This window comes from Lygodium microphyllum, chromosome 14 (assembly GCF_053477565.2).
Source record: "Lygodium microphyllum isolate KBCC chromosome 14, Lygodium_microphyllum_v1.1.10, whole genome shotgun sequence".
Lineage (NCBI taxonomy): Eukaryota > Viridiplantae > Streptophyta > Polypodiopsida > Schizaeales > Lygodiaceae > Lygodium > Lygodium microphyllum.
In genome coordinates, this window is record NC_141148.1 from 142,470,823 (window position 1) to 142,542,911 (window position 72,089).

Here is a 72,089-nt window from a genome sequence, read left to right on the forward strand (position 1 = left end):
CACCCATGTACACACTAAATTAATGAAACGCCCGAAAAGGACAAGCGTCCCCATCAACTTCTCGCACAAAGAATCCACTTTGTGTATGAGCCCCGGTCATCAAAGTTTATGGAATCCACCGTAAAACCTCACGAAATCCACCGTGGCACGGAATCCACCATGAAATATGCCTCCTGGCATCACTTTTCATTTGTGATTAGTGCCCAATTGTACAGTAGGTTCAAGTCATGAACTTTGGTCAACTACCACTTTAGCTCCTCCATGAGGTCCTTGAAGGGTTTGATATTGGTAGTTGGGATATCAGCTAGCTCTCTTGTCAAATGTTCAAGAATCCCCTAGAGTTTGAATTTGTTAGATGGATGTGGAGAGGCACAGGTGTTGGTTGACTGCTAGAGCTCTTGGCCATCATGCAAAGTGGTACTAATGGTGTGGTCCTACTCTTTGGTAGTTGAGATAGTGTGGCTTTGTGAGACTCATTGGATGTCCTCACAGCCTCCTTATAATCCTCCTCGTCATATGAGAATGGCAGATCAATGGTGGCTAGCACATGCATCAAATTCTGCTTATCCTCGGGGCAAGAGATATGCTTTGTTAGTGGCTGGTAGGAATTTCTAACTTGTGAGTCTTCTTTCAAGATGATAGAGATGGCATCTAGGTTGACTAGCATGGTCTTCTAGGTGTCCATCTTGACTCTTATAGTTCGAATATGTTGCCTAAGAATATTACACCGTTACACTAATCTTTTATCACTCGTGCATCTTCATCCAAGGTCGGCTTACTAGAATGTTGTAGTCTACTCCCTTCATGACTATGAATTTCATTGAGAACCTAACTCCTGCTATCTTCAAGGGCCAATCTTTCAATACTCTAAATGGTCTAACCTTCATCCCATTAGCTAGCAAGACGTTAAACCTTGCAGTCTCCACAGGTGGATTACCCCAAGCTTGTAGGATTGTATGGCTGAGCACAATGACTCCTATTCCCATATCTATGATTCCTTTCTCATGGTGTCTCCTAATGCTAAGACAGCTAAGACTACATGCATTTCTGTGCCTTGTCAAAAAGCATTTATGTGCAAGGACTTATGCATTGAGTTTAGGGTTGGGTTAAGCTTGGTACCCACTGCTTCAACACTTGCCATAGTGTTGGGTTCTGCCTAAGCAGCTCTCCCAGAGGTAGAGTCACAGGGGGACTGATATCAATGTCATGAGCAAATATCCAACCCCTTGCCTTTCATCAGGATCTACGCTCTTTTGTGAATGATTTCGGGTGTTCTACCCACCTATGGCATCTAGGCTTTGTCTATGTGTAACAGTGCTACATGGGTGTGGATGCACCTCTCGATTTTACCCACATAGGCGAGACTAGTGTGCTCACGTTAGAGAGCCCATTGATCTCATCCTCAATGATGGGTTTAGCATCCTTTAGGTGCTCTTAGGCTTCTCTCACCCACTCCTCGACCTTATCTACTACTTCCAATTGATGCCCTAGGTCCGGATACTCCCCAATCTTGGCACTCCCCTATTCTGTTGTCTTAGGAGTAAATATTTCTACTTTTGTGTCCGTTACTTGCTTCCCCTTGGGTAATGTAGTGGTACTATATGTCTTGAACATAACCTTTGCCTTAGCCCTCTTTCTCCTTTGCCTATGAATATTCTTCCCTATTGAAGTTATGTCAAGGTTGCTAGGTTTGGGTAATGAAATACCAACCTACTTAGTTTGTGCTTGGGTCATGACATTTGACGGAATTGGTGTGGTCTCACCATCAAGTGTCTCAACTTTGAACAACTCTAATCGTATGGATGACACGATTGCCAAACTAGTGGAGGTTTCCTGCCTAGGGCACTTGGCATATAAGTGTGTCATCATGCACTCTAGACATCTCAAGTCTGCCTTGTCTCGATTGGCTTACTCCCTTTTGAGGAAACGATATGAGATATGCCCAGGATGACCATAAGTCTAGCATGTGATGGGTTCTTGGTTCTATCATCCTAGACCTCTACCTGTTTCCCTACCTAGCACCATCACTAACATTGGTCTGAAATCCATTAAGATGGGGTTACCCTCTTTCATTGTATGAGATGTAAGGGTTTACATGGGTTTACATATGCTTTGTCCTCATTTGGCCCCTCTACGTAATGTATAAGAGTGTCACTCAATGGATGGGTCACAATGGATCTAAGTGGTCTCGGTATCCCTATAGGGTTGATTCCCACCATCCTAGATATGACTGGCTTTGAGTTGTTGGATGCTAGGAGAGCTAATGGAGCTCCCCTTCCAAAGTTTGATGGCCTATTTACTAGGTAATATGGATTATTGTAATATTGCAAGTATGGGAATCATGTCACCAATCTACAATGCATCACATCGTGGCCAAACCTACCGTAGTTAGCACATGGTCTCAATCTAGGATCTAAGGACTCAGCTGGAAGGTGATTTCCTCTGCAATGCATGCATTACATGTGAGGCTGTGTGGGCCTTATCATAATCTTTTAAAGCTTAGCCAACTCCAGCTTCATGTTTACCAACTCCTAGCTCTGGTCGACACTCTTTCCCTTGTCTTGTGTGCTCTTGTTGGATCTTTTACTAATGGTTGTTGCTCTCTCTCAGGATCTAGAGACAATGCTATCTCGAGTTGTGGCTCTTGAGCTTCTCTCCTTGAATAGGTCACTCACATGTATGGATTTTTTGAAGACCTATCCAGAAATAGGCTAGGCCTCTTTTTTGAAGACCTGACCCCACTGACCCTGGCTAGCTCTACAACTTTGTAGAAGAGCTTGTGAGCTGATTTGGAGTGCAAGTATGCCTAAAATTGAAAACAAAGAGGCTATTTTTTGAGGATAGTGTATAGAGATCTTGACTATAGGCAAATCAACCCATTATCTTGATCATCTCCTTCATCATTAGCAACTCCAAGTCCATGGCATTGGTAGTGTTTTACTCAGTTTCTTGGACTATTCATAACAGTTTATAGGGCAGCATTGACAGTTCATGCATATGCTTGAATAACATTGGTTGTTTGATGCTTATACATGCCCAAATGGATGCCTACTTGTCATGGGATGTTATGCCTACCATTTGGTACTGATTTGAAGCTGACTTTGGCACTATCATTGATCATTTTGATAGTGAATTCACTACTAGAATAGCATGGGTTGAATGCAATTTTGTCAGTGAATGACATGCCTATTAATTGCAGACACTATCTCGAGTACTCAAAGTGATGTCTAGATGCTTATTTTGGATATCATATACCTGGTAATAATTTTGGGGATGCTTTGAGCTTGGGACATTTTGTCTTGGCTAGAAAATTATAGTTTGCAAGTACCATATCAGAGAGGGTATTTTGGACAGTTGGATGGTTCCCATTGAGGTCCTTATGTAGTGACTTGTTACTAATATTGTTGACATATGCTTGGGCATTGGGTGCCCATGCTTTATGACTCATTTTTAGGCTGAAATAGATCAGTCTATGCATGCATTTTGGTGCTGTTTATAGTGAACAACAAATCTTGTTGGTCAGTTTGCATCTCTTCTTGGTCACTTGTTTTTTGATAGATTTGGCTTGTCTGCTTGTCATTTGAGCTACAATTATGGCTGGTAGCAATGACAATAGTTATCTTATGCACACACATCAAGAAGCTTGAAGGGGCACATAACTTTGCAATTTGGAAAAAGCAATGCTACAATGTCTTGGTGCAAAAGAAACAGGTGAAGCCTATCAAGTTGAAAGGAGGACGACCAATGGACATAGAGTAAGAGGATTGGGATGAGTTGAATGAGCTGGCTCATTCTACCATTGAGCTTTCAATTTCCGTGCTTTGTTGTTCAACATAAAAGGGCTCGATTTTGCCTATGCCATTTGGAAGTGATCGGAGGAATTGTATGCTGCAAGTAAATTCTATTGACTGAAGAAATTGATGGACTTATGCATGAAGGAGGGGACAACCGTGTCTCTATTCACACCACTTTAATTCCATTTTCAGCCAACTGGTTGCCTTGAAGTTCAATATCAATGATGAGTTAAAGGCTACTTTTCTATTATTTACTCTACTTGAAAGCCGGGATACTTTCAGGACATCCATGAGCAACTCAAATGCTATGCTACTATACTCTAACGTAGAGAGTTCTCTGCTTATGGAAGAGATGAATTGGCAGAACAATGCATCTAACAATTCATCCAGTGCTTTGTATACTAGAGGCCCGTCTCAAGAGAGGGGAAAATATGAAAGCAAAGGACATAATAAATCTTGTGGGAAAGATGTGGAGTGACACCGTTGTGGCAAGAAAGGATAGTTTAAGTGGGAATGTTTTAAGTGGAAGAAAGAGAAATGAAAGAGGAAGAAGACTGATGATAGCAAGGATGAAAAGAAGGACATTCATCCAGGTAAGAAGAGCAGTGTCCAATATTAAAGAAGTGAATGTAGTCAGCCATGAGAGCGATAGTGGTCATGATGTACTCCTCCTCTCTTCTTGCTTTAGTGCACATGCCTTGGTAGCAGATACGGATGATGACATGCATATATTGATCTTGGATTCAAGTGCCTCATTTCATGTCACTCCTCATTGTGAGTGGTTCTTAGACTACACTGGGGGTAGACATGCTATTGTTGTCCACTTGGGGGAAAACTATGCATGTGACATTGTAGGCAGCATAGGCAGTGTGTGCAACTACAGTTTCAGCATGGAACTGCCTTTACTCTTCAGAATGTATGGCTTGTATCCTAGCTCAAGAAGAGCTTGATCAGTCTAGGTAGCTAGATGATGATGATTTTCATACCACCTATGGTGATGGAAAATGGAAGATCTGTAAGGGATCTAGTGTTATATTGCCAGAGGTTCAAAGAGTGATACTTTGTATCTGCTATATGTATTTAGGTGCATGACCATGTTGTTGCCATGATTGAGAAACCAAGTGTTTCCTTGTGGCATGGCCGGTTGGGACACGTGAGTCAGGACTAGAGTGAAAGTACTTACTCGTTTGGGTTATTTGCTATGTCTTCAATATGCTATTTTGAGCATTGTGGTCATTGTGTGTATGGTAAACATGCATAGACATCATGTAAAAAATATTTTTCATTGAAATCTTTGCCTTTAGAGTTAGTACATTCAGATGTGTGTCAGATACCAAGATTATCCCTCGGGGGAAAGAAATACTTTGTCACCTTTGTCGATGATGCTACACAGAAAGTTTGGGTGTACCATATTGATAGTAAGATTAAGGTTCTTGACAAATTTAAGAAATTCCTGGAATTGGTTGAGAAAATGATTGGTAAGAAACTTAAGTGTCTTTGCTCTGGTGTGGGGAATACCTGTCCAAAGCCTTTTAGGGCTTTTGTGATAGCAAAGGGATAAAGAGGGAGCTCAATGCCCCTCATAATCCACCCCAGAATGGAGTTGTAGAGTGTATGAATCGGACCATTCAAGATAAGGTTCATACTATGCTGTCTCATGCTGCATTATCCCATGGTTTTTGGGCAAAGGCTGTTATGGCAGTCGTTCACTTGATTAATTGATCACCAAATAGGTCTTTGGGTGGAGAGTCCCTCAAGAAGAGTGATCAGGCAAGCCACCTTCATATTCTCATCTGAGAGTGTTTGGCTGCGAGGCCTTTGTGCATGTCCATAAGGAGGAACACAACAAAGTCCTGTAAATGCATTTTCCTAGGATATGGGGATGAGGGTGAAATGGGATACAAGTTATGGGATCCCAAGAAAAGGAAAATAGTATGCAGTAATGATGTAATCTTCCATGAATATTGCATGCATAAATAACCCGAAAGACAGAGGGGGTCAGAAGGGTTGTTTTCATGGAAGATATCCTGTTGGTGGACAAGAGATTGTGCCCAATAGAAACAATGAATACCTACTCTATATGACCTTGAAAATGCAAGGAATAATGTTAAAAATGGTTGGCAAGGTATTGCCCATGATATCCCACAGACTTAGCATGAAAACATGCTGTTTGGATAGCTAGATGTTGCAAGACAACATGTTGAAATTTCAGGACAACAAGCTATAAATGCAGATTTGCAGGCCCCACAACCCACAAATGCTGAACATTTGCTTCGCAGGTTGACGGACCTTTAAGACCACATGAGAGATTTGTTTGTGGTGCTTAGTATCCTTCGTCCAAATGATGGTTAGTCCATCTCTTCAGGATGGATTCCATTCGCGAGATAGAAGCTTCTACTCTTTCTCCAGAGGACTAACTTAGGTTCATGAACTCCTCTCGCATCCGCTCTTCAAAACCTTTACACCTGAATTTAGTGAGAAAGGCCAACTTCAGGTCGTCCCATGTGCCAAAAGTTCCTGCTCCTAGTCTCTCATACCACTTAAATGCCACACCCTTGAAAGTGGCAGGGAATATCACTAACTAATGCTCAGGGCTTCTAGCATTGTTAGCCACACATGCTACCATAAATTCTGCTACATGAAGATCAGGGTCTTCATTGGTCAGGAGATCATTGGGTGCTCGTCTTTCTCCTAACCTGATTGTCCTGGCCAATGGCCGTGACTGATGTGCGGCCCTGTAGCATCAAGGCTTGGCCTTAGGGCACTGCTTGTGGTGCAGTTGCTTCTCCCGACTTTGGTTGAGGAGGTGAGATTGGCGTGCTTATGCTGGAGAGATCATCAATCTCGTCCTCTATGATGGGCTCACCATCTTTTAGATGCTCTTGAGCCTACTTCACCCATTCCTTTAATTTTTCTATGGCCTCTAACTGCCGCTTCGGATGCAGGTATTCCCCTACCTTAGCACTTCCCTTTTCGGCCGTCTAAGGGGCTGAAGTCTCTGCCTCTGCGTCAGAGACCTTCTTTCCAGCAGGCAGAGTTGTAATACTCTCTGTTTCTAGTGCGATTTTAGCTTCGGACCTCTTCTTCTTCCGCCTGCAACTTTTCTTCCCTATCAAAGCTGCGTCAAGGTTGCTAGGTCCTGGCAGTGATATGATGGCCTGCTTTGTCTGGGCACGGGTCATGATCTACAATGGGATAGGTGTAGCCTCCCCATCGAGGTTCACGACACCAAACAGCCCTAATGGGATAGATGGTACGTTGGCTGAGCTAGAAGATGGCTTTCGCTTTGGGCAATCGACGAAGAGATGAGTGATTCCGCACTCAGTACACCTTTGGTCAACCTTGTCTCTGTTTTTCTGCTCCCTTTCAGGGCAGCGTGATGAGACATGACTTGGGTGACCACAAGTCCAATAGGTGATTGGATCGTGCGTCTGGCCTCCTAGGCCTCTACCTCATCCTCCTTCTAAGGCCATCATCGGCACGGGGCAATAATCCATGAGGATGGTGTTACCCTCATCATCATGCAAGTCGTAAGGGCATATGTAAGTTTCTTCCTCATTTGGTTCTTCCACGTAGTGGACTGGAGCATCGCTCGGTGGATGGGTCACGTAAGGACGAGGTGGTCTGGGTATGCCAGTAGGGTTTATGTCCATCCTAGGAACAACTGGCTTAATGTCACTAGGCGCAGGAAGGGCCAATGGGGCTCCCCTTCCGAAGAATGGCTGCGGCCTGTTTGCTAGGTAAGGCTGGCCATAGGTTTGTGAGTATGGAAGTCTTCTTGGTAATCTACAATGCGTGATGTCATGACTGAACCTATCGCAGTTAGCACAAGGTCTTAACCTAGGGTCTTGACACTCGACTGGCAAGTGGTTTCTGCCATAGTACGCGCATTGGACGTGTGGGCGCATTGGTCGTCTCAACATGTCCTGCAACTTGGCTAACTCCGTCTTTGCATCAGCCATCGTCTCAATGACCTTCCCCTTATCTTGGGATGATGGGACTGATCGCTCACTAGAGGCTGACGCTCTCTCTGAGCTTCACGAGTTGGTCTCTTCTAAGTTCGAGCTCCTAGAGCTCCGCTCTTTCAGCTGATCATCGACTCTAATGGCTTCCTCAAACACTCTAGCTAGCGCATCTTGCTGCAAGCTCAAATTGCCTGCCAAAGCCTTATATAACTCCTCGTCTTGAATTCTGCTGATGAATAGAGTCAAAACTGCTCTTTCAGTCGGTCACTCGCCGATAGGGATTCTCTTGAAGAGACTCCTCACGTGGGTTACGTAGTCACGAATGTCCTTCTTCTCTTTCTGCTTGATGTTCATCAAGCGTACTAGCAGATTATCGGAGTATCCAGGCTCGAAAAATCTCTTAATGAAGAGATCCTTGAGGCCACTGAAGTTGGCTCATTCTGCGGCATCTAGGCTTGTATACCAAGTCCTTCCCTTGTCACCTAAGCAGACCCCGAATGCTTGAGAGCGTTGAGTCAGGTCGTTGAGGCCGTTGGCTTCACAGACTTGCTTGAACTACTCTACAAAGCTGTATGGATCGTCGTGGGGTTGGTATTTGTCAAGTTGCTTGGCAACAATAGGGATTTTAGATTGGCTCTTTGAGCCTTGGTTTGCTTCTAATCCTGCGAGCAGCAATGTCGCTAGTGCCGCGGCACTTTGCTCTGCTGCCGTGTTATCTAGTAGTTGCTTCATGAGAAGCTCGCTCAACATCAAGTATCCTTCTAGGGCTCTCTCGTGATCTGTTCGGTTTCTACCTACTAAGTTTAGCACTCGCTGTACCTCACGCAACTCCATGCTTTGCCTTTGACTCCTAGCCTATTGGTCCCTATTATATTTGACTATACTTTGCAAAGCTTTGTGAGCTAGTTTTCTCTCTTCCTCTAGGTCAGCGATGACAGCATCTGCCATCCTACCACGGTGCTCGTACCGGGCGTGTGCATCGTAGCTGCTGATCAGCTCTACTGAATAGCCTCCGGGAAGACATTCAAGTCGAGTTTCTCATTAGACGTATGGTCTGAGCCTCCTTCTGTCATAGTCGTCTTGTCGTGCTCCACCAAGCTGTCGATTAGGTTGAGTAGATTTATCAAATCCACGTCGTTGACGCCACCTGCTTAGTCCTACTTCGCGCGTTGATGGTTTATCTACGTCTTGGGTCCTCTCCTACTGGTGGGTTTCTTGAGTGGTTTGTCTGAGTGAGTTCCTTCAATTATTGAATACAATCCTCAATTTATGGTCACTCACTGTGCGTGTCGCTTCTCCTGCACTTGTGCTCAATCAGGCTTTCAATTTCCTTAAGTGCATTCAAGTGCGGAAATTCAAGGTGAGTGCAGCAAGAAATCTCGAAGCACCTTATGCACTCTCGCTTTGTTTTGGGGGCCTGATAGGCTTGTTGGTCAATTTTTTGGCCGCCTTGACAAGGTTCAGGGTTTTTCTAATATGTTGCCTCGTTTGTTTTTGGGCAATCACGTTTTAACTGCTCAGCGCTTTGCATCTAGGTCTTTGGGTCTCGCTGCTGCCTACTTCAAGCTGCTAAGCGACTGCTCCCTACGATTACGTCTATTCCGTGTGCCAGAATCAAGTTCTCAGCGTCAAAAGAACTTTCAACAGTTTGCACTGCTAAGCTCTAGTCCGGTCAGGTCAAATTTTTGAGAATTTGATAAAAATTTACACTCGGCCTAGCTAGTCTGAATTGCAGGGTCCGAGTGGGTCACTCGGACGGGCCGAGGCACTTGGGCCGAGGGCTGAATTTGTGACTCAAATAAGGTAGACTCGGACGGGCCGAGGTATAGACTCGGACAAAGTCACTCAGACAGGTTGGCTCGGATGGGCCGAATGGTCAATTCGGATGAGATCACTTGGACAGGTTGGCTCGGACAGGCCAAATGGTCAATCCGGATGAGGTCACTTGGACGGGCCGAGGCACTTGGGCCAAGGGCCGAATATGACACATGGCCGAGGGTCGAATTAGTCGATGGTCTGAATGGTCGACTCGAACGGGCCGAGTAGGTCTGGGCCGAGGGCCGAGGGCCGATTCTGGGACTCGGCCCAGAAGCGACCACTCGGACGGGCTGAACGTGGCACAACAACGACAACGAGAGGTCGATTTTGCTCGATTCTTGCAATTTAATCCATCATAGCAAGCATAAACCTCCAGATCCTATCTAGGGGGATAGAGGAAGGGATTCATATACCTGAATAGAGTAGTAGCCTCGTCGATGGTGAGATCGGATCGAATCGTGCAATGGCTCTCTCTCTCTCTCTCTCTCTCTATCTCTCTCTCTCACACTGAAATGGTCACAAATGAGCTCTCCCTTGGTCTCTTGGCTCTTATACCCCTTCCCCGGTATGGTGTTTATGCCCGGAATCACTCACTTGCTGATCTTAGGCATCACAAGCGAGCTTTTTACCATTTTTTGCATGAGTTTTTCCCTGGTTTGCCTTGTTTTGTAACAGTAAACCCTACCCTTCTCCGGTGCGATTTCCTAATCCTAACCTATGCTAAATGCAACAAGAATCGAAAGCAAAAAACTAAAATAATTTCTCCATGTTTCCCAATCATCAAACAAACAAAATATCCCAAAATACTTGTTTTGAAGATAAAAAACACCCAAACTTCCTACCTATCTCAAGCTCCGTTTCGGGGATGAATTCCTTACTTTGATGCTCGATATGAGGCGCGCAAGTGCTCAAGCTTGAATCCATTGGTCTTGGCAATGGAACCAAAATGTAGTGGGAGCTCACGCTCAACCACCAAGACCCACGGACTGCTTATTGCTTCAAGCATTTCAAGGGAGCTCTGATGTCTATCTCTCACCTAGTCGACGTGACGTTGATCCTATGAGTGTAATGAGCTTACCTTGATGCCGATAGGAGTTGCCTCCTCTCTCGCACACCGCGGTAGCTCCACGATCCTAGATGCAAGCTCAAGCATCCTCAAGCCTCCTCCATCTCCAAGCTCCATCCTCCATAGCCGTGTGCGCGAGAAAAGAGAAGAGAAGAGAAGAAGAGAAGAGGAGATGGTGAAGAGGTTCACCCTCTTGATCCCTCACTCTCACACACTCACTCCCTCACACTCTCACACTCCCTCTCTCAAGAGCACACACAACCAAGAAGATGAGGTGAAGAGAAGAAGAAGAGAGCTCTTGTTAGCCACACACCAAAGAATGAGCTTCCATTCACTTTTTGAACTTTATATATACAAACCCTAAAAACCCTATGGGTGCCCATCCCTTTTTACATGACCGGCCATTGTGGCAAGGTCCCTTTTTCTAATTCCCTCTTCTTGCTTCATGCCTCTAGCCTACACCCGTCTAATATTTTACAATTGGCACAGGAGGGAGCCTGGCACTCTTTTATAAGAGTTTTCCAAGTTTTTTGAGGCACCTTTCATTTAAAATTGCGCTTTTTGCCGCGGCTTAGCTTTGGAGGTTGTCTGCGTATCTTTGCTGTTTTTTCATTTTTTTTCTACTTTTTCCTTCCTTTTTTGGCCATCTCGACTTGGGGTTAACAATATTGGTCTTGTATGTGGATGACATACTGATTGTAGGTAGGGATGTTCATGCCTTGGACTCTTTGAAGTAAAGTCTACATGGCAGCTTTGACATGAATGATCTTGGTGATGCAAATCATATTCTTAGGATACAGGTACTCAAGGAAAGACCAAAGGGGCTTCTCTATCTGTCCCAGTAGGAGTATGTATCCAAGGTTTTGCAACGTTTCAATATGGAGGGGGGAAAAGTGATTGGGGTTCCATTGCCTCCATTTGTGAAACTTAGTGCAAAGGACAACCCTACATCTAATGATGAGAAGACTGAAATGGCCAAGATTCCATATTCTTCAGTTGTTGGTAGTTTGATGTAAGCTATGGTTGCTACACATCCTGACATTGCCTTTGTAGTGGGAGTGGTTAGCAGGTATATGGTGAACCCTGGCAAGAAGCACTGGGAAGCAATGAAAGTTATTATCAGATACCTCGAAGGCACAAAGGATTTGTGCATTTTCTTTGGTAAGCAAAAGGCATATGTTGTTGGCTTTACGGATGCAAACTATGCTGGATGTGCAAATTGTAGGAAGTCCATCTCAGGGTATATATTTACCTTCATGAGGGGTCAGTCTCTTGGATATCTAGGTTGCAGAAGTGTGTTGCATTGTCTAGTATAGAGGTAGAGTATGTGGCTACCATTGAGGCATTCAAAGAGGCCTTATGCCGAGGTTCAAGCAGTTCAAGAATTAGGTTGAGAAAGAATTTGATTGGTGCATCTCTTATCTGAGATCCAAGAGTGGTGGGAAGTATGTATCACATGAGTTTGATAGTTTTTTTGTTGAAAATGGAATTCGTAGGCAGCTTACTTGCAGTTACACTCCACCATAGAATGGAGTAGTTGAACAGAAGAATAGGATATTGATGGAAGCTGCATGTACTATGATGAATGAGAAGAATAGGCCGCTTTACTATTGGGCTAAGAGGCTGTTATGATAGCCATGTACATTTTGAACATGACTCCCACTGTAGGCATTCATGATGTGACACCCTTTCAGAAGTTGTATGGCTACAAACCTAATGTCAGTCACATGAAAGTATTTGGTTGTATTTCTTATGTACATATTCTTGATGAAAAGAGAAGGAAGTTGGATCCAAAAGCACATAAGTGTGTCTTTATTGGTTATACACAAGAAAAGAAGGCATATAAATGTTTAGATCCCTCTACTCGGGAGACACTTATGAGCAGGGATGTTATATTTGATGAGATGGCTACTTGGTATGCATCACCTACAACAGTACCGTCTGAAATGCCTTTTGCACATGCTTCTACAGTTGGTTCACAGCAAAGTACTGCATTGACATGTCCTAGTGTTATGAATGTATTATCCCCTATATCTCCATGGATAGGGAGATTGCAGAGTTTTGGTTCATCGTCCCCACTGACACCACTATGTTAGTGAGGGGGAGATATGACATGATGGACAACAAAGGGAAATATTTTTTTTTTGATGATACACCTGGCATGATGACTTCAGGCTATGATTTGGCTGATAGTCTTGACAGTGAACTTGGTATTCCTATTGTGTATACACCTAGTACTCTACAGAATAGGTATATTCCACCTCATGAGAGAGGGGAATCTAGTAGTGCACCACAGCTCAGACGCTCACAAAGGCTTAGGTATCCTGTGGATAGACAGACTTACAGTGGTTACTCTGTAGAGCATTATGATTATATGACAAAGATTATGGAGGTTAAAGAACCTAGCACTTATGATGAAGCAGTGACGGATATGGATTAGTGGACAACCCCATGGATGAGGAAATGGCTACCTGGCTAAAAATTATCACTTGGGATCTTGTTCCACTACCAAATGGGAAAAAGACCATTGGTTGCAAATGGGTTTATAAGATTAAATGCAAGTCAGATGGTAGTGTAGAGAGGTACAAAGCTAGGCTGGTTGCGAAGGGATATGCTCATTAGTATGGTCTAGACTATGAAGAAACTTTCAGCCTCATTGCAAGATGGCAATCATACGAACAATGATTGCATTGACTGCTGCAAAAAGCTGGAAATTTCAGCAGATGGATGTTAAGAATGCTTTCCTCAATGGTGACTTGGAAGGAGGATGTTTACATGGATCAGCTTGAAGGGTATGCACACCCTAAGTTTTTGAACAATGTCTATAAGCTAAAGAAAGATTTGTATGGGCTGAAATAGACTCCTAGAGCATGGCATGCAAGGATCAGCAGGCTACTTGCAGAGTTTGGGTTTCATGGTTGGCAGGGCTGATCATAGTTTGTTCATGAAAAAGACAAATAGAGGATTGGTAGTGCTGGTTATTTATATGGATGATCTAATAATCACAGGTGATTATGACATTGGAATATAGAATGTCATGAATATGATGAAATCTGAATTTGATATGAAGGATTTAGATGAGCTAAAATTCTTCTTGGATGACCTTGGTTCCATTTGGGTTGACCAATGGACCACAAAGTATGCAGAATCTACATAAGCAATGGATCAAAGGCATAAAAATTAAGCTCACTAGTGGCTCTTGTCGCCCTGACCATTCAGTCCAGAGAAACGATGATGATGATGCTGTCAAGATTGTGGGAGAGAAGGAAGGAGTCTCACTTGAAGCTTTCTTGCTTGCACAATGGGGGAATACACACAAGGGTGGAGGCTGAAAAACAGTTTTCCTCTTCTTAGTTGTGTAAGCCAAAAGAACTCAAGTACAAAGAAATAGAAGAACCCTATATATGGGTCTCAAACCAAACTCAACTAACTAAGGTGGCATACTAACTGAGCCACGAACTAGAGTAGATAAGGATAGCTATCATGTAGCTATTATTCATGGGCGGTGTACCAACCGCGTCTGCAACTGACAAGTCGGTGACATATATACACAACGGTCACCCTGGCGTATCACGAGTGGAGCTCGATATCTCAACACTCCCCCTCGAGCTCAATCCCAATTCCTGCACACCAAGTAGGTCTCTAAACTTGCGCAGCTTCTCTGCGCCCAATGCCTTCGTGAATATGTCAGCTACCTGATCCTCTGTGCTGACATAAACTAGATCAATAAGACCTAGTAAAACCCTCTCTCGCACATAGTGATAATGCACCTCAATGTGCTTTGTTCTAGCATGATAGACTGGGTTATTTGCCAAGTGTATACTACTCATGTTGTCACAATAAATGACAACTGGCCCATCTGTAGACTGATGCATATCATAAAGTAGCTTATGCAACCAAGCTACCTCACATGCAGCCATTGCTGCACCCCTGTACTCAGCCTCTGTGCTCGACAAGGCAACTGTAGGCTGTTTCTTGCTGCTCCAAGTGACTGCAGCACTCCCAAAAGAGAACACATATCCACTGGTAGATCGTCTATCATAGATACTACCAGCCCAATCAGCATCAGTGTATCCATGCAACTGTATCTGAACCCCAGTCTCATTAAATAGTCCATACTGCAATGTGGACTTCACATACCTGAGTATGCATCTAGCCGCATCCAAATGTGGTTTCCTTGGAGCCTGCATAAACTGACTTACCAATTCAACAGCATAGCTCAAATCTGGCCTGGTAATAGTCATATAAATCAAACTTCCTACTATGCGTCTGTACATAGTAGGGTCTTCTAGAAGCTCACCTGCATCTGTGCTCAGCTTCACATTCTGCTCCAAAGGAACTGAAATAGGCTTGCAGCCTGTCATCCCATATTTGGACAGCATGTCCAATCCATACTGCCTCTGCAAGAGCTGTATCCCACTTGGTGATCTAATCACCTCAATGCCCAAGAAATAACGCAGCTCTCCCAAATCCTTCATCTCAAACTTCTGCTTCAATAGCATTTTCACATGAAGGATATCTTCATCACTGTCACCTGTCATAATCAAATCATCAACATAAATGACAAGTAGCATAATACCTTTCTCTGTTTTTCTCACATAAAGTGAGAAATTTGCCTTGGAAATTTGAAAGCCAATAGTGACAAGATACTGTTCTATCTTGTCAGACCATGCTCTAGGTGCTTGCTTCAAGCCATACAAGGCTTTCTTCAACCTGCAAACAAACTCAGGATGAACAGCATGCACATAACCTGGTGGCTGCTCCATATAGACCTCTTCTTGCAAATCACCATGCAAGAAGGCATTCTTTACATCCATCTGATGTAAAGACCATCCCTTTGATGCAGCCATAGTAATGACTGCTCTTACGGTTGCCATCCTTGCAACCGGACTGAATGTTTCTTCATAGTCAATGCCATATGTTTGTGCATACCCCTTGACTACTAATCTTGCCTTGTATCTGTTCACAGAACCATCTGCATTGTGCTTCACCTTATAAACCCACTTACAGCCAATTGCATTTTTACCTTTAGGCAAAGGTACCAATTCCCATGTAGCATTTGCTTCCAAGGCATCCATTTCTTCATCCATGTCTTTCTCCCATTTTTCTTTTCCCATGGCTTGCTCAAAAGAAGTGGGTTCTGGTTCCTGTATCACTTTGACCATATATGCATAGTGAATGGCTGTAAATCCATCATATTTCAGCCTATCCACAGGATACCTAGCTCTCGTAGACCTGGCAAAGTAGGTTCACTCCCAGGTGCTCTCAAAACATCCCTGGTCTTCCTTACTCCAGGTGTAACAATAGAAGGAATACCCAACTCATCATCAATGCTCTGTTCTGAGCCACTGGATTCACCATCCACATAAGAGTGACCTGCATTCACATCAAACATGGGCTGATCAACCTTCTCTTTTCCTTTTCGTGATACCTCCATACCACTATCTGCATTGCTTTGAGAAGATTCTCCTGATCTCAATCTGCTTGTCCATGGCGAAGAATGTGAACCACTGCTAGAGGACGCTCCAGGTCCACTAATATTTTGTGACTGCTGCTGTGAATTCTGTGCAGCATTACCATTTTGTGCATCTACATCATCAATCACATTTACTGGTTTATACCAGCTACTCATCTCATCAAAAACAACATCTCTGCTCACTGTAAACTTACGAGTAGAAGGGTTATAGCATCTATACCCTTTTTGCTGCAGAGAGTAACCAATAAAGATGCACTTCTCAGCTTTTGGATCCAACTTGGATCTCAACTCATCTGGAACATGTACATAGGCAATGCAACCAAAAATTTTCAAATGAGAAATATCTGGTTTCCTACCAGTATACCTCTCCTCTGGAGTCATTCCATGTATTGCTGCAGTGGGAGTCCTGTTCATTATGTAGACTGCTGTAGCAACTGCTTCAGCCCAATAAAAATCTGGCAAGTCTTTTTCATTGAGCATGGCATGAGATACCTCTCCAATATGCGTGTTTTTCCTTTCTGCAATTCCATTTTGTTGTGGTGTATGACTGCATGAATATTGCTGCTTTATGCCATGCTCCTGTAGGAACCTTGCAAACTCATTTGAGAGGTACTCTCCCCCTCCATCTGACCTTAGGCATTTTATCTGAATGCCTGTTTCTTTTTCAACCATCGCTTTAAGAGTTTTGAAATGCCCAAAAACTTCACTTTTCTTTTTCATAAAATACACCCAAACTTTTCTGCTATAGTCATCAATAAAACTGACAAAATAATGACAGCCTCCAAGAGATGCAGCTTTAGTTGTCCACACATCAGAGTGGAATAATTCCAATGGCTTCTTACTCTCTTGAACATGTCTAGGAAATGGTTTCCTTGCCTGTTTTCCAAACTGACAGGCTTCACATACCTTATGCATTTCTGCAACCTTGAATTTTGGCAAACCTGCAACAATATTTTGGGCCTGCATTGATTTAAGTCGCTGTACATTAACATGGCCAATACGTTTATGCCAGATATCAATATCTGCAACTACACCGGTCCCATGTGCAAACATTGATGCACTCAATTCAGACATGTCTGCATCCAATGTAAACATTCTGCCCTTCTTATTTCCTTTTGCTATCAAGCGATCTTTATTTTTCATATCCTCAACAAAGCATCCATGAGGATTAAATCTGACCTGCAAGCCCTGCTCAACCATTTGACCAACAGAAACCAGATTCTTGGTGATATTCGGGACATGAAATACATCGGACAGGTATTTCTTTTTCCCATCCTGCATAGACAAGGGAATTTTTCCAATCTGCACAATAGGATGTGCGGTATCATCACCAGTCTCCACAAATCCTGGTTTTTCCATTTTTCTTGCATCCTCCATCCATTCTGCATGACCTGTCATGTGGTTTGATGCACCTGAGTCAATACCATACATCATTGCTTTCTTCTGCACTTGTCACAGAATTGTTCATGTGCTGCACCATAAACAAGTGCTCATTTCTGTCATCACCCTGTCTACTAGAAGATGCATAATTCCCTTGTTGCAGTTTTCCATTCATGATGTCATTATGCTTTTTATAGCAGTCTTTAGCCATATGACCCATTTTACCACAGTAGTAGCATTCAACATTACTGTTTGCATTTTGGCCTCTTTGCCATCCACCACGACCTCTTTGGCTCCCCCTGCCTCTAGAGTTACCACGTCCTCCTCCATAGGACTGGTTTTCTTGAGTTTGTTGCATATTCTGATTTCTGCCACGGCCTCCAAATCAGCCTCCTCTACCTCTGCCTCTACCTCTTCTAGCATTTGAGTAGAAGACAGCTTCTTTTGAAGTTCCTCCTGAAGAAGATGCACCACCATTTCTCTGCTCCTCAGAAATTAGAAGAGCAATCAACTCCTCAAAATCAGAAAATCTTTCACAGATGGAAATGGATGTTCGGAACTGTGCATAATCCTTTCCTAGACCATTCAAGGTCACGGAAACTAAATCATCATCTTCCACTGGCGACCCAATGGAAGCAAGTGCATCTGCAATCTTCTTCACCTTCATGTGGTAGTCGTTGATGCTCATACTTTCTCTTTGCACATTATGCAACTCTTGCTTGAGCTGCATTTTCCTGGCTTGCGTATTTGTGCTATACATTTTTGACAAAGTATCCCATGCCTCCTTTGGCGTACTTGCATCCTGAATATGCACAATCATAGAGTCTGAAATACTGATAGACAACCAATACATAACTTTCCTGGCTCTCTCATGCCATGTTTTGAATGCCTGCATTTGCTGTTGATTGGGAACATCAGGAAGAACTGGTTCTTCTTCATTTCCTGCAACAAATTCCCAATATCCTTTTCCCATCAGGAAATTTGTCATTCTAAACTTCCATGCTTGGAAGTTGTTCTTGTCAAGCTTTTCACTGACAATCTGTGAAAGAGAATCAGACGCCATTACAGAACACTGCAAAAAATTCTGTCACTGCAAAGAACACAGCTTCAGCCTCACAAGGGCAAATCTGCAAAACTGACAAAAGTGGTATTTGACCACACAGTCACTTCCTAGTGACGATTTTGCATCAACAGGCAACAGGGATGATTCTGTAACTCCCAATGTCTCTGCGCACAGGCATACAATGCAATTTCTACAGTAACTTTTTACCGACCTGTAGAACAGTGGTCGCACAGCATAAAACTGGGCCTTTTCCTGAGTGCGTGTAGAAAACTTCCGCCTCCAAAACAGGCCCCGAAATGGCCTCAAATCAAAAAAACAAGGTCGCCGAGAGCTAAAGTCTTCTCCCGCAGCATATACTGCCCTCTTGCTTCATCGCGAAGGGCGTCTCAACCTGAGACAATGCACTCCTGCACTTTCCGGCTGTGCTATGCAGAGATCTGCTCCCAAAACAGAAAATGAAAGCAACACTGCTCCTCTTACCAGAACACCGCGAGCTTGGCTTGCTTTCTTGAGCTCCTTACCACGAATAAGGCTCTGATACCATGTCAAGATTGTGGGAGAGAAGGAAGGAGTCTCCTTGAAGATTTCTTGCTTGCACAATGGGGGAATACACACAAGGGTGGAGGCTGAAAAACAGTTTTCCTCTTCTTAGTTGTGTAAGCCAAAAGAACTCAAGTACAAAGAAATAGAAGAACCCTATATATGGGTCTCAAACCAAACTCAACTAACTAAGGTGGCATACTAACTGAGCCACGAACTAGAGTAGATAAGGATAGCTATCATGTAGCTATTATTCATGGGCGGTGTACCAACCGCGTCTGCAACAACTGACAAGTCGGTGACATAAATACACAACGGTCACCCTGGCGTATCACGAGTGGAGCTCGATATCTCAACAGATGCCCCCTGCCATCAGAAGCTAGAGCTATCAAAGCCTCAGCTTCTAGAAGGTCCGTGCTATGTGACATTCCTGGACGCATCCTCTGAAGATGAATCCCTAAGTCCAAAAGAAATCACCACTCACACAGAAGCAAACAAAGCTTTGATATCCTTCTAGCAACCTCAACAGATAAATGAGTCATCTGTTCAGAAGGAGGACACTGGTTTTAGTGGAACATCAGACGAGGACACTACTCTCTTGAAAGAGTCCGACCTCTATCCAAAAGCAATCCGTGGGACATTTATTCGCGAAGTGGAAGGTGAAAGGCAAATAACATTCTTGGATACTAACGGTACTGAACGTCACCTGAAAGTGGGCCTCAATCTTCCAGAAGAAGAACTAGTGGTCCTACAAGACCTACTCAAAGAGAACTTAGATGTGTTTGCTTGGTCATATAAAGACCTAAAGGGGATTGATCCCACAGTATGCCAACATCACATTGACCTAGAGCCCGATGCCAAACCTGTAAGGCAAAGATGAAGGCGTATGAATCCTAATTATTCTGCTCTGGTGAAGCCTGAATTATTAAAGCTCCTTGAAGCCAAGTTCATTTATCCCGTGGCTAACAATGAATGGGTTTCGCCCATTGTGGTAGTACCCAAGAAGAACGGAAAACTTTATATATGCGTAGACTTTCGAAAGCTCAATTCGAAGATGAATAAGGATCATTTCCCTATCCCTTTTACAGACCAATTATTAGACACAGTGGCAGGCCATGAGCTCTATTCCCTCTTGGATGGATTCAGCAGATATAACCAAGTCTAAATTGCAGAAGAGGACCAATCCAAAACAACCTTTACCACAGAATGGGGGACCTATGCCTATAGAGTGATGCCATTTGGGCTCTGTAATGCTCCTGCCACCTTCCAGCGAGTAATGATGGCTACTTTCCAGAACCATCTGCATGATTTCATTGAGGTGTATCTCGATGACTTCTGTGTCTATACTTTAAACCATGAGCACTAGGGACACCTAGAGCAATATTTTGACAAGTGCCGAGAGTATGGGATTTCTCTCAACCCCGACAAATGTGTCTTTGATGTCTCATCGGGAGTTCTTTTGGGCCATATTATCTCTACACAAGGGATTGCAACAGACCCGACGAAGATTGAGAAAATTGTCGCCTTGGCAGCACCAACAAACCTCAAGTAATTGAGAGGATTTCTTGGCCATGTGGGCTACTACATAAGATTTATTGCACATTTTGCAACCAAGGCAACCCCTTTGCACAAGCTCCTAAGGAAAGATGCGGATTTCCTTTGGACTGATGACTGTGAAGAAGCCTTTAATGCCCTAAAATGGTACCTTATACAAGCACCTATCTTGCAACCTCTTGACTGGATGAAGGAGTTCCATGTGCACACAGATGTATCAATCGAAGGGCTAGGTGCTTTCCTATGTCAAAACGGCCCCTCTAAATTAGATCAACCAATATATTATGCAAGCCGGAAGGTCACTGATAGGGAACGGAACTACGCAGTGACAGAGCTTGAGTGCTTGGCAATGGTGTTTGCACTGGAGAACTTTCGACACTATCTATTGTCAATGCATTTCAAGTTCTACGTGGATCATGAATCCCTGTCCTTCTTGATGAACAAAGTAGATGTTAAAGGACGACTAATGAGATCGTTGCTCCTATTCCAAGAGTTTGATTTTGAAGTAGTCACTAAGCCTGGCCGTTCCCATGTCCTAGCCAATCATCTATCACGGATCCCTCAAACTGCAAAAGAGGAACAAGATGATCCAAACCTTCCTGATGCTTCATTGTTTCTAGTTGAAACAGTTACTCCCTAGTATGCAGACATAGCCAACGTCCTTGCAACTCAACAGTATCCTCCTGGAATCTCAAGCCGTGAGAAGAAGAAGCTTCTGTTAGAATCAACCCCCTACACTTTGCTAGGCAGTGCACTATACAAGAGAGGCAAAGATGAAGTGCTGCGAAGGTGTGTTGTAGGGGATGAAATCAGCATAGTATTGAAAGCAAGCCATGACGAACCATGTGGTGGACACTTCACAGGAGAAGTGACAGCTAGAAAGGCTTTGTTAGCAAGATACTAGTGGGTGGCCGACCCTCCACAAGGATGGATATGACTACTACAAGAGATGTGATGCTTGTCAACGAATGGGAAAACCCACTAAAACAAGTGCCATGCCACTGCAACCTATTCTTCTCCTAAAGTCATTCGAGAAGTGGGGGATTGATTTTGTGGGTCCCATTGATCCACCCACCAGACAGAAGCAAAACATATACATCTTAGTATGTACGGATTATGTCTCAAAGTGGTGTGAAGCTAAAGCTCTGAAGCGGGACGATGGTAACAACGTAGCCCTGTTCGTGTACGAGAATATTATCATCCGTTTTGGCAGTCCCGTCGAGGTGGTAAGTGACAAAGGTACTCATTTCCTTAACAAAATCATGGAGGAGCTAATAGAGATGTATAAGATCCGCCATTGCAAGTCCACTCCCTATTACCCCAGAGCCAATGGCCAAGTTGAAGTCACCAATCGCATCCTCTGCTCGATCCTGACAAGAACAATTTCCGCACATCGTCATGACTAGGACAATTGACTTACAAAGGTCCTCTGGGCATACAGAACCTCCCATAAAGTAGCTCCAGGACAGACCCCTTTCCAGCTAGTGTATGGTACAGAAGCCGTCTCCTGTTGAACTGGAATTGTCCTCTTTACGAGTGGCAGTTAAAGAACGCTTGGGAGATGATGAGTCACTGCAATGCCATCTCCTGCACTTGGAATTCTTGGATGAGATACGGGGGATAGCCCTACAGTGTATGGAAACAAATCAAGTGCGATGCAAGGCCTATCATGACAGTTTCATCAAGCACAAGTAACTCAAAGAAGGTGATCTTGTCCTAGCCTATGATTCGAGATTTGTCAAGTTTCCTAGCAAGCTTCAACAATGGTGGATGGGCTCATACAAGGTACTTGCTATCAATCCTAACGGCTCTGTTCAGGTGCAGACCGTTGATGCCTCTGATGATCCTTTCCTGATCAATGGCTATTGTCTGAAGAAGTACTTCTCTCCTTGGGGATCTTGACAATCATAGTCGACCTACCCTCTCCCTTTTGGTTGTCACACTGTCCTTCTCTTCGTGCTTCTGATAGCCCTTATGATTCTCCTCATGAGGCGGCCTCGTTCTACTAGCCCCTCACAGATACCTCTCAACCCGACCTTGTTCTCTTCTCATCTGATCTAACAATGGTGGTGAGGTTGGTCTTGACACATGGTATTTCTACCTTTCTCTTTCTTAATGAAAAAAAAAGGAAAAAGAAAAAGAAAAAGAAAAAACAAACAAAACTATTATGGGAGAAAATGAAGAAATTCCCTATCATAACAGGCCTCGTTCCAAGAAAAGGTGGAAACACCCTTGGGCAGGAAGCTGACTATGGAAAAGGTGGTAACGCCCCGCAGTTTAGGATAGTTGACTCACTAGCAGAACCTTTTCAGAAGCCACCTCCCTTGGTGCACTGTCTCTATAATGTCAGTCCGTCTGTCCTTCTTAATAGATGACCTTTCTTACAAATCATTGAAGTACCAGACTTATTGGCTGCCTCCCTGGGTACGCCTCGTCTTCAAGATCCTAATGACAATAGCCGACATGATCTTCATCACCAACCCCTTGAGTGATGTGAGATTTCATCCTAACACGATGGGGACGTGAGTCTGGGCTGCCCTCTGTATCTATCAATGAGCGTGAGCCAGAGGGTGGGGTGAGTGACCAGTTTTTCCCTTCAAATCAAATGAGAGGTGAGATGTGTGAACAGAGTGTTACACGCACAGGATGGGCCTCTCAATGCACAACGCACGATCTGTTCCTGTGCACTGCACCATAAGTATCCACGGCCTTCCTTCGTGCACTATATACCGGCACATGGTGGGATGCACTGTTGCACCATCAAATGCGCACAAGGCATACAAGCTCTGCACAAGTGACAGCAAGGATTACATCAATGGGTTTGAGGAATGGGCTGCCCCCTCTGTATCTTTCAACAGAGCATGAGACAAGGGGTGGGCTGAGGGTGACTAGTGTTTCTTCAATCAAGTATTGAGAGGTGAGGATTTAGGAATGTTACAACAATTGGAGTCCGGTATGTTTCCATTTCCCTATGCACCCACAGGATGGGTCTCTGCCATCAGCACACAAGACATGTCACTCTGTTCTGTACACGGTACTGCAAGGCTCCCTGGCCTTCCTGCTTGCACCTATGCCAAACGGGGTTAGATGCACTGATGCACCATCAATTGTGTACCTTGGCATACTCCCTTTGCACCACCCCCTTGTCGATTCCTAAATCAGGTGTGAGATCTGGGTTTCCATCAATATTAATGGAACGAGTGACTGTTTTCTCATTCCATTTGAGTGTCCGTGAGTTGAGTGACTATCTTTCATCAACGACGCCTCCCCCGATGGGCCTTATCAACTAGCTACCTCCCTGGGTGCTGCTGCATGGTCCCTGCAATGCTGGGTGAATGCTGGAGCAAGCCGTGGTACCTCTCCTACAGCCGACCCTAACCCTTCTGTAGCAGTGATGAGACGGTTCCTTCGACCATACGCAAAACGGGCCAAGTGTTCCTAACCCTACTTTTCTGTTTGTAAGTGTATGTGATGTCTTAAGTGTGGGGATGCTAGCTTCCAGTCGATTGACAAGTCTGTGGCCATGTCGATCAATCTACTCTGTCCGTTAAGGTTTTAAGTGTGGGGACACGTCCCTACGCGTCTGATGTGCCTACCCCCTCCTGCATATGTCTCAAGTTGATCATGCATGTATGCCATGACCTCTTTCTGCCCTCATGGGGTCCCTTTCCCACCCACCTGTCTAACTTTTCCCCACCCTTTGGGTCGTTCCTTCCCTATTTCCCTTTATCCCTTGTTCTGACGTTTTGCATGTGAACGCATCCTACATTCATCGGAATCCAAATCCAACCTTATAGCCCTATTTGTCCCTTCAAATTGCCCATTTTTCCTTTTTACCAACCCCTGTTCCGACGCTGGTTCTTGAGTTATTAATTTTTGAAGCAATTCCCGTAAATTGGACGGTTTTCCATGTCAACATGCTTTTATTGCTTCGAAATTGAGTTTCGACGTGCCCATCCTGACAACCCCCTTTCCCTTGATATTTTTTGTTTTTACCCGGTATCCTTCTGATGTGCAGTTCATCCGCTATTCATTTTTGCGGGTATTCAAAATCTTTTCGTGCGTATTTTTCACATTTTTCCCATGTGAACCCCACCCACTTCTCCCCAAACTGAGTTCTGATGTGTTAGCCCTGTGAATCCCCTTCCCCAAATATTTTTCTTGTTTATCCCACTTCGTTCCGGCAATTGGTTCTTCTCGTATTAATTTTCGAGTCCCTTTTCGGGTACGATTTTTGGGTTTTTTCCATGTGAACACATCCTATCTTGATCGGAACTGTGTTTTGCCATGATAATTTTGTCGGGCACATTATTTTGCACATTTTTTTTTCGTTCCGCCCTACATTCCGACGGGCAGATTTTTCCATATTAATCCTCGTTTGTATTTTTGGAGCCATTTTTTATGTTTTCTCCATGTGAACACCCTGATTTTGCCCCAAAACCCGTGTCGCATTTTTCTCTCATCTTCCACTCGTCTTCCGACACATTTTTCCTTTTTACAGTTTTTCTATTCGATGTCCGGTTTGTATTTTATTAATTTTTCTTTCCATTCACGTGTGCCGCGTCCCACGCCTCGCGCATGTTTTTGGGTTTAAGCGCCTCGCATTGCCCCATGGTGTCTGCAACTCGCGTGTCGCCATCCCCGCCGCCTTGTCTGATCCCGCCGATGCTAATTTTTTTACTCCCGTCCCGCGCATGCGCACGGGCCAGGGGTGCACTCATTTTTTAATGGAAACACACAAACCACACACAAATTTAAAAAAAAAACAAAAAAAAACAACCCAAAAAAAATTATTAATAAGTAATAATAAAAATATTTTAAAAATCCACACAACCCAACTAAACCAACCCAAATTCCAACAACAAAATAATAATAATAATAACATACAAATAATAATAATAATACAATACCAAACAAAAAGAAAAAAAAGACAAGAAAAAGAAAAAAAAACAACACGCCCACATTCAAACCAAATTTTAGGAAAAAACACAACCTAAACTATCAAAACAAAAATTATTTTTTTTAAAAACGCAAAGAAAAACAACCCCTTACCTTACCTGTTCGTGCCTGCTTCCTCCCCCACACACCAATCTCCCTCCCCTTGGCCCTGCCTCCTTCCTCCCCCATGCGTCGATCTCCCTCCCCTCGACCCTATCTCCTCCCCCACGCCCCGCCGACTACCTCCTCCTCCCTTCCGCCGCACCGCCGCAGTACCCTGCCTCCCTCGGCTCCCTCCTCCCTCGCCTCCTCCCTTCCCTCCTCCGCGAACCTCCTCCTCCCTCGCCTCCTCCCCTCCCTCCTCCGCGAACATCCTCCTCCCCTCCTCCAATCACGCCGCTACTCGTCGTCTCCACCCCTCCTCCTCCTAGTTAGGTCCCTAACTAACTTAGCATACCTTAATTAACTTTATTAACTAACCTAACTTAACTAACTCACTTAACACCCTAACTAACTTAACCTAACTTAATTAAGTTTATTAACTAACCTAACTAACTTAATTAAATTAATCACCCTACCTAACCTAACTCACTTAATTAACCTAATATACTTACCTCACCTAATTAACTTAATTCACCTAATTTCCTTAACTCAACTAAGTTACTTAACCTAACCTAATGCACTTAGATCACCTAATTAACTAACCCCCGTTTCCCCCATTTTAGCCCCCTTTCCTGCCCCTTTCCCACTCTTCCCCCACCCTCCACATGTAGTGCAGCCGTGCAGGTGTGCCTATGCGTACGGGAGTGGCCAACGGGTGTTCACACGTGAGGACGCGCGTTTGGTCTTCTCCGTGCAGTGGTGCGTGCCGTCCCTGAGCGCACACAGCTATTCACACACAGCCCGCGTATCTCTTTTGATTTTCCACAAACCTGAGAGAAATATCTAAAAACACTTAAAAATATTTAAAAATTCATAAAAATCAATTAAAAAATAAAAAATTTTACTTAAAATTTTCTTGCTAAATTGGATACTTTTTTGGTTTATATTTTTAATTATAATATAGGAAATTAATTGTAAAAATTTTAATAATATTTAAAATCCTTTTAAAATTCATTAAAATTTGAGAAAAATCATTAAAAATCCCTAAAAATTAGAATTAAATTCAAAAAAATCTCAAAAAATTCCATCAATGCATTTGACTACTTTTTAAATATTTTAAAAATACAAATATATCCCAAAAAACAAAAATAAACAAAAATAAAATACAAAATCAAAATACACCTAAATTACAACAATTAAAAAAATACTAAGAACAATCTTACCCACACACTAATGAATATTTCCTAAATCAAATGTGATCTCCCTAATATTTCTTTGATATTTAATTAATAAAAATTAAAAAATAAAATAAAAAACTGAGGTGTTTTATTTTTTTCAGTCTCAGTGGTTTTTGGTTTTTGGTTGGATTCCTTGCATTTGGGACTACTCAGTGCACCCTCAGTCTGTTGCATACACACCCCTACCAGGTATCTATTTTTCATGCTTTATTTATTTTTGGTCATCTCTTAACCTCAATTAATGGTTAAAATGAACTTTATTCACCCACTTTTCCATGCGCGCTCGCGCTTAACACACATTTTTCTAATAATTTAAAATCAACCAGCCGTTCACTCTACACGTGCTACGTGCGCTTCAAAGGCACTTTAGTTTTTAATAAAAACGAACTAGCCGTCACAAAAATGCACGCGTTGAAAAAGAAAAGCGCTTCAGACACATTAAAATTTTAATCAATGAATATGCATTAAGAGACCTGAGTCTGGGGATCGTAGTCCGGGTTTCGTTAAAAGCACCATTTCACATTAATAAATTATAACTAACAATTTAAAAATGAACCGCCGCTTTCTTATTAAGGTTTATAACCTAATAAAATTTCAACCATTGTTAATAATTTATTAAAATGAACCCTTCATTAAAATCATTCCCCTCACTGCACTTTTTTCCCTTTTTAATAAATACGCTTCGTGGGATGGGCACGTATAGTCCTTTAAGCTGACATTGTTTATCAAAGTTCTGGTTATGCCCTGATTAGGTTTTTGAAGTATTATGGTTTGCTTGTGTGATACGATTACGGGTGCGGTTTGTAGTTTTCTTTTTTTGTCTGATATGGGGTCTTGGGTGCCTGCTTGTCGCATAGCATGAAGCTTTCGGTCGCATATGTGTAGGGGTCATGCCGAATTTTTTCTAGGATGTGGATTGTTTGGGGTGGTCAATTAGTTAGTTATATTTGTGTGTGCTTACTTTGATCGATTTCTTTTTTATAGCTATTTGGTTGTTTTGCAGGCATTCTCTGTGATTGTTTGTGTTTGTGGTGTGTGTGTATTCCATCTGAATGGCGCCTCAAGCTCCTCCTAGGGTTGTGACGCCTATGGTTATCTTTACCATTCCGCATGTTCTTTGGAATCTTCGGTCTATTCCTGTGCCTAGAGCTTACTTGCCCAAATTGGTGGAGCTTTTGGATGAGTGGATCAGGATGGGGATTCTTGAACCATCTTCAGATCCTTATTCTAATAGATGGTTCACAGTTCCCAAGAAGAACGGGACACTCAGATTCATACAAGACTTACAGCCTGTGAACATGGTTACTATACGGAATGTTGGTGTAGGACCTATTGTGGATGAGTTCGTAGAGGCTTTTGATGGACGTGCTATCTATTCACTTGGTGATCTTTATTCTGGTTATGACTAGTTCTAGCTTGCCCTTGAGAGTAGGGATTTGACTATGATGAAGACACCTTTAGGCCTTGTCCGAATGTGTACGCTTCTGTAGGGCGCTACTAATTCGGTTGCCCATATGATGAATGGGATGAATAAGGTTTTAAGGGATTTTATTCCAGAGCTTACCATGCCTTTCATTGATGACCTGCCTATCAAGGGATTCTTGGAAAAGGAGAAAGATGAGACTTTGGACGATCATGGATGCATGTACTTTGTGGTTGCGCATATCAGGGATATTGAGAGGATTCTTTGCAGGCTTGAGGAGGTGCATTTGACTCTATCAGGGCTGAAGTCTATTTTTGGTGTCATAGAGGTTTTGATTGTTGGTCATATGTGTGGCTATTATGGCAAGAGACCTCCTCTTGTGAAGGTTGATGCTATAGAGAAGATTGCTGAGACTTGCACTTCTACTTCAGAGGTTCGCAGGTTTCTTGGAGCTTGTGTATTTTATTTGATTTGGATTCCTCATTTCGCTCATATTGCAGATGATCTCTACCAGCTCTTGAGGAAAGGGCAGCGATTTTCTTGGGAGATGAGACACACTAGAGCTATGTAGAGGTTGAGGAGATTGTTGAGAGTTGCTCCAACTCTTCAGAAAGCGAATTATGAGTGTGGGAGACCTATTGTACTCATTGTTGATACTAGTCCGATTGGTATTAGATGGGTTGTTGGTCACGATGATACAAATGGAAACTGGTATGCAATTCTCTTTGGGGCAAAAGTCCTAAACGAGCGGCAACGAAGGTATCCACAAATTAAGAGGGAGCTCTTAGGAGTTGTCACGACTCTCAAGATTGACAAAGAGTACTTCATTGGAGCTGTTGTGGTGGTCAAGACCAATTTCTTGCCTCTTCTAGGTATGATCACGAGTTGTTCTACTCCAGATATCGCCATGCTTAGGTGGATTGGGTACATAAAATCCATGAATCCTGAGTTCAGGCATATAGCAGGTAAAGATAACTCAGTGTTTGATATGCTCTCACGAGCGAGGTGTGATGACATGGATTTTTCTTACACTAATGATGTTGATGATGGGGCTAATGTTTTAGCCATTCATGCTTATCATATTTGTTATGTATCTGCCTTGGAGAGTTTTGATGAGTCTTTGTACACATGAGAGTATTTGCAGATTGGTCATTACTTGAGTACCTTGTCTAGACAGGATGGGTGGACTAATGTAGAGTTCAAGAAGATCAGAAGGAAAGCTTATAGATTTTTCTTGCGGAGTGGGCTACTTTGGAAGCATCCACGAAAGTGAGGAGGACAACCATTGAGAGTTGTATGTGACAGAGCTTCACAGGTGCAGATCATGAGAGAGTTTCAAGAGAGTCTTTGGCCTGGACATAGAGCTATTTGGGTGACCTATGAGAAGATTAAAGAGCGCTATTGGTGGAGAGGCATGTAAAGGGATATTTCACGGTTTGTGGAGACATGTATAGATTGCCAGATGTTTTCTTCAGTGAGACATAGAGACGAGCTTCACCCGACATACCCGCTATGTATTCACTATAAGTGGGTTGTTGATTTGATTGTGATGCCTGTTGGATTGTGGTAGATGCGCTACATTGTTTTGGCTCGAGAGGATCTCACGAACCAGGTGTAGGGAAGAGTATTGAGGATGAAGACTACTTCAGTGGTTCGTAAGTTTCTGTTGGATGATGTTATTTGCAGGTATGGTTGTATTGGGAAAATTACGGCAGATAGAGGTGAGTTGGATGCTGAGATGAGGCTAGGGATTGCTTCTCTCATCTTGGCATCAAGCTTGCTTTGACTTCAGCATATAATCCGAAAGGCAACAAGAAGAGCGAAAGAGGCAATCCGTCGATTGTGAAAGCCTTGGCCAAAGAATGCAGTGGACAGATCAAGGAGTGGAATAGATTATTGTCTTATGCTTTATGGGTTGATCGTACTACCCATAGTGCGACCACATGATATATGCCAGCTGAGTTGATGTATGGGCAGAAACCAGTCATGCCTACAGAGACTTGCACACTTACTTGGACCACTTTACCATGGCAGCAGGATGAGATGACTAGAGAAGATCTTTTGGCTCTTCGTATTTGTCAATTGGAGAGGAGATCAAAGGATATCGAGAGAGCTGTCCAGAAGCTCAAAGATGCCAAAATTTGTAGCAAAGACTGATCTAACAGCAAACACAGATTGAGACCTAGAGACATTGAGGAGGGAGATTGGGTGTTAGTCTATGACAGCAGTCTAGACAACCAGCATAGTACTATTCGCAAGGTTTCGAGACGATGGTTTGGGCCTTACTTAGTGCAGCATGTCCATGACAATGCTACATATTCTTTATCAGAGCTTGATGGTATAGCCTTGCGGATATCGATTGCTAGGAAAAAGGTCAATTTGTTCAAGAGGAGAGATGATACATCCTATGCAGTTGAGGAGTTGGATGATGAGATCTATGATGGACTTCAGGCAAGAGATGATGAGGATGAGGATGTGTATTTAGCAGATGATGTTGCAGAGGATGATGAGATTGAGCTGACCATCGAGCTTGGTGGTGATGAGGATGGGTAGCTTTGGCCCATCCGGAGGATGTGCAGGTTTGGAGGGGGCAGATGTCGTGACACTGTGCATCCACCACTGCAAACCAGAGGATGGACCTTCTCACCAAGACTTTCATTAGTCAGCATCACTCATTAGGTTTTTTATTTTCAATTGTGTGCAAGCGTTTTCTTGTTATTTTGCAGTTTGTCAGGTGTGTGGTTGCTTGAATCCAACCTAAGATTTTGTACACGCTAAGTAGTACTTACGCACAAATCCGTGTGCAAATAGTGTGCTTGTTGTGTGTTTCTACGTGTAGTCCAAGAAAAATCTGAAAAATGATGACAAGTTCTTGAGTGTATGCAGTTGGATGCCAAGTCACAAGAGAACAAAAGCCAAAATTTTACATGAGAATCCGCTCTAAAGAAGAAATCTCCAAAGAAAGTTGGAGACTTATCGAGGTTTGGGATCCCATGAAAATTAGTATATTAAACCTTATAGCATAAGGTTTAAAAGATCTAAGTGAAATTGGGCAGAAACAATGAAGGTACAAGCTTTCAAGGGAGAATCAAACCCTTTCATGAACTAGTTTAGTCTATTTGAGTGTGAAATCTCAAAGGGGATAACTTTGAACTAGTTTCAAGGCTAGTTTGAAAAGGGTTTATGCTACCTTATCGTTGGGCCAATGATGAAAGCAGGAAGCTTCTAATAAGATTTTCAAAAGAATATTTTTTGTCTTTGCAAATTATGTGATACAGAAAAGCGTTTTGAAACGTCAAAAATGCACTGAGCCAGGGGGATGTCTGCGCTGAATTGGCAAAGTCAGGGCACTGGGAGGACAGTCGATGCAGACAACGTTGATAAGGAGAAGCATAAAATCTTAAATCTTATGTTATAAGCTTGAAAGGGTGAATAGACGACACTCCACGGAAAGCTAATGCTATAATAAAGCTTTGTGCTTTAACAAGTTTAAGGACTAACTACATCGACACACTTTTTGGAGAGTCAAGCTTGTAAGCATATACCTGGAATTGGACTTTCGTGCAAAAACATGAGCTTTTATGGAAAAGCTTTCTTAAGCTATTATGAGAGAAGAAAACTACTATTTGGAATAGGGCTCTCTGTACTTCATTGGGTGGATAGCATTAATAGGAATTTATAAGCAGAAATTCTCTTGAGCAGGGAATTGGGAGCTTATGAACGTATAAAAGATTTGCTTGTGTTGGTAGCATTAGAAAAGGATTTGCTGAAATAGAGTACTTGAAGCAAGAGAAGATTCTTTGGATGCTCTTGATAAAAGAGGATTCTTGAAGACCAGCACTTGGATTTGGGATTTATTCATAGAAGCTCTTGTACTCCATTGAATATTTGACTTGGCATTATGTCTATGGATTTAGCTCTCCTAATTGAGCTATCTTGGATTTGTACTTGGAGTAAAATTGCAATACACTAGTTCTTTGTCATCAATCTGTTGTCTTGTTCTGATCTTGATCAAATCTCCCGTCTCTCTTAGTGTCCCGGTGACAAGCGAAAAATTCACGAACTTCTGCGCTATTTTCTACGCTACAACGGATGTACGGCAATATTGTCGGTCGTACGACAATCGTGATGTAAGGTTTTGTCGTACGAATGGCAGTGGTGACATATGTTTTGAATTCGTGCTCCCGCCAAACGAGAAGTGCTTATATACTCAGGTTGCTTATGTCCACGTGTCACGTTCTCATTCGCCTCGATATTAGGGTTTTTCTAGAAAGTTCATTCCTATTTAAGCCCACTCAAAAAAATTCGCACCTTTTTCCTCCCCATTTCCTCCAGTGCTAAATTTCTTCCTCTCTCCTCGGCTCCTTTCCCTTCCTTATCACAAACGCCCGTCTCCATCTCCGTCCCCTTATGGCTTAATCACATATGCTCATCCATCCATAATTCCATTCCCCTGACGTCACCAACTATGTTGCCCCCACATTTTGTACTCCGTCCAAACATTACGTCCAATATCATTCCCAACCTGTCGTAGAACCTTCCATGCATGCCTGAGTAGATTTCCAAAGTCCATCCCCAGGTTTTTATCTTTCTATTCTCATATTCACATCTCCACGTGTATTCACGTCTCCACTTGCAAGGTTTTTTTCTCCACTCGCAAGGTTTTTTTCTCTCCACTTGTTGCAAGGTTTTTTTCACATGTGAGACTTATCACAGGTGAGTCTTATCCCATGTTAGGTTTTTTTCTCTTCACTCGCAATGTTTTTTTGTCTCCACTCGCGTCGTCCACAACTAAAACAACACGATAGGTATTAAAGAAAGGCTTTCGTTTCTCACCCACTTGCATCGTATTGGAAAGACCTTATTGCATCGTAATCATGTCTCCACTCGCGTCATCCTCCATTCGCGTTGACCTCCATTGAAACAATCACTCGCGTCGACCTCCACCAAAGTAATCACTCACGTCATCCTCCACTCGTGTCAACCTCCACCGAAACAACGCGATAGAGCTAATAGGAGGGCTTTTATTTATCTCCACTCGTGTCATATTGGAAAGACTTCGCTTAAGGTTTTTATTTTTCTCACAATGTACTCTCACATACGTGTCTTTGTTTTGCGTTGTGTGTACAATCCCAACCAATTTCTGAACCAGAACGGTGCGATGGAGAAGTTTTGAGGCTGGTAAATGCTTCTACTCGCGTCGTAAAAATTGATCTTCCAACACGGTGTCAAAGAGTTTTTTGTTCATGATATAAATCATAGAATTATTATGTTTGTAGAACAACTTCATTAGGATTCGCATGAGGAACTTTCATACATAATTTAGTCATTGTTACCCAACATCCGACTTAGATATCACTTAATTTCATAAGTTCTTTTGTAACTGTCATGCAATTTTCAATTGTACCATGTATATTGACAAAAATTAAGGCTATGGGAACCCACAACTTGATCAACTGGAGGTAATTGATAGTCTGCAGGCTAAGTCACATTGATTCAAGAGGAAAATTTGGCTAGAAATCAAGAGAAGTGCCAAAAGTCCACTAGGTTTGTATGGGACCTGGAATAATGGACTTATATGACTTATAAGTGACCTAAATGATCAAACTGAAGTGTGGGAACTGAAGGGAGTGCAGCCCACATTTTTCGGCGCAAAAATCGGGCATGCATACCTATGGCAGATGGAGGGTGAGCTGAAGGCTATGGTGCATGCTCCAAAGCATGCCAACTCAAGGCAAACTAAAGCTAAAGAAGGAGATACAAACAAAGAAGGTGAGAGCTCTTCTTGCCGTCCATTTGGTATGACGAAAATGAGTGGTATGACAGTTCATAAAAGGGGGAAACCTAAGAAAAAGTAGTTACCCTGCTCTTATGTACGCCTTCTTTCATTCTTTTACCATATTCATGGTCTAATGAAGCCCGTCTTATTCCCAAGTACTTGAGTGACTTTGGGGCAAGCAAAGGGGGAGGATTTTGAAGGTGTATGGGCTATTTTGGACTTAAAAAACCAATCATAAATAGGGCAGCCCACTGTTCTTGTCCATTTTGATAAGAAAACAAGTGATCTATGTGGTTGTAAGAGAAGGAATTGACCTCTTAACATCAGGGCTTCATTTGTGAATGATTAGAGAAGCTTATTTTTGGGATTATGTGCATTTTTGGAGCTTGTTTATGGGTTGGAAATTACTATTTTAAAACAGGGCTGAAGTAAATTTTATGCTTTGTCAAATTTATGCTTTGTTAATGCATTTCATGAGTTTTTGATCTATGTCTTGGATGTAGAAGAGTCTACCACCAAAATACTTGTATCTTAGAGTTGTTGTCCATTAATATTCATGAAAGAGAACCCGTTTGAGCTTGCATTGGAAGTATGCATTTGGATTAAATCTAAGATAATCCCTAAATGTATTGGCTTATTATCTGTATATGCATTTGATGTAATCAAGTCAAAGTCTTTCATTCCATTCATGTATGCTAAGTAAAAGAAGAAGCTTGAGGTCTTATTCTTCAACTGAGTCATCTCCAAAACCCAAATCTTATCAAACCCCAATCTTTTCTCCCTCTCCTAACCTTGAATCCCACACTCCTCTTCTGCTCTAAACCCCGGTGGAATACCTTCAACCCCCAACACAACGACCGTGGTGAACCCGACGTGAAGATCAGCCGCAGAAGAGAAAGTACAATGGGAGAATCATCAAGTTCGGGAGGAGATGCCTTGCAGCAGTTGGTTCATTTGATGCAAGAGAGCCAACAACAACAATCGCAATTTCAGCAGAGCAGTTGCGTCTACAACGACAGCGGAGACAAGATGAAGAGCGAAATGATGCCACTGCCATTAAGGTTTTGGAAGCAATTGGATAGGAGCTCAAGCAATTTAATGGAAAAAATGTGTCCTCTTTTATCCGCCTCTATACGGAAAAGATGGTCTTCTTTGGAGTTACTCATCATGCTTGGAGCCGATACTTTGCCCGTTTGGCCGTGCATGGCCTCCAGGACCGGATTCATGGTCTTTTTCAAAAAGATGCGGGATGGTCTGCATTCAAGAAGGCTCTTTGAGAATAAATTTTTCTTGAAGATTCTGGCCTCATGACGAAGAAAGACTTCACTGAATGGGTTGAAAGGCCCAATGAGGGACTAACCGCCACTGGTCTTCACTGCGAATTTGAAAGCAAATTTGCTCAACTAGATCTTGACGATCAGTAGGGTATAGAAAGCCAAAAGATTGAATTGTTTCTAAAGGCTACAGATCTTTTTCTTCAAGAGAAGCTAACTGATCGGCTTGAAGATCCTGACTCTGAGACAGGATTGAAGACTGCTTGGGGTGATGTCACTGAAGCAGTTAATATGATTGCTCGAAGAGAGCGGATGCACCTAAGGTGGGGGTCTATCTCTGCACCAACTGAATCCATGAAGGAGCCTGTTCCTGTATCTCGACCTCCTGTCTCTATGGCCGAGCAACCAAGAAATCCTGTTGTTCCACCTCCAAAGAAGGATGTTATGGACGAGTTGATCAAGAGCATGCGAGATCTCCATCTTAATCTAACGGAAATTAATTCCAAGGTGGAAAGGCTTGATATGAAATTGGAAGAAAGAGGGCGGACAACTGCCCAAAGACCCGTACGAGAAGGCTTTAAAAGACGTATCTGGTGTGATAGCCTACAACATGATAAGAGGGAGTGCAGTGCATTCCATGAAGCTGAAGTGCAAAAATTAGTCTTTTGGAAGAATGATATAATTCATGCAACCGAATCCAGGCTTCCTCTTGAGCCAAATTTCGATAATGGTGGCATGAAGAAAAGACTGGAGGATTTGGCAACAAGAACAGCATATGCAACTATTGAAGCAGCTACCTATGGGGGGCTGCAAATTGATCCAACTAATGAAATTGTTAAAGCATGTAAAGCTGATGCAAAATCTAAAGTGTGGATGCAGGCCTTAGATCGCATGGAGCGAGGCAAGGCAACCAAAGATGATTTAACTACTGCCAGTCAATGCATCTGAGGAAGAATCGGATGGACCGAGCTAGTTGATTCATTTTCAGCTTTCGCTCGGTTGGCTGAAATTAATAATCATGAAGCTATGATAGAATAAAAGAGAAGAAGAGATGAAGATGTTGCCGGTCCCTCCTCTTCGGGGCCAACTAAACGTGTGACAAGAAGTAAACCAGATCAGCAGAAGGCTGCTGAAAATCCACCACCGCCAGAGCTCGATATGGGAAATGCCCCACAAGCAAAGAAGACGGAAGGAAAGAGAAAAGGTAAACATCCCACGGCTACAAGCTGCAGTCTGACATAGAGACTGCGACAGATCTCAAGCGGATCCTAGAAGAAAGGATTCTAGGAAGCAGAATTCAATTTACATTGGGTGAAATTCTCAGAATTGCAAAACGAGGATTTCATGATGTAATAATTGATGTAATTAAACGAAAAAGACAAAATGTTGGTGAGAAAACTGAAGAATGTGTGCATGCTTCTTTGCAAGCCCTTCATGTGTATTTGCAGGATGAAGAGAAGCTGAATACTCAAGGGATTTGATTGGAGGCAATCAAAGAATTGATTGCAGCCATAGAAGCCAAAGATGAAGACATCTATGAAGCAGAAATTGAAGAAGCTATTGCAGAGAATGTTATGGTGGGATCTTCTCAATCTAAAAAGCAACCCATGCAAAAGAAAGAAGCTCATCTTCACAACATGCAAGAAGAGATTGATGCTCATTTTATTCCTAGTAGTCACTACTCCCGTACCCATTGGGCAAGGGCGACCACAGAAACCGTTGTCAAGATTGGAGAAAGAGAGACTCCATGCATTGCCCTTATAGACCATGGCTTGGAGATCAACGTCATGTCAAGAAGTCTCTACGAGAATGGTGGATGGCCCATAGATGTGGACCTGGGATGGTGCATGAAAGCAGCCAATAATTCCTTTGGCGATCTCTATGCGGCATGTCCTTATGTACGGGTTACTATTGGTAATGTAAAAGATGAATTTCATTTCTTTGTTCAAGATTCCTGCAGCTATCCTATCATTCTTGGTCAACCTTTTATTTCTGATCTCGTTTGGAGACAAAGGCCCTTGATGATGGTTCATCATATGCTTGGATAAGAAGTAAGGATAATGACAAAGCTATCCAATTTCTGACTGTATGTCTAAATCATCATCGGAATATAGATTGATTGAGAGATCATCCTGTACCTCCTAATGCTTGAGAATTTAAGGGTTTTCGGGTAGCATTGCTGTAAGTGGAGGCTATGGTAGTGCTTCATGTCATAAAAATTTGCCTCCACATGTAAAGGGGCCTATGCCAAAAGTTGACTTGCAGGTATTTACGGCCAGCAGTGTGGGCTGTTATAAACAGTTTTCAGCACCCATGAATAGGGCTGAAAGAAAGCATTTATATCATGTGGAGCGAGAGCTAAAGCAAGTTGATATTTTAGCTGAAAATGAAAAAATTTCAGGGCTATTTCATGGGCTGATTTATAATGATACATTGGCTGAAATACATGCAGCTGTTCATGCAGAAAATCAGGCTGGAAATCAGTCCATACAGGTATGCACATTGGATATTTATGACATAATTCAAGAATTTGCAGATCATGAAGCTTTTGGACAGCCAAACAAGGTTGAGGTAAGGGTAGAGACGAAGTATAAGACAGTTGACAAGAAGGTCAAGTCGGTGGCAACTCCACTACCTCCCGAAAGTGAAGGACTGGCAGAAAGGGCATCCAAACAGCCAAGCCTTCGTGACCCCAAAGATATTGGTCACCAATTTAGAGCTGAAAGTTTACAAGAGCAAAAAATTGGTGAAGACCCTTTTCTCTTGCCAGCTGAAAAGCAAGCCTTCATGCAGATATTAAAGAAACATGGAAAAGCTTTTTCATTTCAGCCTCATGAAATTGGCTGTGTGGATCCAAGTGTTGTGGCACCAATGGTGATTTTCACGGTCCCACACGTTCCTTGGAATCTTAAACCAATTTCAGTACCAAGGGCTCATTTGCCTAAGTTACTGGAGCTTTTAAATGAAAAGATAAAGATGCGAATATTGGAGCCATCTTCAGCTCCATATTCCAACCGATGGTTTACTGTGCCTAAGAAGAATGGATCTTTGCGATTCATTCAAGTTTTACAGCCTATCAATAAAGTCACTATTAGAAATGTTGGTTCGGGGCCAATTGTTGATGAATTTGCTGAGGCTTTTGTAGGTAGAGCAATTTATTCCATGGGTGATTTATATTCGCGTTATGACCAATTTCATCTTGCTTTGGAGAGCCGAGACATTAGCACAATGAAGACGCCTCTTGGTTTAGTTTGCATGTGTACTCTACCTCAAGGAGCTACAAATTCAGTAGCTCACATGATGAATGCCATGCATAAAGTATTGAGAGATTATATTCCCCAACTAACTCTTCCTTTCCTTGATGATAACCGATCAAAGGATGTGAAATTCATGAGAAGAATGAAGAACTCAATGAGCTTGGATGCTGCAAGTTTGTTTTCGATCATATTAATGATTGTGCTCAAATCTTGTCTAAATTGGAAGAAGTCCATCTTACCCTTTCAGGTGATAAATCTGTTTTTGGAGTCGAAGAAGTTCTTGTGGTAGGGCATATGTGTGGTCCATATGGCCGAAAGCCTTCTCCACCCAAGATTGATGCTATCAGCAAAATGCGGGAAATTTGCACAAATGTTTCGGAGGTGAGAAGTTTTCTTGGAGCATGTGTTTTCTATCTTATTTGGATCCCACATTTCGCTTATGTTGCTGAAAATCTTTATCAACTATTAAGAAAAGGCCAAAGGTTTATATGGAAAAAAGAGCATACTCAAGCTATTCAAAAATTGAAGAAATTGCTAATTTCTGCCCCCGCCTTAACACAAGTCTTATTGGGATAGGATGGGTAGTCGGTCAAGATGATCTTGAGGGTAACAGATTTGCAATCCGGTTTGGAGTGAAGATTCTTAATGAACGTCAAAGAAGGTATGCTCAAATTAAAAGAGAACTTTGGGGAGTTGTAACTACATTAAAATGTGACCGGGAGTACTTCATGGGCGCCCATGTAATAGTTGAAACAAATTGTCTTCCACTCTTGGGCATGATTGCCAACTACTCCACTCCCGACATAGCTATGCTAACATGGATAGCCTATAATAAATCCTTAAATCCTGATTTGAAACATATTGCAGGAAGAGATAATCCATTGCTGACATGCTTTCGCGCGCCACATATAAGGATGAAGAAGAGATCATGGATGAGGAAGAAGCAGAGTCTATATTTGCTAAAAATGATGCTAAAATTGCACGTTCAAATCTGAAAATAGCAAGTACAGCTGAATCTAATGATGGTTCAGCTGTAAAAAATGCAGGTACATCATTAATTACAGCAAGTACAACAGGTTCAATTGCTGTAACAAAATTTACAGCAGCAAAGAAAGAAGAAACAACCATGGAAGGACGGTGGGTAGCTGAAAGATAGCATGCTCAATGTTTTGTTTTGGTTTGTTCATACTTTAAAGAAGAATATTATGCAGGTAATTGGCTAAAAATTGGCCAATTTTTTAGCACTATCACAAAGAAGGAAGATTGGACTAATGAAGAGTTCAAGAGAATCAGGAGAAAAGCTTATGGCTTCTTTCTCAAAGATGGCTACCTTTGGAGGCATACGAAAAAGAAAGGAAGAGCGCATATTCGTGTCTTAGGAGATAAGAATACTCAAAAATAGGTCATGCAAGAATTTCATGAAAGCCTATTGGCTGGCCATAGAGGCATATGGGGCACTTTTGCCAAAATAAAAGAGAAATTTTGGTATCAAAACATGTATAAAGACATTGAGCATTTTGTCGAGACTTGTCATGTTTGTCAAATGTACTCTATGGTTAAGCATAGAGATGGGCTTCAGCCTACCTTTCCTTTATCTATTCATTACAAATGGGTTGTTTATTTAGTAACCATGCCTATAGGAATTTGGAATATGAGATATCTAGTGCTTGCTAGAGAAGATCTCACAAATCAGGTGGAAGGAAAAGCCTTGACAACAAAGTCCACTCAAGCCATTTGTAGATTTTTACTTGAAGAAGTATTTTGCAGGTATGGCTGTGTTGCCAAACTAATTGTTGATAGAGGAGAATTGGATGCCAATGAGGCTCGCCATTTCTTTGCTCAATTGGGAATCAAGCTATCTCTTACATCAGCCTACAATCCTGAAGGCAATGGTAAGAGTGAAAGAGGTCATCAACCAATTCTCAAAGCATTGGCAAAATCTTGCAGAGGAAAGATGAGAGAATGGCCTAGAATGCTTCCATTCGCGTCATGGGCTGATAGAACTACCCATAGTGCACTGACAGGTTATATGCCGACTGAACTAATATATGGGCAACCATCTATTATGCCTATTAAGGAGTCTATTATCACATGGAGTATCTTGCCTTGGGATGAAGGCATAAATAGAGAAGAGCTGCTGATTTTGTGCATAAGGCAGCTTGAAAGAAGGCCAAAAGATGTCAAGACAGCCATTGAAAGGCTAAAGGCAACAAGATTGAAGAATAAGAAGAGATTTGACAAGCACCATCGACTCCGTCCAAGAGCTATTCAAGAGAATGATTGGGTACTTGTCTATGACAGCAGCCTGGACAATCAATATAGTGCTCATAGGAAGTTAGCTAAGCGATGGTTTGGACCATATGTGGTGAAAGTAGTACATGATAATGCTTATACTTTGGCTAAAATGGATGGGACCATGGTCAAGGTACCAATAGTTGGTAAACGTATCAAGCTCTTCAAACGAAGAGAATCTTCTACTTATCAGCTTGATGACTTGGATGTGAGCCATCTACTTGAAGACAAGAAAGATGAAGAAGACTTAAAGGATGAAGATGAAGATATGTAAGAAGAAGAGCCTCCTTAACCCGCAATTTTGTGAAATGGCACATGCCGGAGGATGTGCAGGTTAGGAGGGGGTGAATGTCAAAGAGTTTTCTGTTCATGATATAAATCATAGAGTTCTTATGTTTGCAGAAGAACTTCATTAGGATTCACATGAGGAACTTTTATACATAATTCAGTGATTGTTACCCAACATCCGACTTAGATATCACTTAATTTCATAAGTTCTTTTGTAACTGTCATGCAATTTTCAGTTGTACCATGTATATTGACAAAAATTAAGGCTATGGGAACCCACAACTTGATCAAGTGGAGGTAATTGACACAGTCACATTGATTCAAGAGGAAAATTTGCCTAGAAATCAAGAGAAGTGTCAAAAGTCCATTAGGTTTGTATGGGACCTAGAATAATGGACTTATATGACTTATAAGTAACCTAAATGATCAAATTGAAGTGTGGGAACTGAAGAGAGTGCAGCCCACATTTTTCAGCGCAAAAATCGTGCATGCATACTAGTGGCAGATGGAGGGTGAGCTGAAGGCTATGGTGCATGTTTCAAAGCATGCAAACTCAAGGCAAATTGAAGCTAAAGAAGGAGATACAAACAAAGAAGGTGAGAGCTCTTCTTGCCCGTCCATTTGGTATGACAAAAATGAGTGGTATGACAGTCCATAAAAGGGGGAAACCTGAGAAAAAGTATTCAGCCTGCTCTTATATACATCTTCTTTCATTCGTTTACCATATTCATGGTCCAATGAAGCCCGATGTCTTGTTCCCAACTACTTGAGTGACTTTGGGGCAAGCAAAGGGGGAGGATTTTGAAGGTGTATGGGCTGTTTTGGACTGAAAAAACCAGTCATAAATAGGGCAGCCCACTGTTCTTATCCATTTTGATGAGAAAACAAGTGATCTATGTGGTTGTAAGAGAAGGAATTGACCTCTTAACATCAGGGCTTCATTTGTGAATGATTAAAGAAGCTTATTCTTGGGATTATGTGCATTTTTGGAGCTTGTTTATGGGTTGGAAATTACTATTTTAAAATAGGGTTGAAGTAAATTTTATGCTTTGTCAATGCATTTCATGAGTTTTTGATCTATGTCTTGGATGTAGAAGAGTCTACCACCAAAATACTTGTATCTTAGAGTTGTTGTCCATTAATATTCATGAAAGAGAACCCGTTTGAGCTTGCATTTGAAGTATGCATTTGGATTAAATCTGAGATAATCCCTAAATGTATTGGCTTATTATCTGTATATGCATTTGATGTAATCAAGTCAAAGTCTTTCATTCCATTCATGTATGCTAAGTAAAAGAAAAAGCTTGAGGTCTTCTTCTTCAACTGAGTCATCTCAAAAACCCAAATCTTATCAAACCCCAATCTTTTCTCCCTCTCCTAACCTTGAATCCCACACTCCTCTTCTGCTCTAAACCCCGGTGGAAGACCTTCAACCCCCAACACGACGATAACGGAGCGAGGGTTGCACTTCAAGAGATCTATACGTTTATATTCTCTTTGTATAGGCAAGTAGTTTTTAGAGCTATTAATTCAAGATGTCAGGAACTGAAATGTCACACATATTTGCCTCCACATCTATAAAGGGGAAAAAAGATCTTGAGCCCACAATGACAAAGGAGTCAATTGCTTCAGAGGATGTTTCAATTGCATCTCATATGTTAGTGACAGGTGAAGGTTCAAGGAAGGCTTCAAAGAAGGAAAAGCCTTCAAAGTCTCCTGTGAGGGTCCCAGGGCTTTCTCAAATTATAGATGTTACAGCTTTTGATAAGCTCTTGGATTTTCTCATAGAAAATAATATTGACCTTACATTCTATCCAACAGCTAGGGAGATTTTCAATCCAGAGTGGGATATTGATCAAGTTCCTAATTTCTCAAAGGACTTTCGCAATGAAGATTTTGCAGAGTTTGAAGAGTTGGCATATCCTGTTGTTCAGTTGGATTCCAAGGAGTATGTTCACACCCATGTTGGAAGGTTAGGCACTGAGAAATCCTTGTTTACCAAGAAATGTGGTTATCATTCTCTTGATAGATTTTATGTAGCTGAGTTATGCTCTTTACACCCAAAAAAATGCAAGCTTATGCTTAAGTCTACTACATTCATTGTATTTGCCCTTGTGAAACACCCCCTTAAATCAAATGAAAAGCATAAAGAAACCTCAAAATTATCTAGTTTTTGCCTTCTTAAAGAGATAATTGATGAAGTTGATGTTGAGGAGCAACTAGACACCCGTATGGAAGCACTAGTTTCAAAGGACCTAGATGTTGCTAAATTTAAATCAGCGACTGTAATTGAAGAAACCACTATAGAGGTCTATGAGCCATCTGACAGTCCTTCAAGCCTTATTGTTCCATCTTTGCCTACTTTCCCAATGAAAGACAAGGAATACATATTATTGTCTGATCTCCAAACTCTTTTCGATTTGAGAGAATATTATTTCTTAGGAGTTATTGTAGAGGCATTTGTAGATGAAAAAGGCATAGTGGATGTTGAAAATGAGTCCAAGAAGGACTTAATTAAATTAGATACTCAAATGCCTGATGATATATTTATAGATGAATCAAATGCTTTATCCTTATGTTTAAGCAAGGTTAAAGATGCTAAGAGAGAGTTATTAGCTGCTAACAAAGAGTTTGACCAATTTCAAGAGAAGCTTGGAATCTCCAATTTTGGAAGGGAGGAGTCAGAATATGTAAAGGAGATCAAGGATATCAAGGAGACATCAATCAGCTTATGGAATCCAAACAAACTTGAGAGTGATGAAAATCACATGGTAATGCATTCTTTTGTTTTTGTGGAAGCACATACATATTTTTGTTTTTTTCATTCTGACTATTGCTTTTACAGTTGGAGATTGCAGATGAGGATAATTTCTTGGGAAGAGCCAAAGGATCGAGAGTTGGTGGTAGTTCCCTAAAGGATGTTGCACTTGGGCATTACATATCGAGGATTGATCCCAATATTCTGTTGGTTTTGCATAGCACTTTCTCAGAGGAGGCCTCATGGCCAATTGTCTGTGTTAAAGCACTTACAAGGCTTCTTGGATACTCAGGTTTGCAATACAATGCACACAAAGTTATGTTTTTGGAAAAGACAGCAGCCATCCGAATATTTGGTTATGGTCCCAAGTTCTCTGCCTCCAGGGCTGGATACTTCCTTGCATACTCATCTTATGTTTTAGCAGCAAACAAAACAAATATCAAATCCATAGCTGGATATAAGAGAAAGTTTTTACGTTATAGAGGAAAAATGCTTGACGAGGAAGAGGATGTAAAGGCTCTTAAAAGCTAGCCATGTATATAACATTTTGAAAATAGTATCAGTATTTTAGATTCCACCGTATTTATTGTGTTCTTTGAAGTTGTCTTTGAAAAAACCAATTGAATAACTCCTGAAGGGAATTGGTTTTTGTTGCTCCTCCTCCATGTCTAGTGCTCTAAAAGAAACACATGCGTGCTTGGTAGTGAGATTTCTCCATACCTTGGCTACTGTAAGTTGCTAGGGGCCCTTGCTCTTCCACAAAAAAAGGCCCATGAATAAGAAGAATATGTTGTGACAACCCAACAAGAAATAATATGTTTAAATCATTAAACCTTGTTTTCAAAACAGAAATGTTCAAATTTATGTCCATCTTACCAAGTAGAAAGTAATATCCTTTTCTCCCCAAGTTTCCTTGATTTCTTGAACAAGATTCACAATTGAACGTTTGTACTCTTCCGAATAGTTAGATGTTATATTTTGTTGCTTGAGCATTTTTAAAAATATGTCAAGGTGTCTCCAAACCTTTATTTTTAGGAATGCAATTCATGGTTTGCTAGCCACATTTCTTAGAAATTGTCTAGCTTTTTCACCCCCCATAGAGACAACTGCTAATACCTCTCTTATTTTCCCTGAGGCTTTTGGATTCTTTCTCAGGTGAACTTGACCTCCATGAAAACCCATTTTTGACAGTAATGCCTCACATTTATCAATACAATCATCTAGCAAAGATACTGGATTTATTGAATATGCATAGTCAAGATGCAATCTAAGCAACTTATCAATTATTCTAATCTCTGCATGTAATGTACAAATATGAATGTTCCTTAGAGAGATTGAGAGAATAGGATCCCATAAGCCATCCATGTTTTTGAACTTACTCAAATCTATAGAGTTTCGAGTCGGGGCTCTTCTTGCTGGCCACAAAGTACTCCATTCTTTGGATCCCAAACTCTCCATGTAATAAATACAAGGATATTTTGCATTGGCCCCATTACTTACTCCAAGCATACATTTGATAGTTTTTAAGTCAGCACTCATATGCCATTCCACATTAAAACTACCAACACCATCGACTATCAACATTTCACCTTCACTTTGAGACTTTATAATATCAGGAATACATGTATGAGAGAATAACCATTTCAAGATTTCATGACTTTTAGTTGGTACTTGGGCCGCACCAATCCAGCAAAGCTCCATCTCGGATTGTATCTTAAATTGTTGCTCTGGCTCCTTGTTGGTACTGTAATCTAATGTCCTATTCATGATACAAATGCTGACTCTTTTCATCTTTTGTCCCTTTTGAATCTATGCTTCATCCAATTTTAGTGCAAGCTTCAAAATACCACCACATTCTTGGACAGTAAATTTATACATATGGACCATTGTAATCTGGACTCTTTTAAGATCAATCCAAATATTATTAAATGTATTGTATTCAAAAAAGGCCTTTGTTTTATGTTTTTCATAGGGCATGGATCCTTCTATATGAATATACTCCCCAAAAACATTTGGAATCCTATGATTCATAGCTATCCTAGCAATTGAAACTGCAAGAGGCCGAGGCAAACCAAATGCACTTATTCTATGACATTTAAGATTTGTAAACCACAATTTAGAGAGAGCATGATAACCTCTACAATTGATACCCATACTGTCACATGTCTCCACTATTTCATCTGGTTTAACTGTTCCTTTTAAATCTTTCACTAACTCTTTCAGAGTTTGGCTTCTCAAGTCTACATTTTCAGGTGATTTAAGAATCCTTATAATGTCCTTCTTTGTCATGGTTTCTTTAATAAGCTTAATCCTCTCATTGTTCTCTCGAATATTAATACCTGAAATATTAGAGACACATCTCTTTTGCAAGATTGAGTCTCCTTTTCTTCACCCGACTACACAAGTCCATTATATTTTTAAGTGGTCTTTTTCTCTGTCTAAACCCTATTGGAGTTTCTTTCAAGCGCAATAATTTTTCTTGCAATGACTGATTAGAGTTTTCTAGATTATCAACCTTGTCTGTTAGCTCAAAAATAGTTTTTTGTGCCAATCTTAATGCTTCCTTCATTTCGTACATTTTTTCTGTAAATGTAAAAGATGCAGAATATAACCTCATGCAATAGCCAAGCATCCCATCACAACCATCTCCAAGATACCTTATGCAGTTGTGAATATTGTAAAAAGGAGGATGCTTGGCTGTAGAAGGGTTCGAAGGATAAATATTCTACAGCCAAGCATCCTTGTAATCGCAACCTGTTAGCTTCATCCTTGTCCAACAATGCTCGATGGTGTATACTCCAAGATGAATAGATAGGATCTAACTGAATAGTAAGTTTAAACTTGTGTGGTGGGGCTGTGCTTGTATTACTAGAAGAGGTACCGATAAACATTTTGGTAGGGAACCCTAAACGGGACAACAATATCACACAGAAGGAAATAAAAACCACAGGAAAGAGTGGTGTAGAAAATAAACATCAAGGAACACAAAGAGCGATGTCTTAATACCTGACCTATTAAATGAATCATATATTCTCTCATTAATCACGTCCAGGCAGCCAAATTTGGAGGGTTTTTCTTTTCTAAACCTCTTCTAATTAGCAACTGAATCATTTTCTTACGAGCACCATTTTGAAACTTTTTTGGCCCTAGTATAAAAATCCCTCTTATTAATTAGTTTTAATATTAAGAAAAAACCTAGTCTAAGGCTAAAAAGAGCCTTGGAAAATGCTATATAGGGGGACAGAGCATGCACAAAGGGGGGGAAGGAGATTGGAGATGATTTTTACGTTTATGAAGGGGGCTACTCAATTCATCTTTGAGGTAATAATTGGGAGAGAGCAAGCCGACATGTAGAAGGAGGAGCTTGTAGGCCATCATCATCTCGAGGGGGTTCCTCAGTTGTGTGTGGAGCATTGACATGTTTTAAGGCGATCCCAACTTTTATATTGTGAGGAGCATTGACGAAAGGAGGAGGAATGGTTTAACGCAAGGTGTCTCGAGTAATTAGATGTGAGTTACCTCACTGTCACTTTTAGGAGGCTGTCTGCAAGGTCTAATACCACAAGTAACAGGCTCCCTCCTATGCAAGTTGTAAAATCAAGGAAATCACAATGATGTATAGAATAATTTGTGCTTTGCAGGCTTAGAGAGAACGTAATACACGTGTTGAGAAAGGGTCATTGTTGGATCAAAGGGTGGGTGGATGCCCAAAAAAAGGACATATATGTAAGCCAAAAAATAAGATGATAAGCTCATTCTTGGAGTGTGCAAACTCCTGGCTGTCTTCTTGCTTTAGTGTCCATCTTATCGAGAGAGAGAGAGAGAGAGAGAGAGAGAGAGAGAGAGAGAGAGAGAGAGAGAGAGAGAGAGAGAGAGAGAGAGAGAGAGAGAGAGAGAGAGAGAGAGAGAGAGAGAGTGTGTGTGTGTGTGTGTGGAGCGAGAGAGAGAGAGAGTGTGTGTGTGTGTGAGGGAGTGGCTTGGACAAGCTTTTACTTCTCTCCTCTCATATTCTCTTTGCACGACGAGCAGGGTGGGTGGAGCATGGAGATGGAGCTTGCTTGAGTGAATTTCTTGGATCGTGGAGTTATTGGAAAATTCCTATGGCTAGACTACAATGAATGGATTGGCTAGTAAGCTCACTATATTTGATTAGAGAGTGTGCATTGGCTATGTGAGAGTTAGCCATAGTTCGGTTGCTTGAAACACTTAAATCAATAAGCGATTTATAGGCTTAATAGTGTTGCTCATGAGAGCAATGACATTTTGGTTCCATTTCTAGGACAAACAGATTCAAGCAAATAGGTGTCCATGCTCTAGATCAAGTGACAGAATATGAGCTTGCACTTCGAAAAGTCTTACAGATTAGTATAGGATGACAGATCGAGAGGGAATCGGTTTGTATTTGTGTGTTGGATTTTCCATTTTTATTGCATGGATTATTGGTTGCATAGTGTAGATTGATTTAACATTACATGTGAATGTAGAGTTTAGGTATTAAGGTGCTAAAGTCAAGGAAAAAAATTTAAAGAAATTTCAGACTTTGTATGCTCCATAGGGTTGCAAGCAAGGGGCTTGCAACCAGGGGGCTTGAGGAAGCTTGTGAGTAGGGTTTTTTCCTTTTCCCTCTTTCTTACTTTTAAAAAAAAATAATCTAATATTAGAGTTGGGAGCTTACTTTTCACTTTGGTGTCTGATTTTGCTTTCAGTAAAAAGCTTGTGCAGTGGGAGAACTATAAGACCAAGGAGGGCAAGAGAGAAGGCACCATTTGGAATCTTGCATTGGGAGGAGGGAAAAGATGATACAAAAAATTGCAAGCATGACAAAGGCCCATGAGTCTACTCCACCCCCTCCAACTTGTAGGTATCGTGACTCCTTGGGATGATGTTAAATTATTTCCATCATTGGTGTAAGTGGTGCATGCATCCATCTCTTCTCGTGTACTTGATCTTGCCTTTTAATTTTATTTAATACTTGTATAACTAATCATCCACTTGGACCAGAGAGAGATACCTAGATGTAGAGGTGTGTTTGGATGAGCATGGGTTCAAATAAGAGCCATAAGGCTAAGGCCTAAACATCCAAGTGATTATTGTTCAAATTGGATAATGCATTAAGCCTTTGCAAATTGATGTCATTCGAGTCATAATTAGGTGTAAATCTAAGGCACGCCATCCGAGTCATAAGGCATAAAGCCAAGTCATTTTGTCTTAGTGACCATTGACTAAGGCATTTAGCCTTTGATATTAATGTTTTTTGCGTTGCCATGAGCCATCCGAATGATCACAACATGTAATTTCTAGGGCATTAAGCCATTGATATTGACGTTATCTAATTTTCCAGGAGTTGCCATAAAGGTGTCTTTAGATTGTCATAAAAAGGCTTAAGCCTTGGCACACAATATCTATCCGAGACATAGAGGCTTTTAACCGTAATGAAGAGCTATGAAAAATCTTTGAGGCTTTGTGCCTCAGGTCCAATTTAATAGGCCGCATAGACCACCCTACACGTTGCCATCCGTGTTGAAAGTATTGAGCCTTTGCTTTGTATATTTGAATTGACCAAGCAATAGCATTGTCTGAGTTGCCACAATAATTATGGGCCATTCCTCTAAGTGTTTATTAAACACAATGATTATTAAATGCAAATTTCAAAGTGACCAAGGGGCTAAAAGCCTTATGATGACAAAGGGGCTCTTTCCGAGTGGACCAAGGGGCTAAAAGCCTATTCTTGTTTAGGGCCATCCATTTGAATGTTATGTCCAAGTGACCAATAGGCTTCTTGCCTTAAATGTTTCATGCCTATCCAATCTAAAGGCATTAAACCTAAATGCTTCATGCCCATTTTAATTTCCAAGGCTTGAGTCTTTATGTAAGTCTAATTTGATAAGGCGTTAAAGTCTTAGCTTGAGGAGATGTCCAAATTGACAAGGCATTAAGCCTTAGCTTGAGGGCCAATCTAAATGACTACAAGACTTTATGCCCTAAGCATTTAAAGGGGCCATTTGAATTGAAATTTGTCCAAAAGGCCTCTTAGCATTGAAACCCATTCAAGATGACCTTGTTGATGAGCCGTAAGGCTTTGGGTCTTTGCATTACAGCCATCTGAAAGCGATACTAAGTCTTAAGCCTTAAGTGTTTATACCTAGAAAGAGTTGACTATCCGATTGGCCAACTTGGCCCCTCAAACATCAAGCTTGACACTCCAAAACTCACATACAACCATACATCATGACCCTTGCTTCAAGTTGATATACCACTTGAGGAGTTTGATGTCACACATCCATGTCACCTCATATGACATGAATTTCCCTTGAGAATAGTAGCTCCCTACTACTCACTCAAGCCATTCAGATTAAATAAATTTATGGGGATGATGAAGAGGAAATTTACATTGATAAATTAATGAGTGCCAACCCTTAGGTTTGGCTTAATTGGCTCATACCACAATTGGTCTCTCATGATGGCCTCCCATTGCCTCTTGCTAGTCCTAATAACAATGGCCTCCAAACTAGGGATATGTCACTAGCTCTATCCAAAGTGAATCATACTACAATCATGCCCGATGCTACTGTATTGTGCATGCCAACACAAGTTAACAACCTAATGATGTTGTGGCACATCATTATTCTCATCCAAGTTAATTCACAAGGTCTTGTTAAATTACCAACCTTTCCACATGCCTAGCTTCTTATGCAAAGCACCATAGCCACCTTGCCTTTCATGACTTGTTTCTATGCTACTTTGTAGCTTGAATAACCTACAATATGAGTATTCCTAATTGAGACTAGAGGATCTACTCCTTGATCATTGTTTAGCCCACATAAAGGCTACAATCGCAAGGACACCTAGTGATTGTCTTATAGTGCAATGCAAGCATAATACTTTCAATTATTGCAGGACTGACTAGCTTGAGGTACACATCTCAAGAGTGGGCCAACTTGGGCTATGACATAGCGCAAGGTGCTCTAGATCCTTCATCAAGTTCCTTACCTAGTCTTAGAGTCACCATTGAGTTCAAACCCAAGCAACTAGCCTAATGATGAAAAGTGTTTCAATGACTTTGAGTGGTTCACCTAGGAGAGATAAAATATGTTGAGAGTCAAGCAATCACATCCATTCGTATGCCTCTTTTTTTGGATCATCTAGGCAAGGGAAATGCAAGCAACTAGGAAAAGGTGCATGGATCCCATAGGCATAGTGATCAAGAGTGGCATCATGGAACTATAAAGCTATGTACTTAACAATCATTTCAATGCAATGCTATTGTACCTTGTCCTTTCACTCTTGTCTCTTTTTCATCTCAAGATTGTGGTTAGTCTCAACTCTCATGCTTCTTGTCTAATCCATATCCATCATGCTTCTTGTTCATGAGCTTCAACCTCCATAGCATAGCCGTGCTCTAAATTTGTGTTTCTCAACATGGTATTAGAGCCGTGGTGAGCATGGCTCAACTATGCAAACTCTTCCCTTAGCTCCTCTTTATCTTTTTCTATCTCAAGTCCAGCTGACGATTCCATCTCTCACTTAATCTACACCTCTATCTCTTGGCAGCCATAGCCAGCTTAAACCCTGCCCCCTTGGAGCTTTTGGATCTCCCAAGCTAGAGCATATCTTTGCAAGATTTTTCCTAGGGATACCTTTTTTACTTCAACACAAAACTTCTCATCACCTAAGTCCTTGACATTGAGCACTCCATAGCCCGACATTACAAAAATCGGCCATCGTTGTATGTGAATTACATTACTTGTTGGTTGCACGATCAAGGTTGGGCATACATGCCACCATTCGTCCTGCGATGTTAGGGTTTTTTGAGCCTACCTTATAAGCTTTTGTCCCATAAAATCTTGTGGAAAATGATCAAGTCTACATGCTATGTAGCAGAAAAACCAGTCGACTGCAAACCCTAGCAGATAACTCCATAGCAGTTTTTGCCATAAGCTCCTTTCCTACTTCATTCTCTTACCCCATTTGCTTCAAGCCAAGTCACTACCACTTTGATTCACTGATTCATTGAATTTCCCACAACATTTGGACATCAAATCAACAAGGAGGGGGATATTTGGAAGACTCAAGCTCAACTCAAGAAGATTGAAGCTCGAATAAGCATAGTGTCTGTCGACACTCATGTAGTGCCTCTTAGTACTTGTATCCTTTGATACAATCAACTCATTACTTGTCTAAATCTGAGAATTTTTTAGCAGATTTTCTACTTTTCTAGTCACTCAACATGGGCAAAAATTCACTATCTTACCGCTTTAAGGGAGTCGAGTTTCACACTTGGCAAACAAGGATAAAGCTTATCTTAATGAAGAGGGCCTTATAGGCAATCACCAACGGTCTCAGGAGAACCAACGGTCTCAGTAAAACTCCTCGTGTAACTTTTGGTACTACATCCTCTGTAAACTTTGTGAAGCCCTATTATAGCCTCTAGATGTCCACCATGTTTTTGGTGCCCACATTTAGCATTGTTTGCAATAGCCTCTCTGGTTGATCACCATGTTTCTGGTGTGCCCATACTTTGCAGGTGGTTATTCATTAGAGCCTCTACACACTTTGTGCCCTCTTTATTGTGATTGAGGAGGGGTGTTGAGATTTATGCAATCACACCCATTTGTATGTCTCTTTGTATGGAGCATCTGGGAAAGGGAAATTCAAGTGACTAGGAAAAGGTGCATGAATCCCATAGGCATAGTGAGGAAGAGTGCTACCATCATGGAACTATAAAGCTATGTGCTTGACTATCATTTCAATGCAATGCTATTGTACCTTGTCCTTTCACTCTTGTCTCTTTGTCATCTCAAGATTGTGGTTAGTCTTAGCTCTCATGCTTCTTGTCTAATCAATATCCATCATGCTTCTTGTTCATGAGCTTCAACCTCCATAGCATAGCCGTACTCTAGATCTGTGTTTCTAAACAAAGAAGGCACAAATAGAATTCCTTGAGTTGATGACACACCTAACCAAGGAGTGTTAGATATGCTCAATGTCCCACCCTCCTAAGATGCCACCAATGATCCATGGCGCTCTAAGTTGTAAGGCCCCCATTATGAGAAGAAGTCGTGTGTAAGCACAGACATTGGGTGGATCTTGACTTGTATGCCAGATGGGGTCTATGTGACCCGATGGCAAAAAGGTGACCTTTGTGGATCTAGCCTTTGGGTTAGATAGAGTAATTATGGTGGTATCAACTCCATGCATAATGCATCAAGTTGTAGGGTGTGGGAGTTGTCAGGGATCCCTATTTTTGGGTCCAAGGGCTACGGAAGTGGCCCCTAGCTGGGGGGTCTCAGGGGGGCCAACACTCACCCTGACGGGGGTTTGGGGGCAATACCCCTGACGCGATGGTAAAGGGAATATTCCTTGGTTGACTAGGGAAGACTCATAATATGGTCAGACTTGCCAACTAGACTACCTTCTCAAGCTATACAAGGAAGACCTCTCTAAAGTCGTCTCGTCAATCTATCTTTCACCTAGCCAAAGTTCTTCTAGCTACCCTAAGCTCTTCGCCTATCATTTTTCTGGACTTCCACTTAAGCTTCATAGTGGAAGTGCACGGGTAGATAGAGCCATATTTGTATCACTTCATTTGAAATTCTCTATTATTCTCATATTTGTTGTGTGCTCTCTACTCCTTATACAAATTGTATTTGTTGTGCTATGTAATTTCTACAAGAAGTGCAACAACTTTGACACTTTGAAAGAAATTTTCATCAAGAACTTTTTTGAAGGAGGGTACATAGATAACTTGATTGTCAAACTGATGAACATCAGTCATGAGGAAAGGAAGAGATTTGTGATTATGTCACCCATGTCAGGAGCCTCTATAAGAGAATCCCATTAGCTGAGCATATGAACAAGAAGGTAGTCTCCACTAGGTTTATTAATGGAATACAAAATGAGGAGCTCTATAAAGCCCTAGCGAGTAACTCAATTGTACAAAGGGATTTGCTAGAAAGGATCTTTGAAGAAGCAATACACGTGAATGACTTGCTGAAGAAAAGAAGCTCAAAAGCCATTCAACTAGCAAGTGCCACTTCTAGCTATGGTGAGAGAATCAATGTTCACAATTGAACCATCTATCGTTGATGCTTACGAAAAATGGAAGAGTATTGACCAATCATACAAAATAGTAGCCCTCAAACTAGAATTGGCTAAGCTCCAAGAGGAAATCTAAAGACCTACATGACATCTTGTGCAATCCATCCATTGTGGGGAGAACAACCTTCCAAATAAATGCCTTGACCCTAGGCCATGCACTTGCACAAACTGTGTTAGGTATGGGCATGGAGTAATACATTTTTGCTTGCCAAGGAGGTTGCCTTATCAGTAACCCCATCCACTACCATTCTATCTTGGGAATAGGCAATTAAATTTTGAGAGAGGGGCTCCACTAGCATTGTTGCCATCAACTAATGAGTAGAGACCAACGGTCCCTAGGGTTGATATTAATCCAATAAGAATACCTAGACCATTTGGGCCCATCACAACCCATCCACCAAGTGATGCCCCAGTAGATTTTGTGGAAGAACCATTGAATAAGTTGACATACATGAGCCCCTACATCACCTACGATGAAGAGGGTAATCCAATCTTGATGGATTAGAGACCAATGCTAGTTATGTATTGGGCAAGGAACAAGGTAGAGGTTTAGGAGGACACCAAGGATAAGAGCCACTCACCTATTGTACATGAGTGATGTCATGGATTCTTTTCACCACTTCAAAACACCTGTATAGAAAGAATTGGCTTGCTACATCTCATGCTTGAGATTTGATAGTGGTGGAGAATATGTCTCTAAAGACTTTGATCACTTCTTGGCAGCTCATGGGATTAAAAGGAAACTAACATGCACATACACATCACAACAAAATGGTGTGGCAGAAAGGAACAACAAGGAAGGTAATCATGGAATTGGCAAGAGCCATGTTGAATGAGAAGAGCCTACCAAATGCATATTGGGCAGAGGCTGTAATGACTACAGTGTATGTCATGAATCGTATATCGACAACAGGGTATACATGAGGTGACTCCTCGTGAGAGGCTTTATGGGATAAAGCCAAACATTATCCATCTTAAGGTCTTTGGATTCTTGGCATATGTACATGTTCCAAATGAAAAGAGGAAGAAGCTTGATCCAAAGGAAGAAATGGCCATCTTTATTGGGTACGCACAAGATAGGAAAGCGTACAAATGCTACAATCCTTCTACTCATGAGACATTGGTCTCAAGAGACGTGGTATTTGATGAGCTGAAATCATGGCATGAGAAGAAGATCACTTTGCTGAATGATGATGATGTTTGTCAAAAGAATTATGTACATGCAAGTACAAATGAAAGTGCAAAAATTTTTGGGCCTTCAAAAGATGCTACTACATCAGTTAGTCCTTGGATAGGTAGATTGAGGACTTCAACATCTTTGTCCACTAACACGGGTATGTTAGTGAGTGGGAGAAATGTAGATAAAGGCAAAGTCAAACTTGATGATGTTACAAGGCCACTCACTTGTGGCTATGATTCACCTGGCACTGACAGCTTGGATAGTGTGTTTGGTATTCCATCAATTGTGACTCCTGGTGAGACATAGATATGTACCACCTCATGAGAGAGGAAAGTCTCATACTGCACCTTAGTTGAGAAGATTAGAAAGAGTCAGGAAGCCTATGGATAGGCTTGCATACAGTGGCTACATGGTGAGGCACTATGCATATATGGCAAAAGTCATTAGCTTCAAGGAACCCACAAAGTTTTCTGAAGCTATTTTGGATTATCATTTGGTGTAAGGCAATGAATGAGGAATATTCAGTATTGGCTGAAAATGACACTTGGGATTTGGTTGATTTTCCTGAAGGAAAAATGGCTATTGGTTGCAAATGGGTATACAAAGTGAAGTGTAAATCAGATGGCACATTGGAATGATACAAGGCAAGACTTGTGGCAAAAGGGTATGCACAACAATATGGTCTTGATTATGAGGAGACATTCAGCCCTGTTGCTAAAATGGCAACTGTGAGAATAGTGATTGCATTGGCAGCATCTAGAGGATGGATTATGTATCAGATGGATGTGAAGAATGATTTTCTCAATGGTGATTTGGTTGAGGAATTATACATGGATCAGCCTGAGGGCTATGTACATCCAAATTTTCCTACACGTGTATAGATTGAAGAAAGTATTATATGGGCTGAAGAAAGCACCTAGAGCTTGGAATGCTAAGATAAGTGCATGCTTACAGAAACTCGATTTCACTATGGGCAAAGGTTGATCATAGCCTATTCACAAAAGGACAAGGACTAGTTATGTGATATTAGTCATCTATGTGGATGACTTGATCATTCCAAGTGATGATGTCACAATGTCACAATGCATAGGGTTGAAGGTCACCTCAAGGGTTTGGCAAGAGAAGAATGTATGGGGTTTCAAGAGCTTAGACTCCAGAGATGGTAGAGATAAGAGAAGGTTTGAAGGTTTCAAGCCAAGTTCTTGAAGATAAGAGATAGCAGGGTAAAGGTAGATTTAGGGAGAGGAGTAGACAGAAGAGAAGGGGTTTGAAAAGATTGAAGATGTAGAATAATGCTCCTAGAAAGAATTAGAAAATATAGAAGAATACCAATAGAGATGAAGCCTATCAGTTTCTTTCAACATTATGAGAAAATATAACTCTAATAGACAAAAACATGTACAAAATAATACCTTCCTCTATGCTGCTCAGATCGCCAATTTGATGCTTCCATTAGCTCTGAAAGGGGGGTTAAATACCAGGACACTTGACCAAATTTCAGCCAGATTTCTCCTTCTTCATCTCCCACTTTGGAGTGCTGTTCACTGCCTAAAAACAGGGATTGCGCGTCGCGCGATTTCATCAATCTCTCATTTTACATAATATCCTCTCAAATTGGCTGAAAGCTACATGCTTTCTTTTACATGTCATCCTAATCTAGAAGTTATCTATAGTTTTAAGGGTTTTGTTACAAGCAATAATATCTAGAATATCAAAAATTGACTAAAAACTTGTCCAAAAAAATCTAATATTTTGAACCATTGGCACTAACACTAATGCCTAAAGTGGCATTGGCTCTCTAGATCTAAAAGAAAGCCACAGTCTAGATTTCTTTTACACAGTGTGTGCGTAGCGGCACAACATCCACCCTCTCCTAACCTGCACATCCTCTAGCATGTGCCAAAGTCTTACGGATTTGCAGTGTTAGAAGAAGTATCTTCTGCCATGTCAATGTCTTCATCTTCTTCCTCTATGTCTTCATGCTCTTGAACTATATTCAAGTCTTCTAGCTCATATGTTGAACTTTCTCTTGGTTTGAAGAGCTTGATTCTTTTTCCAGCTATGGGTATCTTCATGCTTGTTCCATCCAATTCAACCAATGAATATGTGGCATTGTCATGAACAACCTTTACTATATATAGGCCAAACCAATGCTTTACCATCTTCCTAGAAGCACTGTATTGATTATCTAGGATGTTGTCATAGACAAGCACCCAATCATTTTCTTGAATTGCTCTTGGCCGAAGTCGATGTCGCTTATCAAATCTTCTTTTGTTCTTTAGTCTTGCTGTCTTTAGCTTCTCAGTAGCTGCTTGAACATCTTCAGGCCTTCTTTCTAGCTGCCATACGCGCAAAGTCAGCAACTCTTCTCTATTGATGCCTTCCTCCCAAGATAGAAGAATCCATGTGAGAATAGATTCTTCAATTGGCATAATTGGTTGTTGTCCATGCATAAGCTCAGCTGGCATATAGCCAATCACTGTACTGTGAGTAGTCCGATCAGCCCATAATGCAAAAGGTAGCATTTTAGGCCATTCTTTGATATTTCCTCTACAAGACTTTGCTAGAGCTTTGAGAATAGGCTGGTGCCCTCTCTCACTTTTCCCATTTCCTTCGGGGTTGTAGGATGATGTTTAAGCAAACTTAATACCCAATTGAGCAAAGAACTTGCGTGCCTCATCAGCATCCAACTCTCCTCTATCTGCAGTCACTTTACCCAAACAACCATATCTACAAAACACTTCTTCGAGCAAAAAATGACAAACAACTTGAGTGGATTTGGTTGTTAAGGATTTTCCCTCAACTTGATTGGTTAGATCCTCTCTTGCAAGCACTAAATATCGCTTATTCCATATTCCTGTTGGCATGGTTACAAGATCAATAACCCAACTATAATGTATAGACAAGGGATAAGTCGGTTGTAACCCATCTCGATGCTTGACCATAGCATACATCTGACACACATAACATGTTTCAACAAAATGTGCTATGTCCCGATACATGTTTTGCCACCAATATTTCTCTTTGACTTTAATAAAGGTTCCCCATATGCCTCTATGTCTTGCCCACAAGCTTTCATAAAATTCCTTTATTATCTGTTGTTGCAACATTTTGTTACCTACAACTCGGACCGGTGCTCCTTTATTCTTCTTTGCATGCTTCCATAGATGTCCTTCTTTAAGAAAAAAACCATAAGGTTTCCTCTTGATATGCTTGAACTCCTCATCAGTCCAAGTCTCCTTCTTCTTCATTGTGCTCAAATATTGGCCGATCTTCAGCAGGCCAATCTTCTTCATAATCTTCTTCAAGGAAATGAACTAGAACTTGAGCAATGCAATGAGCATGTTGGCTTCTAGTTGACCACCCTGTTGTTTTTAGCTTTGGACCAGTATATGCTGTAACTGAAAATGTATTTTTAGCAGCCATGGAATGAGATTCAGCAAGTATAGATTCTTCAACTTCATCTTCTTCCATCATCTATTCTTCATTGTCATATCTTGCACGTGATAGCATGTTAGCAACTGGATTTGCCTTTCCTACAATATTCTTTAATTTGGGGTTGAGAGATTTAATATATGCAATCCATATTAGCATAGCAATGTCGAGTGTAAAGCAGTTGGCAATCGTGCCCGAGAGTGGAAGACAATCAGTTTCTACCACTACGGAAGCACCTATAAATTATTCACGATCTTTAATGTTGTTACAACTCCCCACAATTCCCTTTTTACTTGTGCATACCTTCTTTGACATTGATTGAGAACTTTTGCTCCAAAATGAATTGCATACCTATTACCTTCAAGATTCTCTTGGCCAACAGCCCATCCTATCCCAATGGGACTTGTATCCACAGTAAGGATGATGGGTTGACCATTTGAATAATCATCCCTTTTGAGAGTGGGGGCTGAAATTAACAGCTTCTTTAATTTACGCATAGTGAGAGTACCCTCATTACCCCAAGAGAATCTTTGGCCTTATCTTAATAATTGATAAATATTTTCGGCTACATGAGCAAAATGTGGTATCCATATGAGATAGAATACGCATGCACCAAGAAATCTTCTTACTTCTGAAGCATTTGTGCATTTTTCTTGCATTCTGTTGATGGCATCTATCTTGATTGGTGAAGGTTTGCATCCATAGGGGCCACATAGATGACCGACTTAGCTCCAGAAAGGGTAAGATGTACCTCTTCTAGCCTTGTCAAAAGCCTATCCCAATCATGAATATGGTTAACTACAAATGTCATGTAACCATCTTCGTCAAGCTCCTCATACTTTTCATTGACTTCACATCCCTTGATAGGTACATCATCAAGAAATGGAAGAGTAAGTTGTGGAATAAAGTCCCTTAAGACTTTGTGCATGGCATTCATCATATGGGCTACAAAGTTTGTTGCGCCTTGTGATAGAGTGCACATGCGGACTAATCCAAGAGGTGTCGTCATCTGGTAATATCTCGGTTTTCTAATGAAAGCTGAAATTGGTCATATCCTGAATATAGGTCGCCCATAGAATAAATTGCTCTACCTGCAAAAGCTTCAACAAACTCATCAACAATTGGACCTGAACTAACATTTCGGATTGTGACACGATTGGCAGGTTGTAGATCTTGAATGAATCGTAAAGATCCATTTTTCTTAGGCACATTAAACCATTTGTTTGAGTAAGGTGCTGAAGAAGGTTCCAAAATCTTCATTCTGATCTTTTCATTTAGAAGTTCCAATAATTTGGGCAAATGTGCCCTTGGAATAGGAATAGGTTTGAGGTTCCAAGGTACATGTGGAGCTGTAAAAATGACCATAGGAGCCACAATATTTTGATCCACACAGCTTATTTTACTTGGCTAAAATGCAAAAGCCTTTCCATGTTTCATTAGCATTTGCATAAAAGAGTGTTTTTCAACCAACGAAAGGAAAGAATTTTCTCCGATTTTGAGCTCTTTTATACATTCAGATGTGAAATTGTGACCAATGTTGGAAGGATTACAAAGACTTGGCTGATTTGCTGCCCTATTAGCCAACCCTTCACTTTCAGGAGGCAGTTGAACTGCCACATGCTTGACTTTCTTATCCACCATCTTGTATTTTATCTCCACTTGTGCTTCAACCTTGTTGAGTAAACCAATGTCTTCCTGCTCAACAAATTCTTGAATTGTTTGATAAAAATCCAATGTACATACTTCTATGGACTGATTTTCAGCTTAATTTTCTATATGAGCAACTATATATGTTTCAGCCAATGTGCCAGTAGTAATTAGTCCAAAACAAATGCCCGAAATATCTTCATTTTCAACCATCATGTCATAAGCTTTTAGCTGCCTTTTTACATGACATAAGTATTTTCCTTCAACTTGAGTCATGGTTGGAAGAGACTTATAACAACCCATACTATGGGTTGTACATACATACAGATTTGCTAGAGACACAATTTTTGTAGCATAAGGAGGTTCAATCTTTTTACATGACGCACTACCATAGTCTCCTTTTATAGCAGTGCAGCCTGAAAACCCTTGAATTCTCGAGCATTAGAAGTCACCGGATAATCACACAGTCAATCTCTGTTTCGATGATGGTTAACACACACAGTAAGAAATTGGACAACTCATTCATTATCCTTGCTTCGGATTCGAGCATAGGAAGAACCATCATCGAGAGCTTTTGTTTCCAAGCGGGCTTCATAAATGTAAGGTTGCCCAAGAATGATAGGGTAACTACAAGAGTCTTGAACGAAAAAGTGAAAATTGTATTTTATGTCTCCAATGCACATTAGGACATGCAGCATATAACTTTCCAGAAGAGTTGTTTGTAGCTCTCATTCGCCATCTTGGATCAACATCTATGGGCCATCCACCACTTTCATGGAGACTCCTTGCCATGATGTTTATCTCCGAGCCATGGTCTAAGAGTGCAATGCATGATGTTTCTTTTTCTCCAATTTTGACAATTGTCTCCATTGTTACTCTTGCCCAATGCGTACAGGAGTAGTGACTGCTTGGAATGAATCGAGCCTCTTCCTCCTCATGCATGTGTTGTAGACGATCTTCTTTTTGAGAGATGGGCCATCCAACTGGTTTGGACCAGCTGACCATTACATTTTCAACTTTTGCTTCTTTAATTTTTGCATTTATGATTTCTTTATCTTCAGCTTCAATTGTTGCAATTAATTCTTTAACTACTTCAAGATGAATTCCTTGTGAAGTCAACTTCTCCTCATCCTGCACAAAAACTCGAAGGACTTGCAAAAAAGCATGCACTGTTTCTTCAACTTCATCACCAACATATTGTCTTTTCCTTTTGATTACATTAATAATTACATCATGGAATTCACGTTTGGCCATTCCAAGAATTTTGCCTAAGGTGAATTCAATTTTTCTTCGTAAAATTTGTTCTTCTAGGACTCGTTTGAGATCGGTTACAGATTCTATGTCAGACTGCAATTTGTAGCCTAGCTGCTTGCCTTTCTTTATTCCTTTGGTCTTCTTTGTTTGTGGCGCATCTTCCATCTCTTGATTTGGGGTTATATTTTTAGCAAGCTTTGGTTGTTCAAGTGTTCTTCTAGTTACCCATTTTGGAGGGCCAAAAGAGGAAGGCCCTAGTTCATCTTCTCTTCTTCTATTTTCTTCAATCAAGACTTCTTTATGATTGACGTTAGCCAAGGCAGAAAAAGAATTTACTAGTTCTTTCCAACAAGTTATTCCTTGAATACACTGACTGGCATTAGCCAAATCTTCTTTGGCTGCTTTACCACATTCCATGTGATCTAGTGCCTGCATCCATACTTTAGATTGCACATTAGCTTGATTTAGTTGGCTCAATTTGCAGCCCATAGGTAGATGCATCAATTGTTGTGTAGGCATTCATTATAGCTAAATCTTCTAATCTTTTCTTCATTCCACCATTGCCAAAATTTGGCTCCCAGTGGAAGACCAGTTTCAGCTGCATGAATTTTTTCGTATTTCCAAAAGATGAGCTTTTGTGCTTCAGTCTCACAGAAGGCAGAACACTCCCTCTTGTCATGTTGTTGGCTGTCACACCAAATACAGTGCCTCTTAAAGCCTTCTCTCATGGGTCTTTGAGTTGATGATCATCCTCGTTCTTCAACTTTGACATCCAGCTTCTCCACCTTGGAACTAATTTCTGTAAGATTCAAATGAAGGTCATGCATGCTTTTAATGAGTTCATCCATTACATCATTTTTAGAAGGAATAAAAGAAGAAAGAGTTGGTTGATTAGTCAAAGGAATAGGGGATTTTGAAGGTGGGACAAGCTCCATCAATGGAGTTGTTGAAGTTGAAGTAGAGCCCAATCTTAGTCGCATCCGCTCTCTTCGAGCAATCATGTTAACTGCATTAGTAACATCTATCCATGCAGTCTTGACTCCTGATTTGAAGGTAGTATCTTCTAGCCAATCATCAAGCTTTTCTTGCAAAATGGGATCTATAGCCTTAAGGAATAATTCAATATTCTGACCTTCCATACTTTGTTGGTTTTTAGCATCAAGTTGTCAAAATTTACTTTCAAACTCATGGTATAGAGTTGTTGCAACTAAACCTTTGTTGGGTTTTTCAACCCATTCAGTTAAACTTTTCTTCGTCATAAGGCCAAAGTCTTCTAAGAAGAATTCTTCGTGTAGGGATTTTTTTAATGTAGCCCAATCTGCATCTTGCTGAAAAAGACCATGGATTTTCTCTTGAAGACCATGATTGGCTAGTCTGGCAAAATAGCAACTCCATGCATGTTGTGGTACACCAAAGAAGAGAAATTTTTCAACATACAAGCGAATAAAAACAAACACATTTTGACCATTAAATTGTTTTTATTTCCGCCCAACTTCCTCTAGGGCCTTGATAGCTGTGGAATCAATCTTCTTTTTGTCTTGCCTTTGTTGTTGTTGTTGTAACATTTGGATTTGTTGTTGCTAAGTCTGTTGTAGTATGCGCACCAATTGTTGTAGAGTATCTCTTGAAGAATCCCCCATCTTGGAGTTCTCTCACACCGACCTTCACGTCGGGTTCACTAATGTCACAGTGCGTACACTTGAAGGTCACCTTAGGGGTTTTGCAAGAGAAGAATGTATAGGGTTTCAAGAGCTTAGACTCTGAAGATGGTAGAGATAAGAGAAGGGTTGAAGGTTTCAAGCCAAGTTCTTGAAGATAAGAGACAGCAGGGTGAAGGTAGATTTAGGGAGAGGAGTAGACGGAAGAGAAGGGGTTTGAAAAGATTGAAGATGTAGAAGAATACTCCCAGAAAGAATTAGAAAATATAGAAGAATACTAATAGAGATGAAGCCTATCAGTTTCTTTCAACATTATGAGAAAATATAACTCTAATAGACAAAAACGTGTACAAAATAATACCTTCCTCTATGCTGCTCAGATCGCCAATCTGATGCTTCCATTAGCTCTGAAAGGGGGGTTAAATACTAGGACACGTGACCAAATTTCAACCAGATTACTCCTTCTTCATCTCCCACTTTGGAATGCTGTTCACTGCCTAAAAATAGCGATCGCGTGTCACACGATTTCATCAATCTCTCTTTTTACATGAAATCCTCTCAAATTGGCTGAAAGCTACATGCTTTCTTTTACATGTCATCCTAATCTATAAGTTGTCTATAGTTTTATGGATTTTTTTACAATAGATAATATCTAGAATATAAAAAATTGACTAAAAACTTGTCCAAACAAATCTAATATTTTGAACCATTGACACTAACACTAATGCCTAAAGTGGTATTGGCTCTCTAAATCTAAAAGGAAGCCACACTCTAGATTTTTTTTACATGGTGTGTGTGTAGCGGCACACGACAATGAGAATTGAAGAGATCAAGGAAATGTTACATGTTGAATTTCAGGACAAAGATTTGGGTGAACTAAAGTATTTCCTTGGGATTGAGGTTGTCTCTACACCTCATGCTACTTGGTTGTTGCAAAAGCAGTATGCACAAGACATGTTGACCAAGTATGATTTGTTGGATTGCAAAGTATTGAGCACTCCATTAGAGCAAAATGTTAAGTTACTTGAAAATATTGTACATGAGATTGAGAATGTCACTATGTATAGAAGCCTATGAAGCCTCACTTGGATGTAGTGAGGAGGATCTTGAGATATATGAAGGCTACATCAAATTATGGTCTATTCTATGAGCATGGTAAGCCTTTGGAGCTTACAGGACATATAGATGCTGACTGGGCAAGAAGTAACTATGATAGGAGATCTACTAGTGGGTATGCATTTTCCCTTGGTAGTAGTATGGTCAGCTGGAGTAGTAAGAAGCAACCTACAGTTGCACTCTCTAGTACTGAGGCAAAGTATAGAGGTGCTATATTAACTGCATGTGAGGCAAGATGGCTCATGAAGCTTCTTGATGATTTAGGCATGTAGGAAGTCAGGCCTGTCACACTCTGTTGTGACAACATGAGTAGTGTGCTCCTAGCTAGTAATCATGTCTATCATGCTAGGAATAAGCACATTGAAGTACACTATCACTTTATCAGAGAAAAAGTGATTGTAGGTGACATTGATTTGGTCCATGTGAGGACAGAAGACCAAGTTGCATATATCTTTACCAAGTCATTGGGTAAAGATAAGTTTGTGCGTTTTAGAGAGCTACTTGGAGTGAAGTACCCCACTTGAGCTTGAGGGGGAGTGTTGAGATTCAAGCTCATAGTTTTACCATATTTGAATAAGGTTAAGTCACACTGAGTTAGCCATGGTTAGATCTAGCTATCTTGATCTTTGTATGTGTGTTGTACACAATTTACATTTGAGTGTGTTGATGAAATGAACTAAGAAGGGAGCATAGCTGCTACCCTTCCTGCCTGTGCCTTTGTCCATCTCTCTCTCGCTTTCTAATAATGGGCCTAGGATTGAAACATTACCTATTTTAGGTTGTAACTATGATATATGCAAAAATCCTAATACGGAAGGTTTGAATGAGCATAAAAATGTGATTCTCTTTGGGAAGGTCAAATGGTCAATCTATTTGAATAACAATCAAGGTGCGACACATGAGCCCAATGAGATCATTCATCTAGTTAATAGTACCCAAGAAGAGATAGCCCATATTGATGTTATATCAATGGGAAGGCTTGGACTTGTGGATATACAAAATCCTAGGATTAAACTTTGATGATTATATTGTAGTGAGTTGACTTGCATAAGTAGCATGAGGCTAGCCCTCACATCTTATGGACTTTTTGGTTTACATTGGTTAATCTGATAAGATGCAATGTATATGCGAAGAAGACCATGCATTTGATAAATCAAAAGGACATATTCTCATTAGGCCAAGAGGGCCCTTTTTTCTTGTAGAGAGTTTTTTGATTTTGTTAGGCCAAGAGGGTCATTTGTTTGTTTGGTGCAAGTGCGGTCAATGGATATTGTTTTAATGCTGCACTAAACAGATTTGATGGAGCACATGGGGGGGAGCCTCTTGCTACGTAGAATATTTTTGTGGCCAAGTCTAGGTGATATCCTTCCTTTCTGAGTTATTTCCCTTTATTCTTTATGTGTGTATGTATGTGAGGTATTTTCCTTTCGTTGCGGGGATCAGCAGTCAAGGCATGAAGTCCCAAGGTTAGGTTATGTGTGTCTGGGGAGATTTGAGCAGTTGTCTACCTCCTATAAGACATTATCAAGTACTCTAAGAGCTATTCTTGAGGGTAGTCCTAGTGACCCTGTTCTACTAGCCTGCTAGGTAGCTATTTCTAGGAATCTATGTTAGTTGTGAGACAGATAGGGAAGCTAACCAAATAAAACAAGAAAAAAAACAATGAATATATCTGAAATACATAAGATATGGAGGTGTGTAAAAAGGGGTTCTAACCCCTAAAATAAGAAAAATAAAAAAAAGAGAAATTCCAAAAGTAGATATTCATTGCCTCTTGCGAAGGCCTAGTATGTTTCTGGGGACGACAGGGACCGATGCCTTGTCTTCCTAGGGGTGGCATTTAGCCGAAAAATAAATAAGGATGGTTGGAGAAAAAACAAAAGTGGGCAGAAGAAAAATGATTTAGTGTGGCCTTGCAAGAGCTTGGTAGGTTCTTGGATACCGAGTTTGGAATTGAGGCCGATACCCTATTCTCCTTGGGTCACAATATGCTCAACTCTCTCCTTTTTACATATCCAAGTATAAAATACTAAAGAAAAAAATATGGTAAAATAAAAAATATATAATTTTCAATAGCTCAAGCTATAGGAGTCCTTGCCTAGTAGGATTTCCTGGTCTAGTTATCTTAGGTCAGGTAGGCAAGTCAGACCATTACTTAGGATGACCTTTTTTGATAGTTCTTTTTAGCGAGTTTGTGTTGGAGTAGTTGGTTAGCAACTAGCTCTAGATCTTTGTCAGACTATGCTTGGCCTATCCCTTGTGGACTTCATGCTTTGATTTTGTCAGGGGGTAGGGTGAGGGCTGTATTTGTGCTATGTTGTGTATTTTTCTTTGAAGCAACTTAATGCTCTTTATGGTTTATGTTTGTGTAGATTAATTTGTGGGTTCGATGGGCTAACTTGCTCTATCTTGTGGTCACTAATGAGAGCTGAATTTAAAGTGTTAAAGTGATCCGAGATCCATAAAAGATGCATTTTTAGTGAAAAATGTATCGATCATGAATTAATGAGCTAGATTTTTCTTAGATACATTTCAACACCAAGAATCCAATGCAAGTGTCCATTTGTCAATCAGAGTTCATTTGACCCCCCATTTAATAGTTGCAAGGTTTGTCATTATGAAGTAGATACTGGATCTGAAAGTGAGAAAGTAAGTGACAGAGGCTAAGGTAATAGATTTCGATGCCAGAAAGTCACCTATCCAGTCGGATAGTGAATCCGAGGTCATTTATCCCTCCATCTGGACCAAAACCACTTCCAAGAAAGTGTGAATATAAGAAAGTGAATTGGTTTTTTTGTGAGTTAGGAGTTAATTGAGATTAAAAGAAGCATGCAACCAAAAAACATCACGAATGGGGGGTGCGGAGGGGGGGTGCAGGGGAGGCGAGAGGCGGGGACACCTTTTTTTGCGACACCTCAATCCATTAAAATTTTTTTTCTTGCACATTTGAATTAGGCTGCATGCTTTTGGCCATGGATTCTCTGATTTTTTTCACTCTTTATCATAAGAAACAACAAGAAATTTGACATATGGAATGAAAAGATACAAAGTAATCTTTCTCTCTCGCCATAAATGTGATTCATATGAGCTAAGAGAATAAGGAAAAATGGATGCCGGTTCATAAAGACGAGATGCGAGGGATGGATCAAGAAAGTGCAAAGAAGATATCATGACTATGAAAGAGCATTAGCAACTTCTCATTTTTTAAATATGATGTGTGTGTGTGTGGGTTCTAGTGTAAGAGGTTTTTTATTGAATCTTATGATGAGCCTCTCATTCTTTTGATGGAAAATGATTGGAAATGGTTGAATATGCTTAAATATGTTTGAAAACATAGAATAATCAATAATTTCTAGCAATTCATGTAATGGAAATCAAAATTGTAAAATTTGAAATGTGGGATTTGGTAGAAAAATGATAATTTCATGGATTTTTATGGTTCAAATGGTATTCTTATGATACTGAATAGAATTTTGAATCACAATCCACATCAATTTTATAAATTTGAAAATAAAAAAATTGAGTAATTAATATTAAAGTAAATATTAAAAATTTATTTTTTATATAAAATTTTTAAGGGTAAGAAAAATTATTAAAATTTAGGGAAAGGTCCGTGAATGTATTATGGCTATAGAGCATGAGATTTGTCTCAGTCTAAACCCATTTGCGTATTAAAGTGATAATGTAGAGAGTGTTTTTATGGAGGAAATATCGCAAAGCATAGGAAGTACCCTACATAATGAATGAACACATAAAGAAGCTAAAATGTCAAGAATGTTACATGAAAATATAAGTGCTTGCACATTGAAATGAAGCATATAGGGCTCATTTAATATTTTTAAATGGATAATAGTACGGACTAGTTTGGTGTTGTTTTTAAGCAATGAAGCAATACGTTAAAAAGGAAATCATTGAAAGAATGTTACACGATATATTGGTTGATTTGTGGTTAATTTGTTTGAGCATTATATAGTATTACACCTTGTATTTGCATCCCTATACATGGTATCAAGAAAGAGAACGTATCTGGATGCATTGTAATTAGTTGTTTAAATTGTTGGCCAACAATGAGAGTGAGGATGATTGTCTTTGGGGACTCATATGTGAGGAAACAAAAATATATGTGGGAATGTGCAGCTTGGAAAAAGAGTGGACAATGTTACAATTGTATTTTTATGTTTAAGATGGCCCATCTTGGGGCCAATCCTAAGGGTGCAGGAGAGCTGTAGAGGAGCCATAGAGATCGGCTAGGGGGTTCTCTATATGTGTGTGCAATGAGGTGTTGATAACCTATCTGTGTGGTATACTCCCTCTATTGGAGTTTGGGATGGGAAAAATCATTGAACTACAAATCAATACAAATATGTGATCTATTTTGAGCATTGTATAGTCTCGAGACACTCCTGTGGCTGCGAGACCATGAGGGTGGTTTGGTGAGCATAGAAGCTCCGCTAGAGTCCTAGAGCTAGTGTCAAACCCATTTTTTGTCCCAACACCTTTGTATATGAGCTCTTGGATTCTTCACCTCTCTTTATGCTCTTATCTATTTTCATAAAGGCCATCCCATAGCTTCATGGAGCTCGGTTGAATGCTAAGGTGAAGATATTGGAGCAAGAAAGTAAGCAAGCAAGCAAGGGGAAAGAAGCTCTTCCACCTTGCTCGATTTGCCTTGGATTATAATTGCACGATGCTTCTGAGGCTAGCAAGGTTGCAATCTTTGATTGCAATGAAATTTGGTGAGTAAAAAGAACAATACATATACTACAGATAAGCCCTTTTGGGATGATTTTTAGCATCTAAGGTCATTTCGGTCTCCATTCTAGGCCTACAAATGGTCATGATATCTATTTTTGGGTATACTGTAGTTTCGATTGTGTCAATTATTTATAGGTGTATAGGTTACAGATTTTGGACTTATAAGATTTCAGCTGTTTACTGGATTTTAGACACATAAGGCATCTATATAAAAATAACAAATTATCGTTATTGTTATGCAATCAGCAAAAGAAGGCTATGTGTTTGGTTGTGGTACACCTTGTATCAGGTTACTTGTAGATTGCAAATTTTTACAAGTTTGTTTTGGCAAAATGTTTGAAACTTCAACACATTGTTAGTGAGAAGCTTAATAAGAAAAATTATCATGCATGGAAGTTCAAGATGATAATTTTTTGAAGAATAAAGGTATTTGGAATTACATTGAGGAGACACGGTAGTAGCACTGAAAGTTCTTGCATGAAATGCTATTGTGCAGAATATGTAAAGGCTAAGAAAGATTGGGAGCTAACATAGAGTAAAGTCATGTATTAGCTATTTGAAAGTTTTTACATATAGTATGATGGACTATTTGTAAGAATCTGATACCCCATTATTGCATGAAAGAATCTTGCAAGGATATTCAAAGTAAACACAAAGGCCAAAAAGCTACAACTCAAGTGAGAGTTGAACCAAGTGAAAAGAGGGAACTTGTCCATTAATGATTATGTATCGAGACTAAAAATGGGCCACAGTGGCTCTAGGGCTCTAGCCAAGCCTCCTCTACTCACCCAAAAATCCCACAGCCTCACGGTTAGGAGTGTATAGACACTTTGAAATAATTTATCGAAAGAATGCATTTGTAGATACAATCTCTAGATTGTAGTCCAACATGATGCCCTTTCCAACTCCAAGCAGAGGGAGTACCCAAACATATAGGTGGCTAGCACCTCATAACATAAACAAAGGGAGCACCCCCTAGCTTATTGTTGTGGCCCCACTATGGCTCTCTTACATCCCCCAGCTTATTGATGTGGCTCCACTACAACTCTCCTATACCCCAAGGATTGGCCCTAGTATGCGTCATCTCAACATATGACACATACACACAAAGTTTACTCTTCACAATATTTGTTCCAAGAGATATTATATTCCTCACCAAATCACTCCCTAAGAAAACAATTATTCCTCACCAAATCACTCCCCAAGAAAAATGGTGTCCTCTAACCCTCCCACTATTCTTGTTGCTTAGTGTTCATGGTTTCTCTTCTATACTTAAAGTGCATGATTATGAAAACTCAAGTGCATGAGTTACATGACATATTGACTAGCCTAGTACATGAAATATTGTTACATGAAATCTTGCAAATACGGGATGATTGCATGGGAGTCAAGGGGACAAATAGAATGGAATTTGCATGAATTAACGCACATGAAATGATAAGGTTTTCATAAATTTTTACATAAAATGATAGACCTTCGCGTAGAGCAATGCCTAAATTAACCAATAAAAATCACGATTTGCATCTGCACAAAAATTAAACACACGGAATGTTAGTTTCCATTCATACGATGCAATTGCACCGATGGATAGAAACCTAGACCTTCATGAGATCCGGTGCATTAGGAATAAGTATGATTGCCTGCGAATTGTTTTATAGATCTTGCTGTGGACTATCGCAAATGGATACACTCCTAGCTTAATTGAAGCTGGTGACCTAACCTTAAATGGATTGTTGACCCAAGTTGTTTGAAAAGGTTGTAAATCCCTTGAGCAAGTGTTTTGATACATCCAAGTTAAATTCTGATTGTGCATGCAATGGGATTGCGATGCCTTGAAGCAAGAGGTTGTGCATTCAACTGTTTGTTAATGTGGTTTTGGATGTTAACCCAAGTGGGGTGTGATTGATGATTGCATGCCCGGGTCTGAGATGACTAATTGCCATGGAAACAAAAGGGATGTTTTCCCTAGTAATTGTTTTTAAGCTAGTTGCTTCAGCTGTGGTTGATTTCCTAAAGGGATAATTAAGGAAGGATGGCACCAGCTACCCTTGGCGAACGGCCAAACCCTAACCAAGGGGGTTGTGAATCTGCACCGGAAATGTGGACCGAACCTGCCGCGAGAGGTCTCTCCGTGGAAATTACTTGGCATAGGAGGATGCTTGGGTGCCAATGGGGGCTCTGGCCATAAATCCCAATGCCTCTGGGCCCTACGCAAGTGTTCCACGTGACTCGAGATGGGATCTCGAGGCCTTAATACTAGTTACAAGGCAGAATCTTGGTAGGATAAACCTTCGAGTTTATTGCCAGGAGACGGAAGGATTTTTTTGCGAAGGCAGAAAGGAACACTTAATTCTCCTGTATGGGCGAGAGACAAACATTACTCTGAAGATAAGTTAAGGAAGTGTTTGATCTTGTTTTATCTTGTCATCGTGTCTGTGCCCTAAATTACGTAAAGGAACCTGTGACTAACGAGTTAATTAAGGAAGCTGCTTTTATGTGTCAAACATAATGTGGTAGGTAATTAGATAACTAAAACAACCCCCGAGGGAAGCGTGGTAGATGTGACCAATGGGTCTATCCTACAGAAGGGTGGTCTCGGTTAGTTGAGAGATTTCCTCAAAGGAAATGTTAGGAAAGGTCGGATGATGACCTTAGATAATGTTGGTTAGAACCCTGATTCATATCGTTTTAGGGGACTCGAATGGGACTACGCCCTACGGGCAGAGAGGTTGAGCGATGCATCCCTCTCGTTTCCTATTCTCTTTGAACCAAGTGTGGTATGAGTCTACTTTGGTCAGTTGTGTCTGCGCAAAGTGGAGCAGTTGTAGACCAACACTAGAAGGCTATTAGAAAGACCCGATTACAAGGAACCTGGACTTCAGGTCGATCCTAGTGGAAATGGCCAGATAAGTTCCGTTGCGGGGCAGACTCGAGAGACTCT